The 72089-nt window shown below is 41.3% G+C and overlaps 2 protein-coding genes across 4 annotated transcripts; one reads left to right on the plus strand and one right to left on the minus strand.

Moving 5' to 3' along the window:
* The first annotated feature begins 6539 nt into the window (after nt 1-6539).
* Nucleotides 6540-42836, plus strand: MAPK9 (mitogen-activated protein kinase 9). Of its 3 annotated transcripts, none has more exons than XM_060240378.1 (11): nt 6540-6712; nt 7895-8024; nt 12707-12765; nt 14129-14267; nt 20513-20678; nt 22050-22121; nt 26762-26944; nt 28081-28205; nt 29197-29260; nt 30174-30245; nt 40042-42836. In XM_060240378.1, exons 1-11 carry the CDS (start codon nt 6591-6593, stop codon nt 40182-40184), a joined length of 1275 nt encoding a protein of 424 aa, XP_060096361.1. In that variant the 5' UTR covers nt 6540-6590; the 3' UTR covers nt 40185-42836. The 3 variants fall into 3 exon arrangements, with proteins under 3 accessions (XP_060096361.1, XP_060096362.1, XP_060096360.1); XM_060240379.1 differs by lacking the exon at nt 22050-22121 and adding an exon at nt 22394-22465 and having other exon boundaries at nt 40037-42836; XM_060240377.1 differs by lacking the exon at nt 22050-22121 and adding an exon at nt 22394-22465.
* Nucleotides 42837-58410: 15574 nt separating this feature from the next.
* Nucleotides 58411-60277, minus strand: LOC132571522 (rho GTPase-activating protein 24-like). The gene is made up of 2 exons (XM_060238323.1): nt 59395-60277; nt 58411-58680 (listed from the first exon to the last, which is right to left on the minus strand). The coding sequence occupies exons 1-2, from the start codon at nt 59697-59699 to the stop codon at nt 58461-58463; spliced, it is 525 nt and encodes a 174-aa protein (XP_060094306.1). The 5' UTR covers nt 59700-60277; the 3' UTR covers nt 58411-58460.
* Between the last annotated feature and the right edge of the window lie 11812 nt (nt 60278-72089).

Here is a 72089-nt window from a genome sequence, read left to right on the forward strand (position 1 = left end):
TTGTAGATACCATGCTGGCCTCTAGACAAATGTCTACTAATAGTGTACAGTGCCACTTGGCAGACCTTTGTATCCTGGTGTCAGGAGAACAGTGCAGACCCAATGGCTGCTAAGATAGCAGACGTTCTAGCCTTTCTTCAAGTGGGTTTGGAGAAGGGACTTGGTACCAACACCCTCCAAAGGCAGGTAGCGGCCATTTCAGCGGTGAGAGGTGATAGGAAGGGCAAGTTGCTGTCCAAACATTCACACATCAAACACTTTTTAAGAGGGTTTCTCTCCTTAATCCACCGCAGGCACACAGGTTCCCTTCTTGGAATTTGAATGTAGTGCTTGAGGCATTAAGTCACAAGCCTTTTGAGCCTATGGCTTCATGCAGTTTAAAGATGCTTACTTTTAAAATGATTTTCCTGGTGGGAATTACTTCGGCACGCAGGGTGTCTGAGATTAAGGCATTGTCTAGACACAAAGATCTTTGTGTTTTCCACTGAGATAAGGTGGTCTTGAGACCTGACCTGGCCTTTGTCCCAAAAGTTAATTCACCGTTTCATAGATCGGAAGAGCTTATTCTTCCTTCCTTTTGTCCCAATCTGCAGCATGAAAAGGAAAGACTATGGCACTGTTTAGACGTTCGCAGAGCCTTAAGCTTTTACCTGGACAGAACTAAGCCTCTAAGATCTTCTGATTCTTTATTTGTTTCTTTTAGTGCCAGAGCCCTGGGTAAAGCCATTTCTAAATCTCCAATTAGTAGATGGTTGCGAGGCTGCATCATTGAGGCGTATAAGGCCAGGGGATTGGAGTCTCCATCAGGCGTCACAGCTTACTCCTTAAGGGGAGCAGCCACTTCGGCAGCTTACAGAGCTTTCCCTTCTATGGAGGTGGTGTGCAGAGCGGCCACTTGGCGCTCCGTTCATTCCTTTACAAAGCACTACCGTATTGATAAGCTCGCTTCAGCTGAGGCGGCATTCGGTAGGAGGGTGTTGCAGGCTGCTATTTGATCCAAAGGACTGAGTGGGCCCACCCTCGGAAACTGCTGTTATAAGTCCCATAGGTCAGGACTGACCCACTACTGGGACCACTGGAGAACGGAAGATTCTGTTCGCTTACTGTGAAGTCTTTCTTCTCAGTGGTCCCAGAGTGGGTCAGTCCTCCCTGCCCGGTTTGGGATTGGCTCAGTCTTTGCATCAATACACTGGGAGGCCCGGGAGTTCGGGCATTTGTCTTTCTGCTAAGTTTACTGTGGACCGTGTAATTGCATGTGAGGAGTTATTGGTTACGGGCATTCTGGTTTGGTTGTACCAAACTGTCCAGTTCCACCGTTATGAATAAAGGAAGTTGGATGATTCTGTGTATGCTTCCTTGATTCTGGGTCTGGGGGGGGGGATGACAGATATTACTGTGGTGTTTCTTCCCTTGGTTGCAGTTTGTTTTCTAGTTTCTAGTTGGGAGTCGACTGGCTTGAAGATGAACTGAAAGTTAAGGGGAATAGCACCCCCCCCCCCCCCCGGAAGGAACTTGCTTTGCTTGGCCCTGCCTACGGAGAGGAGGAGCTGTATTCCCATAGGTCAGGACTGACCCACTCTGGGACCACCGAGAAGGAAGACTTCACAGTAAGTGAACAGAATCTTCCGTTTCACCTCCCTGGGGGGAGGCATTCACTACAATTTACTGAGGAGCTCTGTAACACTACGTTCGTTGAGGCCAGGTATGGGGTGTGCATGAGTTTGGACCTGAGGGCAACTAGAGTGGCAGCACTGTGAAATGGCTGCCATTTGTTAACATGACCTTCAGTGGTTAACATGACCTTCAGTTCCAGGAATGTGGTGTGAACTAGGGTGCACCGGCGGGCACAACTTTGCACCCTGGCCTGACTAAAAGCCTCATCTGGATGTGGGAGGCACCACAGCCAGGCTGCTTGGGTTGCAGCTTGTAAACAATGCCTATGTGTTCCAGGGAGGCAGTGTTGTGGGGTTGCAGGCACAGTCTTGTGCAGCAGCAGCCATCTTCAACACAGCCAGAGACTCTTCACCGGACCTATTCAGTTTAGGGTGGCGGCACACAGGGTGGCATGGAGCATGGTAGGCTGAACCTGAGTGGCCTATGGATGCAGTTAGGCCTTTGGCCAGGTTGCACTGGGCGGCTGATTGTTTACAATGTCTATTCAATTCCAGAGACGCAGCATACGGAGTGTGGAGTTGCAGGCACACTCTTGTGCATAGATTGTGGGCTATTTAATCTATTTGCAATGTCTGTTCAATTCCAGGGAGGCAGCGTAGGGAACATTGCGGGCGGCACACAGGGTGGCATGGAGCATGGTAGGCTGAACCTGAGTGGCCTATGGATGCAGTTAGGCCTTTGGCCAGGTTGCACTGGGCGGCTGATTGTTTACAATGTCTATTCAATTCCAGAGACGCAGCATACGGAGTGTGGAGTTGCAGGCACACTCTTGTGCATAGATTGTGGGCTATTTAATCTATTTGCAATGTCTATTCAATTCTGGGGAGGCAGCGTGCAGAGTGGTGTCACATTGCACAGGCCATGGAAAATTAACTATGCTTTATTCAGTCCCAGTGAGACAACAAGGTTGGGCGATGACACAAAGACCTATGGGTTCATATGCACAGCATTATGCATGCGGTGGACTTACGCTGCCTTATATAAGTAGGTTGCGTGACCTCAGCCAGGTGGTGCCAGGCACGATTCAGCATGATGGAGGATGGCGTGCGCCCTTCAAATGTAGGGCCATGAAGATGTCACTGAGGTGACCAGATGTACATTGATCTGCAACTGGCTTTAGATGTGCAACAGTGAATTATTCCATTTCAGGGGAACAGCTGATACCTAACATAAATTCATTCATTTCCAGGGGGCTGGCAGGAGTCCATTTGGATCTGTGGGCACAACATGGCAAGGCTGTGTGGCATAGTGCTGTACACTGGTCAAGCATCTATGCGGACTTAGTTGGGAGTCAGTTGACATAGGGAGGCATGAAATGGGATGCCCCTGATTCTGCCATTTAATGTATACTCAGAGGTTTGCAAGACATCTTAGGTGGCATTAGGTTTCTGCTGTGTATTGTTGCTCTTTACAGTTGACTCCATCAGTTTAAGGGGTCAAGGCCGGTCAGCCTGGATTGGCAGACACAGCATTGTCTGACTACTAGTAGGCCATATCTGGTTCTGGCCATGTTATTTTGACTCTTTACCATTGAATCCTTTACTGTTAACTCCTTTAGTTTCAGGGGAAATGGCACCAGTCAGTCTGAATTTGCAGACACAAGTCTGGCTAGGGATGGGACGCTGGCCTGCAGAACAAAGTGGGAGTCACTTGGTGAGGTGAGTGAGAGATGAAATGGAGGAACCTCTCCCTCAGTCTGTGGTCCCCCTCCACAACATGCTGTTGATGCAACTTGGTGAGAAATACTTGAGGCCCACTCTGGCAGAGGGCTGGTACACAGGCACGTTGAAGACATTGGGGAAGATACTTCTGGCAGTGATGATCTTCTGGTTTGAACGGGCTGCAGCGCCAAAGTTGACAAGGGGCACGCCCTGTGGGTAAGATGGAATTGACATTGGGGGAGATACTTCTGGCGGTGATGATCTTCTGGTTGAACTGGCTGCAGTGCCAAAGTTGGCAAGGGGCACGCCCTGTGAATAAGATGGAATTGACATTGGAGGAGATACTTCTGGCAGTGATGATCTTCTGGTTTGAACTGGCTGCAGCACCAAGTTGGTAAGGGGCACGCCCTGTGGATAAGGTGGAAGTGGCAAAGTGGAAGCCAACCAAGAGGTTGCAGAGGATCATGGATGCTATCAGAGGGTCGCTGGATTTCAACATGGCTAAAGGTCCTGCTTTGTTCTGAGGCAGTTCATTTGTTGTATGGATATCTGGCTACACAGAATTGAGGATTCCCTATGCCCTTGACTACAGCTGTAGGATCACTGGCGGGAGCCGTCTCAGCTCTTGTGGCGGTATCAGCATGGAACTGGATCCATTCTCTGGAAAATCGACCTTTGTGCCCACTTCCAGAGTATGGGGATCCTCTTAAGGGATCTTGGTGTGAGGGACGACTGAGATGCCCAGTCCGGGGGGCATGTAAACTGGGGGATTACCCTCACGCTAAGGTGGCAGGGGAGACCACCCCTGGGCTTCTGCCCTAGTGGAATCCCTAACCTGCCATCCCAAGGTGACCAGCAGAGCATCGACTGGCAGACAGGTCAGTCGATGAGTAGGATCCTTACCCCATGCTGTGCCAAGGCTTACTACAGCTGTAACCAATAAAAATTGTGGCCAATTTTATTCCACTTTTTCTGAAAATGGTGTGGTTGTGTGTTATTTCAGTTGAAACTGTAAACTAAACTAGAATGTGTAAGTAGGGAGGAATGTTGCCTGGGGTGCCTGCCTTGGTCCCTCCTCGTGACGCTGGAGCAGTATGTCAGATATGATTATGCATTTCTTTTCACTGGCTGGCATTGATTTCATTGGTCCTTTGTAGGAGAAAGCAAAATTCATATCCCTGTTCTCCACTGCCTATGGCACAGACATCTCCCTAAAGCAGTTTATTTCCTCCATGACATGCAAACTACGTACGCCTCTTTCATATACCCCTTGAGGCAGCTTTGTCAATCTTGGATTTGATCCATGGCCTTGTAAATAGACACACTAGAAGTGGTGCAGGACCAGCAGTGAGCTAGAGAAGAGCCTTCAGAGGGCCAAGAAAGAGGATACCAGAAAGAAGAAATAAAGAGAGGGCATCTGAGAGAAAGCAGGTAAGGACTCCTCTTTGCCAGGCAGCGCACAAAACATGGTGGAACATGCAGTATATACATTAGCAGAGTTAGCTTCTGTTGCATTAAAATTCATTTGATTATAGTTACATATTTAATATTATTTGGGGGAGGGAGGTGTGTAGGCCATGCAATAGTCAGATGTCTCTTGGTTAATGATGGTTGCAAATGCATGTTTTTCATGAGCCTCAGAGTATATACCACTACTCTAAAGTTTCTTATATCTCCAAAAAACCTTTCCAACTAGACTTTCCTTTCTTTCCTTTGACTTTGCTTACATATGCTCAGAGGGAGATTGAGAGGGGGCAGATAGTAAGGTTTGATGCTGGAAGAGAGAGGTATGTGGGAAGTGTTTTTGAATTATCTGCCCCAGAATTCTTTGTGCCACTGTAGTGACTTCCAATAGTGGCTAATGATACAAACAGATAAGCAGGAAAATTCCAAAGTATCTACCTACCTTTCTGAGGAGCTGAGTACTTATTTATGGTTTATCAGTCTGAATGGTTTTTCTGTTTCTGTATAAAAGCTGCTTACATGTTTTGAACTGGTAGTGAAAAAATGCTGTCATGTTGCAGCTGACTCTTGGTGATCCTGTAGGGCAGCGGTCCCCAACCTTTTTTGCACCAGGGTCCGGTTTTGTGGAAGACAATTTTTCCGTGGACCAGGGGGAGGGGGCATAGTTTTGGGATGATACAATTGTGCACTTTATATTGGTGCAGTGGTTGTGTATATCTGGGAGAACTGGATTGGATTTCTCACTACTCCACTTCCAGCTACTGGAATGGCCTTGGGTCAGCCATAGCTCTTGCAGAGTTGTCCTTGACAGGGCAGCTTCTGGGGAGAGCGCTTTCAGCCCCACCCACCTCACAGGGTGTCTGTTGTGGGGGAGGAAGGTAAAGGAGATTGTGAATCACTCTGAGATTTGGAGTGGAGGGCAGGATATAAATCCAATGTAGTGTTATTATTACTACTACATTGTAATTTATAATGAAATAATTATACAACTCACGGCCTGGTTGCTAACAGGCAGCAGGCTGGGACTGGTCCACGGCCTTGGGGTTGGGGATCCCTGCTGTAGGGTTTTCAAGGCAAGAGATGAACAGAGCTGGTTTGCCTTTCCTGACTCTGCACAGCTACCCTCGACTTTGTTGGTGATTTCCCTTCCAAGTACTAACCAGGGCTGATGCTTCTTAGCTTTTGATATCTGACAAGATCAACTTAGTCTGGGCCATCTAGTTCAGGACTGAGTCTTTGGAGATCTCTAAACAGGGAAAAAGCAGATATACACAGCCAGTCTACTAGCTTGTTTCTGTAAATTACTTTAAGTGATCATATGATAGCAGAATGCATAATTGAGTAGCTTCAGGTGTCTCAGGAAAACTATGGAGTCTGAATAAACATGTGTCTTCTATTGCAGGGGTGGCCAACGGTAGCTCTCCAGATGTTTTTTGCCTATAACTCCCATCAGCCCCAGCCATTGGCCATGCTGGCTGGGGCTGATGGGAGTTGTAGGCAAAAAACATCTGGAGAGCTACCATTGGCCACCCCTATTCTATTGCAATGATCAGTCATTATACTACATTTCTTTTGGATGACCCATCATTTTAGTCAATCCTTCAAATAGGAATCTAAATACACAAGATTCCATCCCCCCCCCCTCCCACTCCATCTCTTTCCTAGTTATCTAATTTATAAAGAGAATGATCACTCACCAGTAAATGTATGTATTTGTCTTCTGGGGTATTCTTTTTATTTAGATCTCGAAAAGTGCCAACTCTTTGGAGGCAACCTACATGACACTACATCATGAGCGAGAGTAAATGTGACAGTCAATTTTACAGCGTTCAGGTTGCAGACTCCACATTCACTGTACTTAAACGATACCAGCAATTGAAGCCGATTGGCTCTGGGGCTCAAGGCATTGTTTGGTGAGTACTTTTAATCCGAAATAGATAAGCAGACTTGGTACAATAAAAAAGTGAATCGCATATTGCCAGAATATAGATTATTTACACAAGAATAATGAAATGGTATACTTGCTGAAGTTCCGGAGTAAAATGTTTTGTTCAGTTTTGTCTATGGGATAAGGACACCTGTCATAAAAATTATGTCAAGTCAGTAGCAGAGTAGCTGTCAATAAGTTGTCTGTTTGAGACAAATTTGCTGAAACATAATTTGTAGAATTTGCTAAAACAATTTGTAGAAGGATTCTTAACAAAATTGACGCTTTAATTTGTATTCGGTTGAATTCTTTACAAAGTTCTTCTGTTGAAACCACTCATAGGCGTGTTGACTTACCTACATAGGATGCATTAGCAGAAGCAAGAAGCAGTTTCTCCTTGTGGAGTGGTCAAGTGACTGTTTTTGTCTTTTCCCTCCCTGTTTCCCTCTCCCACGACATCATCTCCCACAAGATGGGGGGGGGGGGGTTGCCCTTTAAAACCCAAGGAGGCTATCCAAATAACCACAGGTTTCTGTTTTCCAGTTATAACAGTATTATGATGGCTGTGCATATATTTTCTTTGTAAGGCTAGAAGGAAACAGAGAGTACATCTGCACAGCAGCCATAGTGCATCACTGTCTTCCCTCAGCAGGAAACGGCAAAGCTATTTTTTCTGTTTCTGGCTTTAAAGATCTTATGCAGGCATCTGAGCTAATGACAAGGGATGGGATGTGTATGAGTTGGACAGTTGGTGGCAGGCAACAAAGGTGCGAAAGAAACAGGGAAAAGAGAAAGAGGGGATTACGAATCCCCTGAACATTTATTGTTAGGCTATTTTATCTTCTGTCTCCAAAAAGAGGAACAAAGAGAACTATAGCATATATCAGGAGCGGCCAAACTGTGGCTCTTTTGCACGTATTATGGGGCTTTCAAAGCCCCCACTGCCCCATCAGCCAGCTTGGAGATTGCATTTGTCTTTTTAAATCACTTCTCCAAGCCAAGCCAGCTGGTGACTTGGAGAATGCATTTAAAGTTAAAGTTGCTTCTTTCCACCTCTCCCTCCTCCATCTATTTTGACCACCCCTGGCATATATACTTTCAAGGCTTTCAGTACATGGTCCTCGTTTTGAAAGGCTGGAATTAGTGTGCTTCTGTCTTTCCCTTTCAGTGCTGCATTTGACACAGTCCTTGCAATCAATGTTGCTGTAAAGAAGTTGAGTCGTCCCTTTCAGAACCAAACACATGCAAAACGAGCTTATAGGGAACTTGTGCTTCTAAAGTGTGTCAATCACAAAAATGTAAGTAATTTGAACATCTTTTAGAACCAAATAAATGTAAAATAATAGTTCATTGGGTGCTGTATATATAACAGGGCTGTGTTAATATATCTTAAGGATTTGAAACCATATCAATTTCTAGCATTAGGAAACAGTTTTAGTCCAGTGGCGCCCTTAAGACCAACAAAGTTTAATACTGGACACAGTGATCTCAGCTCTTGGCACCACATCAAGGTTAGCCACAAACTGGTCATAGCTCTCATCCAGTGAACAGAGGATTATATAAGCTTGCTGCAGGGAAGAAAAAGTTACCTCTTTTTCCTGCAGCTGTTGTAAAGTGCGCTTCATGTACTCCAGGTGAGTCTTCATATCTCCACCTGCCTCAAGACGTGCACTTAGGAGCTTCTTCATTAGAAAAATGTGGGACCCAACACTCTCTCTCACATATAGAGCCTTTAGAGCGTCCCAACACGACTTGGCACTGTTGGACTCCTTCACATGGATAAGCTGTGAATCTTCCAAGGTTAAACCAAGTAACGAGAATGCCTTATCATCATTACTCCGATGCTTGGCTATTACATCTGCATCATCAACAGCATGTAACACAGTTAAGTCTGGCGGATTTGCCACATACTCCCACAAACCTTGAAACTTCAATAGCATGGTGACCTTCTCGGACCACGTACTGTAGTTCTCTCCGTTGAGCCTCGTTATCAGGAAGCCGGAGACATGAACGCTGGACTCCATGGTTCTGACCAACACAGATACAAATTGCCACACCCAAAAACCGCTTTGTCTTACTCACAAGTAGAACGCTGGAAATGCTGCAACAGACAGAGCTTACTCCCCCGTAGACCACGCTGTGCCCATAACTGATGTCAGTGCATGGAAAGTTCTTCAGGTTTGAGTAACCTGATAAGTTCAGCCCCAGCCCAGTTCTAAGAAGACAAACTTCAACAAAGCCGTTTGAACAGATATATTTGGGTTTGGGCAAAAGAAGTAGTTAGAGTCAGTCCAATGGTCAATATACAGATAATCAGTCCAGCCAAGTCAACAGTACAGAATCACAATCCAGAAGAATAGTTCACACATACCAGTCCAACAGAGTAACAGTCTTGATCCAAATATCTCTCCACTTCTCCACACCTTTCTCCTCTCTCATTAACCCACAGGAGACAGAGATAAAATAAATGTTAAGATATTTTTGTTAGTCCCTCCCTACTTCAAGTATAATCCATAGATTATTGTTGCATTATGAGAGCCTCTAAAAATGATTCTGTTATCTAGCTTTACTTCAGCTGCCTGTGTCACAAGGGTTATCCCATTTTGTCAAGTTCATTTAACATTGCTAAAATAATATGTTCTCAAATTCCAAGTGAGAAAGCTTGTTGCTGAAAAATAAAAAAAAATGTCTTATGGCATCTTTATAGACTGATATACTTATGGTATAAGCCTTTGTAGACTGGAAAAATATCTGTTTTTTTGTGTGTGTGTATGGTTGTACATAGCACGGGATAGCATTCTGGTCTAAGGTAGTGCTTTTATGTATATTATTGCACTGCAAAGTGGTGTCCAGAAAATGAACCTGCTTTAGACTAGTTCAGGATCAAATTGGTGTTAGAGGGAAATTATTGAACTGGTGGTGGAATCTCTCAAGCACATTCCTCTTATATTTCTGGGTGATGAAGAAGTGTGTTTGAGGACATGAGCTGAGGAAATACTGCTCTGTGTTGGTGTACTGCTGTGTTAAGACTAGTGCCAGGTGTTGAAAGTCACCACTTGGTGGAAACTTCCATATGCTACCAATGCAAGACTGAGCTGGATCACTGCCTTTCATGCCTAAGTTTAACAGATGAATTAGGCCGTAATGAATTTAAATCATTGGAACATATGATTGCACATGTATAAATCATGCACAAAAAGTCATAGTGTTTCTAGAAATAGACCGCGTCAGTCCAAGATGGAGTCACAGTGGAGAAAATCTAGTAACTTGTACAAAATCTAATTTCATACATTAATGTAACAGGGTGATATATTGAAGTAATTAAAATTTATTAACTTCAGGAAGGTAATTGGTTTTATTGGCTTTCAGTCCTCAGTATATAATAAAACTAAACTGAAAACTACTAAAGAGCATTTTTGGTTATACTCTGTTCTTCAATGGAGGGGAAAAAGTATACATAAGCTACAGTTTTCTCATACATTGTAACTGAATTTTCAGTATAGCAGTAACAAGCTAAATATCAACAGAACAATAATAATTGCAGTATAGAAAAATTGTTAGTTATTTTTTTTATCAATATACTTTAATAACACAGAAAGGAAAAAAACTAGAAATTTTTCACATGGGTTAGTTTCATGTCTGCTTTCACATATACAGAGGTTTGAATCTTGGATAGTGCCTGTAGAAGATGCTGTCTGAGATCTTCCCTGCTTCCCTCCTTCCCTCAAGCTCTTTATTCCCAATTTATTAATAGGCTGGAAGGATTTGCCTGTGCTAACAGTTGTGTGGGTTGGAGCTGCTGCAGTGGGGTGGGGGGAAGGAATGAGATAGCTCTTTCTCTTGATAAACCAGAGTTCTGCTCACAGAGGGGAAAGGAAGGAGCAGCTTCACTCCCTTCTTTCTCTTCACTGCAGCAGCCTGTCCCACCCAGACCCTGATTGGGTAGAAAAGTGTCATAAGTGTTTTAAATAAATAAGTGTAAGCACAAGGAAATCCTTCCAGGCTGGAAATTCATTTTCCTGGGGTTGGAAGGGACTCTGGGAGGAGGGGATGGTGGGAAGACCCTGCAGCCCTTCCTTTTGGGATCTAACCCATGTACTATAAAAAGTCTGCTAGTGCCAGGGGTTTTTTTGAGCAGGAATGCTCAGGAACACAGTTCCGACTGTTTTGGCATCAGTGGGTATGGCCTAATATGCAAATGAGTTCTTGCTGGGATTTTTCCACAAAAAAAGCCCTGGCTAGTGCCATCGGTTAAGTCTTCAGCTAACTTTTTTCTCAATAGAAGGAATTGTAGGCTTCTTCCACATACTGACAACCAGTATTAAATTTACTTCAATATGTATCCTTTAAAACTTGGATAATTTCAGTCCAAAATATATACCTTCAACATTTCTTTGACTCTTCTTTAATGTAAACTGCTCAGTTTGACCACTAACCATGTATTTTGTTTCACAGAAGACTAGTATCATGTATTTTTATCCATATGAAAAAATATTGCAGTATTTTGCTTGGAACCCATGAAGGATTTCTGCAGATAGCTTGGCAATTTTTACCAATTCCACCATCTCATTGCAGATCTCTGCCTGCTCCCGTGTTCTTGTGGTCTTCTTAGATTATGTGTGCATTGTATATGCTACAAAATGGATTTGTTACATAGATAAAGTCATAGTTTTTGCATACTCAGGGAATAAAAATAATTTGTAAACAACAACACCCACCCAAAATGTCCTGATGAGGACAGAGCATGCTCATTGCTTTCACAATATTGAGGAAAGGCAATAATCAGTATGGTTACTTTTCATGTGAGGTAGGACTTCATATGACCTCTGTTAGAAAAGGAAAGGTCCCCTGTGCAAGCACCAGTCGTTTCTGACTCTGGGGTGACGTTGTTTTCACAACGTTTTCACAGCAGACTTTTTACGGGGTGGTTTGCCATTGCCTTCCCTCTGTTGACAATGCATGACCTCTGTTAGATTACCGTAATAACACATTAGTACTTCCTAATGAAAGAATTAGCCCTGTACTAAAATTATCATATAATTTCATTGGTCATTCTGAATTTTTGATAAATCATTCTAATCTATCTATTTACCTGAGAACAAAAATGCAACCAAACCCCTGTTCTACCTTTATGGCCTCTTCATAAAGGTAGAGGAGAGGAGCTCTCTCCACAGGATTGGCTGCTTTGACAGCTCTGCTGTGCCATCCAGTTGAAATCAGGTACCCCAGCAGAGCCTGCAAGGAGAAATCTGCTGCGCTGCCCTGTTTCAACTAGGCAGCCCAGCAAAGCTGGCAAAGCAACTAGGCAGCCCAACAAAGCTGGCAAAGCTGTGTGGAAAGCTCTTCCTGCAGGGTCGGCTGCTTTACAGGCTCCGCTAGGCTGCTCAGTTGAAACTGGGCAGCCCAGCAGAGTCTGCAGGGAGAGGTATCCCCGATCTTTCTTCACTTCCCCAGCCAGCCTGCCAGGGCTTGCTGGGAAAGTTAAGAAAGATTAGGGAGAAAGATCTCTCAATTGTATCCTATGGAGAGATCGGGCTGCCCCCTAAAGAAAAAATCCTTCCTGTGTCCCCACCAGATTTCATATCTTGACTACAGCCCTGCTCCTATGCAGCATTACTCTAGTCTAACCCTGCTGATATCAGTGGGCTTAGACTGGAATAACTGCCTAGGTTTGCTTTGTAAATCTGCCTTTTCTTCATTGCAACACTCACTTCTACATTAATTGCAAAACAGGTAACACCATGGAAACACTCTATATTTAGGATAGTAAATTTGTTTTTAAATATTTAAAATTATGATGCTAAAGTCATTATTTTTTGTTGTTGTTGAAATTTCTGGTATATTGAAGGTACAAAGTCAGAAAACGAAGCCTTGTGTACATTCTAGCGATGTAACACTGTTTATTCATTTCTGCATGTTGATGATCGTGATTTGTTTTATTTCTGGTTTTACATGATTTGTTTTACTTCTGGTTTTTCAGATAATTAGTTTGTTAAATGTATTCACGCCACAGAAGTCTCTAGAAGAATTTCAAGATGTGTAAGTTTTTGCTTATTGTGTTTTCTTGATAACTACCTATTTCAGATTTTAGGACCAGATTATTTTTTATGCTGTGTTCAACAAGATGAGAATTAGTCTTGAATATGTGGGGCACCTGCAAGGACTTGCTAGGACATCTCGTTTTCACTCAATATAATTTCCCCACCATTTCTTCTTTTCTTTCCATTGAGAGCTGTTATAGCAGCTGCCTTTTCCCCACTTCTTTTCTTTCCACCAGCCAGCCTATGTTTATCTGTTCCCCGGTCTTCAGCTTTTTCTTCTTCCCTACCCAAGGCAGTCCCTCTGGGGAAACTCTTGCTTAGTTGTGCAGTGGTTGCTGGTCAGGGTCCAGTTGTATATTGGCTGCTGTTCCCAGTGAGTTCTTCTTCATCAAAGGACATGACAGGGGAGAGGGGTGGGACCCTTTTTATTCCATGATTTTTAAAAAGGATTTCAGATTTTTCTTCAAATGTGGAAATTCTCCCAGGTTTGTAGAGAAATCTTCCCATCTGTCCCTAGCTCCATTTTGTAGGTTTATTAATCCACTCTCTAAGGCTTCGTTCGGAATCAGATACAAGATATAGCATTTTCTGGACAAGTCCAGTTAAGTAAAATGAAAAATGTCAGAAACAAGACCTCTTTCTCTTAAACTTTTAAAATGTTGGACTTACTGCCCATGAGACTTATTTTTTAATTTGTGGTTTTCCCTTTTCCAAAAGACTATTTGAAACAATAGCTAAACACAGATAAATGTTTAGATTTGATGCAAACCAGCCTTTTAAAGTCAGTGAGAATTATGCCAGTTGACATCAACGGGAGGTGCCTGTTCACAACATTATGTATTGAATATTGGCCTCTTATACATTGCTAAATGAATTTGTAAGTGCTAAATGAATTTGCTTGCTTGCTTATTTATTTATTTCTTCAATTTATATCCTACCCTCTCTGCAGGTGGGCTCAGGGCTGGTTACAAGGTCACATAAAGATTGTGACAGTAAAACAATATCAAATTTAACCTTATAAAATCAGAGTTAAAAATTAAAAATTTAACTCTTGCGTATCAGAGCTGTAAATTGATTGTCTTAATGAAACTTTTTACATACAAGTGAAATATATGGTCAGTGAATCTCAGTGTTGCCCATTATACACAAATTAATGTTCTTTCTCATAATCTGTGTCTGTGGATAAGGTATATACCTGATTCATTGGAACTGTCTACTTTGTAAGCTAATTGTGTATAATTATTTGTAATCTTCCTCCCTTCCATTCATTGCACAGAAGAAAACATTCCTAGTGGATTGTACTCTGAGTGTTTATGAGAATCATAACACATATGTAAATTGATTTTTAAAAAATGTTTCAGGTATTTGGTTATGGAATTGATGGATGCTAACTTGTGCCAAGTTATTCATATGGAGCTGGATCATGAACGAATGTCTTATCTTCTGTACCAGATGTTATGTGGAATCAAACATCTTCATTCGGCTGGTATCATCCACAGAGTAGGTAGTGTTATAAAAATCACATTTAATTGTTCAACAGTGAAGAAGTTTTGCCTTTTACTACTCACTTTGTTCATGATCAGCTATATGTGAAACCTAGTGTTGATGATAAAATAGCAGCCAGTTCAGATGTAAGGCTGTGTCTAGCATTCACCAACCAGATAATCTAAGTAATCTTGGCAGCATAATTTAGATTCTGTCCTGTTTGTCACCATTGTTTAGAACCAGTATCAATTATTACCAAACATATGTCCTTTCTGTTGTGACTGAGGAATCTTTCATCTGGGTAATTATAGGTGAAGAAGAAATTGGATGTAAATAATGTACAATAGATAGCATCTCTTTATTTTGTGCACCCCCAATATTTGCCATTATGTAGAATTACTATATAGAAGGAGCAGTCATGAGTAGTGCTTGGTTATTGTTTTTCTTGATCCCAGTTTGGAGAGCCAGTTTGGTGTAGTGGTTAAGTGTGCGGACTCTTATCTGGGAGAACCGGGTTTGATTCCCCACTCCTCCACTTGCACCTGCTGGAATGGCCTTGGGTCAGCCATAGCTCTGGCAGAGGTTGTCCTTGAAAGGGCAGCTTGCTGTGAGAGCCCTCTCCAGCCCCACCCATCTCACAGGGTGTCTGTTGTGGGGGAGGAAGGTAAAGGAGATTGTGAGCCGCTCTGAGACTCTTCGGAGTGGAGGGCGGGATATAAATCCAATATCTTCTTCTTCCTCTTCTTCTTCTGCTACTTAGTTTTAGTTATTTGCCTGTTCCTGCGGGGTGTGTGGCAGTAGCCAGCAGTTGAGTTTTAACCACTACACCACACTAGCCCATTGAGACTTGAGAAAAGTTGGGATAGAGGATGATGAGGAATTTGATGGAAGCAGAAAAAAAAGGACAGAAGGCAGGCCTTGAAGTTCCTCCTGAATATCTCCAGGAAGGGAGCCCCCTCACCTCTTCAGGGAGCCCATTCCCCAGAGCTGGAGCCACAATGGAAAAGGCTCTGGTTGATGCCAGAAAGGCGTCCCTAGGTTGTAGAATAGCCAACAGATGGCTGTCTTACGACCATAGTTGGCACATGGAGACATATGTGGATCCTAGATCATGAAGAGCTTTAAAGGTCATAACCAACACCTTGAACTGAACTCTGAAACAGATTGGCAGCCAATGAAGCTATTTCAGAATGGGCAGCACATGTTCTTGGCAGTTGCTCCTGACAGCAGTTGGGCTGCAGCATTCTGGACTAGTTACAGTTTCCAGGTTGTCTTCAAGGACAGCCCCATGTACAGCACATTGCAATAAATCATCCATGAGGTTACAGAAGCATGGGTCAGCAAGGTCAGATCAGCTGACTCTAGGTAACAAGAAAGTTGGCAAACCAGATGCAGCTGACAGGAGGCTCTCCTGGCCAACATGCCGACCTGCTTTTCAAACAGCAAGGCAGGGCTCATGAGCACCCTCAAGCTCTTAACCTGCTCTGTAAAAGCCAGCGTTACTCCATTTTGGACAAGTGGATTCAGTCCCTTGAGAATATCAGCCTTCAGCCAGCATTACCCATGTCTTGTCTAGATTCAGTTTCATTTTGTCCTGCCTTAACCATCTGACATCAACTTCATAGCACCATTTCAGAATCAAGAAATACTCACCCAGAGGCTTGCATAATGAAATACAGACCTGGGCGTCATCTGCATATCCAACCCCAAAGCTCTGGATATTCTCACTTAGCTCCCCCCTCCCACATGCACATACTGTAGAATATGGTTGAAAGACTAGAACCCTGTGGCACCCCACAAGATAAATTCTACCCAAGTGATTTTGTACCTTTTGTTCAGACTGTGTCAGGTCAGACAGAAAAGAGTGAAACAACGTAATGGTTATACCCTTAATACCAACTCCATATTCATGCAGGTGAATAGGAAGGGAGTGATCAACTGTATCAAAGGCTGCTGAGAGGTCTGGCAGAATCAACAGAGACTATTGTCCCCTGTCCAACTTTAGACAAAGATGTATCAGTGCAACTAAAGCCATCCAGGCCTGAAACTGGATTGAAATACATCAAGGACAGATGTGTCATTCTGGAAACCCTGGGGCTGCTGTGCTACCACACGCTCTGTCACCTTCCCTAGAAAAGGTAAACTGGAGACTGGCCTGTAATTGGCCACCTCATCACTAGCCAATGGTTTTCTGATCAGAAGTCTAGTAACTGCTTCCTTCAAAGGTCTAGACTCGAGAGAGCCCACTCCATCAGGGAGGCATTGATGATTTTCATTAACAGCTCCAGTACCTTTTTTCTAGCAAGATTTTCAAAAGCATGAGTCCAGAGTACAAGTAGTGGCCCTCACTCTTCCAAGGACCCTGTCATCATACATAGGAAGACTTAATCTGAAACTATTCATAACAAAAAGACAGGCAGATGTTTCTGACACCTTCGGTACCTTGGCCTTCAAGTCGGAGTGAATGAGAGAGATTTTATCAAAAATGAACCTTGCAAAAACTTCATAGCCGGGGGCCAGATTTTCATTGCATGCAAGGTTGGACTTAGGTGCTATCAAGTTACACACCACTTTGAACAGCTGAACTGGATGAGAGACTGCTGACTCAATGCTGTCAGAGAAAAAGTCTTGCTGCCACCATTGCCATCTCATAGGCTTATAAATGGGCTTTATGAGAAGCTCTATCTTATTCATCCTGAGTCATGATTCCCCCCCCCCCAAAGAAAATTTGGTGTAAGAAAAATACACTGATATATTGGCTAAAAAAATTAACTTTCTGCAGCTTCCTGATCAGCAGTTACGTGGGCAAGGAGCTGAGTAAAGGGGCCCCCTTTAGCTTAGTTCAACCATTGCTTCCTTATAGTAATGGATGGGCAATCTTCCTGTGTACCCCACCTTCATTTCATAATAGAGCTCAGCAAAACTGATTTATTCTTCCAAGCCTCTTAAGAACTGAAGTGGATATCATCATGCTTTTGATAATGTCAGAAATGCAGGGGAGTTTGAATCCTCCCCTCAGACCAGCTCCTTATCTGAGTGAAAACTGTGCGCTAATACTGGAGGAAGTGCGGGTTCTCTGCATCTCTTTCACTCCCAGCTCCAAGAACTCTGCAATGCCTGTTCTGAAGGAAGAGGAGAGACCTCTTTTTCTTTCTTACCTACATTTTCTTGAGTATTTGGACTTGCCAAGCAGTATCAGTCTAAGTAGGAAGTAGCTGAGTGGGAAAAGTTGTTCTCCAGCTGTCATTAAATTCCATGCCAGAGAATAAGAAGCAGTTTGGTATGGGAGCTAACATGCTTGACTAAGATAAGTATGAACAGTTACTGCATAACATTATTATGAAGATAACAGCCTGAGCCTCCTGGAGTAAGGACAGGATAAAAATGCAAGGTGAACAGAATTCTGTGCTTGTTCCATGTATTTATTTATTTAAAATGTTTATCCTACCTTATGGCTAGGGCAGGGGTGTCAAACATGCAACCCGCAGGCCAAACCGGCCAGCCCAGGGCTTCAGTCAGGCCCACGGGGCTCTCTTCTCCCCTCTCCCCCTCCTGTCCTCACCTTGTGAAGCTCCAAAGGCTGCGACAACATTCCCAGCTCCTTCAGCCTTCTCTTTGCAGAGGCTAAAGCTGAAAGCAAAGCTGCAAAGAAAATGCGGAATGGATTTCCCACTCTGGGAGTGAGAACTAGTGCCTAGTGAGTACTCTATCTTGGGAACCCACAGCCAAAAGGGGATATGACACTGGAAAGCCATTGCTAACCTGAGTAGACCTTGGCGGGGAGGAGAGAGAAGCTTGCAATGCCTTGCCATTTCATGTTTTCCCAGGCTGAGAGCATTTTATTTTTTTAAGTTTCTGCTGTGATCTTTTTGCTTTTTCTTGATGTTTTATTTTTAAAATTGCATTGCAAAATGTCATTATCCCCCCTTTCCATTTTAAACAAAATATTGCAAGAATTTTAAGCATGTTTTATGTTAAAAATTGATATGTTTAATTGTGTTGGCCTTTGTCCCCTATAAAGTCTATATCTCTGCTATCTGGCATTACATTTTAGGACATGTATGGCTCGGCCCCATAAAGTCCCACATATGTTAGATCTTGCCTTCCTAACAAATGAGTTTGGACACCCCTGTCTTAGGGCTCAAAGTAGCTAACAGAGCAACAAGTTGAAAACACGTAAAACACCATATAACAATCAGGAACATAAAAAGAGCTCAAGATAAAATAGTTCAGCCAGATTTGCCAAAACAATTTATCTTCAGCAAAATGCCCATCAAAAGAAGCTGGCTCTGGATGTAGAAGATGTGTCCCCCTGAAGTCACTGTGGTAAGCCATTCCAAAGGACTGGTCTTGCCACAGAAAAAAAATCTGCAACGTTACTGTTGCCAAATGAACAGTCTTGCAGAAGGCACTGGAAGGAGAAGGCTGCCTGAAGAGTGCAGCTGGTTTGTAGGAGTATGCTGACAGATGTGGTTCAGTGACTATGAGAGCTCTAAGCTAATAACCAACATTTAGAATTGGACTCAGAAGATAAAGAGTAACCAGTGCAGTTGACCAAAGTGCTGGTTTTAAGTGTTCCAAGTGTCCAGTCATGGGTATCCAGATATGATTCTTGCAGCTGGATTTGGAAGCCTCCTAGATGCCTTCAAATATAGCCCTGTGCAATCCATTGTTTTGTCAGCACTGTGTAAATTAAGGGATTGGCATGCTGTCAGTTTAAGGAGCATATTGATTACACTAGTTGTAATCAAAAGAAGGTACTCTTAGCAACAGTACCAAGCTGTTTATCCATCAACATTGTCCAAGAGCACCCCCAAGCTTCTAACCTCATCTGAGGCTGGTAAATCAGTACCAGCCAAACCCTTTGCCTTCCCAGCCAGCATCACCTCAGAGTTGTCTTGGTTAAGTTGCAGTTTGTTTGCCCTTAGCCGTTTGATCATAGCCTCAAGACACTGGACCATCACAGCTGCTCTGTGCTTAAATAAAGAAATGTAAAGCTGAGCATCATCCACTTGTTGATAACTATCCAATCCAAAGCTTTTGATTATCTTGGCCAAAGATTAAAAAGCATGGAGGATAAAGTAGAGTTGTGCATCACCAGGTCCCAGCTAGCTGACTCTGCATTTCGTATGGATTTTTTTTTTTTTTTTGCTGGTGGGAAATAATAAAACAGTTGAGGGTGTCTCCTTTATCCCAAACATTGATTATAGTCTGGTTACCAAAATAATTCAATTGATGGTATTAAGTGCTGCTGATGGAGATAATGGTATTAACAATGATAGATTGCCCTTATCCAATTGTAGCTGGAGATCATTAACTAAAACCAATAGTGCTGTTCAGTCCCAAATTCAATCTGAAATGTGTCAGGGGTAAATGGTTCATCCAGAAGTGCCTGCAGTTGCTGTGCCACAACCTGCTGCACCACTTGCTTATACAGGAGATTTATCCAAAAATGATTTTGTAAAGAAATGGACTAATCACATCTTATTTTAGCTGTGAAGGAAACACCCTGTGTAAGAGGGACATATTAATGATCTCGCCAAATGAGTTACTACTTTCTCCTGACATTTTTTAAATAGCTAAGATAGCCAAGGACAGACAGGAAGTCCTTTGTAGAAGCCTATGACATTGTTTAGGGAGACCAACTTGAAATTGTCCTTAGGATTCTGACAAGAGTTTGCCTACAAGAGCTACTTCAAGCTGGTATCTAAGTCAAATTGTACAAGAGAGACTTTATCAGCAAAAATGGTCACAACTAATTTCAAATTAGAATTAATGTGAAGTTACTGAGGCTCAATTTGCAAATCAGTGAAGTATAAACTTTAGTGAATTTTCTATTCCCACCCAAAAGGAGAAGGATTTACTCAACACCAGTCTTATCGCCCTCCGAAGGGGAAGATAACAGATGCTGCATGGGTACCCAGAAAATGTGCATTTTTAAAAACTTTATGCAGCTTGTCAGGCCACGATTGCAGAAATATGTAGAAACCTGTTGCCCAGAAAGAACTGCTACTGGTTGATGGATAAAACAATATTTAACTGAACTACAAACCATAAGCTTGCTTAAGAGTGTGTTAACAGTACATCTGATTAGATATTTATTTTGAAGTGCAATCTTGGTTTTGTTTCTTACAGTTATCAATTGTCTCTCTACTTTCAAATCACTCAAAATAGTTTATAGAATACCTGTGCTGATTTTGGAGGTGGTGTCAAATTATGTGTTGCTCTTTGCATTAATTTATAAACTTTATTTTCTTTAGGATTTAAAACCCAGCAATATAGTAGTAAAATCAGATTGTACTCTCAAAATCCTTGATTTTGGACTTGCAAGGACAGCATGTACTAACTTCATGATGACCCCATATGTAGTAACACGGTATTACAGAGCACCTGAGGTTATTCTTGGCATGGGATACAAAGAAAATGGTAAGTTACAGTCTAGAAATACCTTAATTTTTATCTGTGAGTTACATTATCAATCTTTCTTTGCTGTTTTATCCTGGTGGAGATTGCTAATTTTGGGAAGCTTGCTATGTTCCAGCTTGACTGCCATTATGAGATAGTTGACTGAAATAATGTTGATGGAATGGCAATCTGGAGAGTTGGTTTTATTTTTAAATATGCAGCCAGTGAGGTAAGATTGCAGGTAGTACTTGGTCACTGTTGCAGATCATTGACAAAGAGGTAGGAGGCCCTCATGCCTTTATTAGTGCCTGTCAAGAGGTATCATTGGAGACAAGGATGCTGATTGGTTATTGAACAGCTATGAGCTACACAGTTTAGAGTAGTGGTTAAGTGTGCGAACTCTTATCTGGGAGAACCGAGTTTGATTCTCCACTTGCACCTGATGGAATGGTCTTGGGTTAGCCATAGCTGGCAGAGGTTGTCCTTGAAAGGGCAGCTGCTGTGAAAGCCCTTTCTAGCCCCACCCACCTCACAGGGTGTCTGTTGTGGGGGAGGAAGGTAAAGGAGATTGTGAGCCACTCTGAGACTCTTCAACAACAACAACAAAATTTTATTTATATCCCGCCCTCCCCGCCGGAGCAGGCTCAGGGCGGCTAACAACACTATTCAAGTTTAACTATACAAATAGATAAAATTACATTTAAACAACATGAACATTTAATTAAAAATCTGCTTAAGTTTTAAAATTAGATTAAATTAAATTAAAATTTATTTAATTAATTAAATTAAATTAAATTCAGAGTGGGGGGCGGGATATAAATCCAATATCTTCTTCTTCTTCACAGTTCTGACCATCTGCATCTTGCATGTAATACTGCCTTTCAGTCCCTTCTAGTAAGAATGTGGAGGTCCCTTTGCCCCTGCTACTCAGTGCCCCCATTAAATTTGTAGCTGTAGTAAAACCAATCCTCCAGGTTGTCGGCTTGGTTTCATGATATCAGACGTTTTCACATGATTGGAATAGAAGTAGAGAAAGTTACTACAAAACTCTAATGAAACCAGCAAGATAAATTAATCCTGTCAAATTTAAGAGGCAATCCTAAATAAATCCCATTTTATTCATTGGGGGCTTTCTTCCAGGAATTGTCCTTAAGACTGTAGGCTTAGTCCCATTAATTTCAATAGGCCTTGTAAACATCGTTTTGTTGGGATCAGGCCCATCATTTATAGAAGTTTTATGTAATTTATAGTGAAATCTGTGGTAAATTTTTCCTATGGCTTGTTCTAGACTCATTTATTTGTGCAACATTACATTTTCATTGTGTGTTTGTCATATTAAAATGCATTTGTAAATCTTTAATTTTTGTCCCTATTACATTTAACATTGGATAGTGGATATCTGGTCTGTTGGGTGTATAATGGCCGAAATGGTTCTCCATAAGGTCCTGTTCCCAGGAAGAGACTGTATCCTTCATGTGCTTTCATGGAGCACGATGTACAAATGATTAAAAGATTTAAGGAGCATTTTGAATAACTGAAGAGCCTATTTTAGGAGGCAGTAGTATTTTTAACACTAGTCTTTAGACATTCAGTCAAAGTTACATGTTAATATTGTTTAAAAACACATATTAGCAGTTTCATTTTCTGCATTGCTGTGTCTTAATGTAAATGTATTTTTTGTTTTTCACTTTTCTTCATGACACTTCATAATTTTATCATATCACTTTTACTTTCAGTTGATATCTGGTCAGTTGGTTGCATCATGGGAGAATTGGTGAAAGGTTGTGTGATATTCCAAGGCACTGATCGTATCCTTCCCTAGTAATCTTTGAATCCTAATTTCACATTCACCAAAGAGCTATTTTACTTGTGGACCTAAAAGATGCTAATCCCCTGCCCGCTATATAGTACTTTTCTTTCCTGAATGGATCTTCCAGTCATGTTTAAAATTTGTGATATTAACCAAGCACTTCAATTTTTTTTTCTTGTCCTTGATCACATTTAACTTCACTTTTCGAACATTACGTGTTATTTTTAGGAACCTGCAGTTTGCAGTCTTAAAACTATGCTGCAAATTTTCTTAACTTAGTTGCCATGATTAGGTCACAGTTTAAACTGAAAATTCAACAAAATTTAATGTTCAAACTTTATACTGTTTGACTTTTATTGTTGTTGCATTTCTCTGCACAATGGAAATGAACTCAAAACAATGATTTTGTCTTGTCATTTCTTATCCAGTTTATCTTCAAGTGGATTGTAAAGGCATGCAAGTTAGAAAAAATATAATTTGCAGTGCTTGATTTCTTGAAATAATAATGGTTGATCACATTAACCTAATAACACAATAAAACAAACTTGATTTTCATTTTTCAATTTTCTCACATATGTATTATTTTACCCTCAAATGCCTTATGACCAACCTAACACAATTCTTCATGTATGCGTCTCTCCACTTATTTGCATGCTGATGCTAGTTTCCATATGTACTGTTTTCATGCATGTGGTGTTTCACATAAAAATCAAGGGATTTTTCCCATGCTTAATAAATTTTGTATATGAATTTTGCTTGTTTGAGTTCCATAAGTCTAATGGCTGCTTCTGTCTTGCTTTGCTCATTCAGTTGTGTTATTGAATAACAGATCTATGGAACTCCAAGGTCTGTCACATCTCTGTTATGGGGAAATAACTTTGAGATTTCCACACACATCATTAACCTTCATGACTGAACAAAGAAGGTGAAACCAGTGTGTGTCCTCTCTTGTTCATAAATTGGTTTAGATCCTGCATGCTAAGGCAATGCTGTTTTGGGGGGGAGGAAGCACCCCAGGAATAGCTGGTGGGGGGAGGGGAGAATCAGAGGTCTTCTGCAGGAGAGAAAAATCTGCAAAAATGACTCTCCCTTGCACAGGAAGAAATTTCAGGTGGGATCTAACCCTTTGCATTTTCCCTGGCACTGGAATTCTTATTCTCTGTGACTTACCTTAAAACCATATTCTTCCCTTCCTGTGCAAGCATTTTGCTTTCAGTTTATTACTTGATTTTGAAAGCAAGAAGTGACAGAGAGTTTTATAGGTTTAGGAAAATGCTGGCTATAAGAAATGGTTCCCATGTTTTTTGTAGTTGTTTAATCTGAATGCATTGTCAAACATTTTAGAGAGTGCATATGCATAGCGTTTCTCCTAGGTATTTCAGTGTATGTTTCATGTACTGTTTAAGATGACTAGTCATTCATCCAGGGCATCAGTTAGTGGCTATCATGCAGTTGAGGCTTTAGAATTCAGAAGTGGTGAGTAGATCATGGGCGGGAACAACAGTTTTTCATTTGTCTTAAATTTAATTGGCTGCAGAGGACCTCCAAATTTGTAGAAGTTCATAGTCCCAAGAACTTTTTAATTTAATTTAATTTTTTTTAAAGCAAGATCGTCCTGTATGTAGGGAATCATTATAGCACCTGGTAGCAGAAATTGAAAGCCTTTTAAAAAAATTATTGCAGTTTACTGATACGATATATTGTTTGCTTCAGAAATTCTCAAATTGTATAAACTGAGTTACTTGAATAACAGGCTTCCTTCTGAATCTAGATTTGAAGAATTCTTCAGTAATAATATATTCTATGCAAATACAAAGTTCTTGGGGTTGGGTCTGAAGTTATGTGTACTATGTGCATGTGTCCATTTTATTATACAATTTGTTATCTCTTACAGCTGAATGCATCTGATTAGAATAATTAAACAGTCTTTATAATTCCTAGTTATATGAACAAGTTGAGCACAGCAGTGCTTAAAAAGTTGTCAGTGGCAGAGTGGAAACTAATTTCAGAATTCTTAAATAGGAAGTTCTAAGTGTATATAGTTCATTGTGGAATCTGTATATTTCTATATCTGCAAATCCTATATCCGTACAGTAGATGTGACCATTTGGATGGTGCTGATGCTCACATTAGTAGCACTAAATAGCCTTGCCAAAAAGTACACAGTGGCCTTGTTGCTCAATTTTCATGCATGCACAATTAGAAGTATCTCTGTTTAAACCCAATTTGACACAGTTTTGATTACGTGTTAATTGGGCTAATACATAAGAAAAGTGTTACAGGCGGTATTCCCTCTAAGCTGAGTTAACGTGAGCTAGCTCACAGAATTTTAGCCTCCAGCTCACATATTTTTGTCTTAGCTCAGAAAGGATGACCCCAGAGCACAATAATTTATGCAGCAGCTCACGACTTTAATGCCAGTAGCTCACAAAGTAGAATTTTTGCTCACAAGACTCTACAGCTTAGAGGGAACATTGGCAGTTTAATTTGCTGTTTTTAATATTGCTCTCTATGTGGGGTACAGATTCCAGTTTTAAGTAGATTCTGCCTGAATCATATGTTTGTCAAAATAGATAAGGAAAATTAGTGTTTGGGTTGCTGTAGGATTTTGACAGTATGTACTTCCATAAATTGGTATGGTTCACCTAGTACTTAGGCAACTCAATCTGAGAGAAAAGACTTCTGTTGACGACTTCAGCTGTCCATGTTCCCTCTATGAAAAGAGTCTTCGCTAATTCAAGATGAAAGTCGTCTTCAGTTCCTTGGAAAGCTACCTTGCAGAACTGACGAGTGCTTCAAATATTAGTTTATTTGGCTGGTGTGTGTGTATGAGTGACTCTGCCAAGTAGTTGGAAAAGTTAGTAGAGGGTAAATATAGCGGACCCAAGAAAAAAGTTCCAAGAACCACTATATCAGTGAAAATGAATCTCCAGATATTTGGATTTGGTGTTATAATGAAACAAGATTTGTAATGAAAATTAGTTCTTCTGTACATACTGTATATACCCTGTTAATGTACAAGATCCACTTGAAATATATTGTGTGATAAAACAGTTCTCACAATGTGCAGTTCTCTTCAGCTTTATTTCTCAGCACATCTAAAAGAATACTCTCTGCTGCCACCATCAGGTATTTAGCTAATAGAGCATTTGTATGGTAACCTAAATTCCAGGCCCGCTGTTGCAGGCTCTTTTGATAGACTCCCTCCCCCCCCCCCCCAAAAAAAAGTAGAAATAATTTCTTTTGCAACCTGGAAGCAGAGAGAGATCTTGAAAATTACATTCTTCAAAAGCCTGCTCCTTGCTTTCCACCTGTATTTTTATAAGTGTGAGTCAAATTGTGGCTTTATATTTGTGTAGAGAATGTCAATTTTAGAGAAAAAGAAAAAAATCTTTAATTACACAAGCAGTTATTGGTTACAAAATAAAAAAGTGTAGAGTTGAGCCACAAAAGACTAGCAACATCTGAGCAAAAGAGAATAAAATGGGAGCAAAAATATCATCCTCTCTCTAATTCTAAACTTACTCTCAAATTAAGAAGGTCAATAAAGGAGATGGGTAGAATAACCTTACAAATTCCAGGCTCCTTGTTCAGGTCTTTTTCATTGTGATACTTTCAGAACACCAAAAAGTAACCAAGTATAAAGGGCCTTGAACCCCGCTTTCCAGTGAGCGGCATTAGAAAGAAATCTGCAGCTTTGTGGAGGGACGTCACACTTCATACTCATTGCAATGTGTCTAAAGCTCCTACTGCTGTGGATTGTGCAGGCACATAATTACAGGCAATGAATGCTGCCTCCTTATTCCATCATTAGTGATAATGTGCCGTATTCCATATTTATGAATGTATTTAATGAAAGTGAAAAGGGCTGGAAATAGTCCAAGATAGATTTGAAAGTTGACAGTGTTTAACAACATTGTTGGTTTGAACAGTCTCTATTTCTTCTAGATAACTCTTCAAGAGATTCTTATTCATAATGAATTTTATCTGCGAACTCTCTAAATATTTAACTTCTGAATGTTTGTATGCCATAAACTGCTGTGCCTGACTTTGCCATATATGAAATGGAATTCCAAATTTTCTTACTCAAGGAAGACTTGAATTCTCAGTATCTGATTTAGTGTATTTTGATGAAATTATTGCAATTAATCTGGGAACTTTCCTGACTTTATCCTTCTGATACCATTTAAATACCCTTTATGTTTTAAGGCCAACCCTCTGCAGTCTTGAATTCCAAATCTTTGTACTAAACAGATTTGGAAGAAATTTTATTTTCCTAAACAAGATTTTACAGACATTGACCAGTGGAATAAAGTTATTGAACAATTAGGTACACCTTCAGCAGACTTTATGAAAAAACTACAGCCTACTGTGCGCAACTATGTAGAAAACAGGCCAAAATATCCAGGTATCAAATTTGAAGAGCTTTTCCCAGACTGGATATTTCCTTCGGAATCTGACCGTGACAAAATAAAAAGTAAGATTTTGTTTGTATGTGAGTGTTTTAAATGTGTGCAGCATGAAAATATATTTACCAGTTTTTCATAGTTGTTAGGCAGATATTACCTAGAAGCTTTTTCTACTCCCAGTTGCAACACAGAGTTGAGGTTACCACATTAGTGACTGGGAATTACTTAGGGACAAGCTTTTGTGGTTTCCCTATTGCATCTTTGGCTGCCCATACAGCACAACAGCAATGGGGCTTCTAGATGGCAGGTTTCATCACAGTTTCCCTCACCATAGCCCCAGCAAAGGGTCAAGATAATGCCTTTCACTTGAATTGATATTCAACTGCTAATTTAAAAAACAAGCTTCAGAGTTGAGGGGTGAAAATGGCTGCTGCGGGGCAAGGAAACCCCAGCACAAATATATCACAATGTTGAGGGGAAGTGGGGCATATAATCTGTGTGGCAACGGCCAGCTTGGTGTAGTGGTTAAGAGTGGTGGACTCGAATCTGGAGAACTGGATTTAATTTCCTACTCATCCACATGTAGCCTATTGGGTGACCTTGGGCCAGTCACAGTTCTCTCAGAACTCTTTCAGCCCCACCTACTTCATGGGGTGTCAGTTGTGGGGAGAGGAAGGGAAGGTGATTGTAAGCCACTCCAAGTACTCCTTCGGGTAGTGAAGAGCAAGGTATAAAACCAACCCCCCTTCATCTTCCTCCTCCAGGGGTGTTGTTCTTATGCCTTTGCTTTCAGTCAGTGGGTGGTGTCAATTGAATCTTGAAGAAGTTCTAGTGAAATAAACAGGGATTTGTTTTGGTAGGGTAGTAGACTTCAGAATCTAGTTGGTTAATAATCTTTATTATGACTTAATTGTTAAGTTAAAAGCAAATCAGTCGCCATACCTCTGTGGAAGGCCTTGGGTCTTTCTGGTTTGATATGACATCTTGTTTTGTATGATATTTTACTATTTAGGAAAATACTATATTGTTATATTGCGCTTGTTCCTCATATTGGATTTGTGATTATTTAATATTGTAATATTTCCAGGATCTTGACAGCTTAGATTTCTTAATTATACCATTTTGACCCCATTAATGCATGTTCTGTACCTTGTGTATTTCAAGACTTTAGCTGCATCATATCTTTCTCCAATTTGTTTTCTAGCAAATCAAGCGAGAGATTTGCTATCAAAAATGCTAGTGGTAGATCCGGACAAACGAATATCAGTAGATGAAGCTTTGCGACATCCATATATCACAGTTTGGTATGATCCTGCTGAAGCTGAAGCAGTAAGTTTCTTGAGAAGTATTACTTGTTTTGATGGGGAAACAATAACATATTTTATGTATTTAAAATATTTCTACTTTAACAGACTGAAGATAGCTTATGAAAACAGATGTCTAAAAAAACTATACACTAAAAAACAAAAAACAAACGTTACAGCCAACATTCAAATAATGTCAGTTTAAATGTCAGCTCTGTAAATTCAGAAAACCTCATCAAACTTTTGGCATGCTAAAACATAAAATGTGCAGAGAGGTAGCCCTGTTAGTCTAGAAATCCAGTGGCTTGGTAAAGAATAACCGCGTTTATTCCAGCATGAACTCTTGTTAGTCAGAGCTCACTTGTTCAAGTGCAATACTTTTCCTCATAATTTTCTGGAAAAATACAGAAGGGGAGGGGTTGAGCAAAGAGACCTGGTATAAGGTATGATTCTCTGTTCATAGCCATGATAATGATAGTGCCTTCCTTGTTACATCTTGCAAACCATTCCATAAAATGTGGCAGTGACATAAAGCAGCTGTGATTAGCCTTGGCGTATTTTATAGTTCTAATGCTGCTGCTTGTGCATGGGTTCATACAGAGAGACAGTTGTTCAGCTGTAGGCAATACGACACTAAGGACTTTACAAGTAAGAACCAGCACCTTAGTGAGGGCTCCCAAAACAATTAGCTATCAATTCTTTTGAACAGTGGCACAAGTCAGCATAACCACTTGGAATTTTTCCTCTTGTATTGGGAAATTTATGCATACAGTATGTCACAGAAGTGAGTACACCCCCTCATATTTTGTAAATATTTAAGTATATCTTTTCACGATGATTCTATAAATATGGTAAAGAGGGAAAGCTGAAAAGGAAGAACAGGATCTTGCAGAGCTCCCCTTCACTTCATTCAAATTTGCCTAGTTTTTTCCATATTCTCCAACTCTTCTCTTTGTACAAAATCTTATTTTCATGTTGAATTGGAAAAATTTTATTGTAAACTTTGTTTTCTATAGCCACCACCTCAGATCTATGATGCACAGTTGGAAGAAAGAGAACATGCCATTGAAGAATGGAAAGGTAACCAACATTAATGATACACTTTTCATGTATGTGCATACCTATAACAAGGTTTTTTCCCCCACTCAAAGTTACTTACAATGTCAAGCAACAGTAAAACTATCAAATAGAACCAGTGTGGTATAATGGTTAGAGTGTTAAGATTAAGATCCAGGAGACTCAGTTTTGAATCCTAACTCTGCCATGGAAGGCCACAGGATGATCTTGGGCCATTTACATACTCTCAGCCTAACCTGCCTCACAAGGTAATTGTGAAGCTAAAATGGGGGAGAAGAGAATGATGTAGGCCACTTAGGGTCTACATCGGGTTAGACAGGCACAGTATAAATGAAGTGTGAGAAGGTGCTGACTTGGGATATGCACAGTGAAGCCCTTCTCCCATGACGGGCAGAGCTATCATTGAAAGTCCTTCTTGGCTTAGCTTTAGAAGTTTCTGAAAGTTCCCAGTAGTGTGACTGCAAAGGAGACCACTTGGAAGAATACCAATTAGAGGTAAACTAATGTTGCAATTTGGTCTTGCTCTTTTTTTTGTTAACATTGAAATGATAGTAGTGCCTGTAAAAACAATGTTACTTGATTATTCATTTATGTATAATAAAACCTCTTAGCCCTGACCTGGATAGTCCAGGCTAGCCCAATCTTGTCAGCCCAGTTTGTCAGCTCTCAGAACCTAAGCAGGGTTGGCCCTGAGGTCCTTGAAAGCCCCACGGTGTCACCATAAGTCAACTGTGACTTGATTTCAAAAAATAAATAGCTCTGTTAACCATTGTAGGCAGTTGTTCCAATGGCAGCATACATGGCAATTAAGTTAATTAAGGTACAGTCATATCTTGTCTTAATCTGTTTTAATTCAGGTTTAATATTGAAAGTGCTTTTATAATGTTCCTTTCTCTTTCCCTTTTTAAAAATAAAGAATTAATATATAAAGAAGTAATGGACTGGGAAGAAAGAAATAAGAATGGTTTGGTAAAAGAACAGCCTTCAGGTTAGTCATTGATGTAATAGTCTTTTTTCCCCTCAGCTGTTGCTTATGGTGTTAGATATTGTGATATCTCTCCAACTGTTGTTTCCATGCAGTTTTCTTGATATCTTTGTGCACATGTACAAACACAAAGTAAGTTACTGAAGTACATGGAAATCTTAATAATATTTAAGGAAAGAGGATGGGAGGAGTTAAAACCTATGGGCTGGGAGAGGCTTGTGCTAAAAACATAGTTTTGATTGGAGTTAGCATCATCCATGTGTACAAGCAAGTTTTAGGAGTAGGGATACTTAGTAGAAGAAAAAGATGTGATCATCTCTATGAATTTAGGTGTAGTTCCAATATTGGTGAACACATGCTGTTCTTCATTGCTTTGAGGAAGAAAACTTTGGAGAAAACCTTGTTGAATGAATGTATGTGGATAGGCATGCTCTCTGTTCTCTGGGATTGGTCTTCTGGGGAATGCTGTGGGCAACAGATAAATCTGCATGGTCGTCTACACATACATGGATGATGGACTTGAAAATTGAAGTTGCAGAGATGTTCTCCCTCTGAGGTTAGGACACCTTGTGGGGATTCCCAACCTATTAGCAGGGAGGCAGGACTAATTTTTCAGCTTCCTGTTTCCATTGGGAGTCACCCTCAACTCAGTTCTTTTCCTGCCTCTGTAGGGAGAGTATCAAGTTTAGGATTGTCCACTAGATTTATTCTCCTCAGCTAGGAATTCTGTTCAATTCTTAATCTTTTAATTCTTACTCAACTTTCCCTTCTTAACTTCTTCTTCCTTATTCTCCTCACTACTAAATCTTTGCTTATCTGGCTACTCCCTTTCCTTTGCCGGGAAAAGCCTTCAGGTGTCCCGACCGCCATTTTCTGCCCTGTACTTACCAACGTTGGGGTTTGAGCTCTTCGGGGGCTGGGTGGAATGAGGTGCTCTGAGGACGACAAATTCCTCTCCTCCGGAGAGTGTGAGCACTTGAGTGACCAGCCAGTTAGAGGAGCTGGCAAGACCCACGGGCGGCTTGTATGGATCTCCCCGTCATTGCCGCGTTTTAGTGGCGCCTCAGAAAAGCGCACCAAAATGGGCCGCAAAAAGAACGACGCAAGGAAGGCAGAATGCAAGCCATGGGCCGCGCAGACCATTCCCAGTCCAGCAGAGATGGTGAGACAAACGAACCGGCCGAGCCTAGCGTGACCATTACACATTACTCCTGAGTAGACCAACTAGAGACTACTCAAGGTACTACACATGAGGATTTGGTTCCGGTGCTGCTGCCTAGCAGTTTTTTCTCTGTGATTAGAAATCAAATGAAGGAGGAATTTAAGGGTCTTTGTAAGAAGTGCACCACAAAGAGGCGCAGATCCCACTCACATTCATCCTCATCTCCTCCCCCTAGAAGACCAAAAGGGAAGGGTAAGTGGCCGACCAAGGCAGCGCAAAAACAGGTTTCCTCCCCAAGCAGAGGAAGGGAGTCATCTCCTTCTAGAGGGGATGACCAATTGGATATATCCAGTGGCAAAGAGGAAGGAGAGTTCCTCTCAGATGAGGAAGAATTAAATATTGAGGTCCCAGAATCTGCTCAACGATTTTTTAAATCAGAGGACTATCAATATCTTCTTCTTAGAACCCTCACAGCCTTAGACTTTATGATCCTGATGTTGAGGAGGAGGAGACGGAAAAATCTAAGGTCAAACACAAAGAAGAGGATATGGAATTTTTTCCACAAAAGGCATCATATGCCAAGGCCTTTCCGTTTCCAAAGTTTTTTGAAAGACAGATGAGGGCAGAATGGAGGAAACCATTCACTAACAAACAGTATCCAGGATTTCTGAAAAAGCTCTATCGGTTATATTCATTTACTAATAACTTTTTGCAGATTCCTTTAGTTGATGCTCCAATAGCAGCGCTTCAAAGATACGGGCTGGTATCGGAAGACGGCCAGGGCACAATAAAAGATCATATTGACAAGAAGACAGAATTTGCTCCGAGAAGGGCACATGAAGCCTCTGCTATGGCTTTCAAGACATCAGCGATAGGGTCCATGGTGGCAAGAGTTTCAATAGTTTGGATGAGAAAAATTATTTCCAAAATCCCAGAGGAAGACCATCGCATGGTGGAAGGGACCAATCGGGTCTTAAAGGCTGTTTCCTTCCTGGCGGATTCCTCTCTAGACACTATGATCTTCGCTTCCAGAGCTACTGCCTCTTCAGCTGCGGCCAGACGTGCGGTCTGATTGAGAGCGTAGTTGGCGGACACACAATCAAAAAATATAGTGATGTCTTATCCGTTTCAACTATTTGGACAAGACTTAGATAAAATACTAGTGGATACTAAAGACAAGAAAAAGGTGATGCCCAAGTTTCTACGTCGTCAAGACAATAGACAGGGCTTTCAGTCTTCTTTTCGGACGCAACATATGTTACCCAGATTTAGACAAGACAACAGAAGAGGATCCTGGAACGCCAATAAACCCTTTCGTCGCAACACCAATAACAGGTTCAACAGGTTTGGTGGAAAACTGGCAGAAAAATCAGACAGAGACAACAAGCCAAATAGAGCATGACTACACCATATCAGTCAGTGCACGTCTTCGTCATTTCCAACACCAGTGGCAGCCGTCATCAATCGATGCCTGGTGCAAGGAGATAGTCACCGACAGCTACAAAATAGAATTCAGTCAAATTCCACGCAACCATTTTGTACGCTTACCAAGTCATACCAATCCAGTAAAAAGAGATCGCACACTACAAGCAATTCAGCATCTGTTAGAAATAAGGGCAATAGAACCTGTTCCACCGGAAGATCAGAAGAATGGAGTTTATTTGATATTCTTCACAGTGCCAAAGAGATCAGGTGACTGGAGAGCAGTATTAGACTTAAAATATCTAAATACATTCATCCTCGCAAAGAAATTTTGAATGGAAACAATTTGTTCAGTGACAGAAGCCCTACAACCGCGGGAATTGTTAACTTCAATATACCTCATGGAAGCATACCTTCACATCTCGATATTCGTGGGTCACAGAAGGTTTCTACGATTCTGCTACATCAACCATCACATGCAGTTCAGGGCATTGCCATTTGGCCTGTCATCGGCCACAAGAGTGTTCACCAAATTGCTGGTCAACTTAGTCGTCCTGCTGAGGGAACAGGGTGTTCGCATTCATCCGTACTTGGACGACAGCACCCACGTTGGAAAGAGCACACTCAGACACCAGCAGGACCATTCAGATTCTGCAGAGCCATGGTTTCAAGATAAACAGTAACAAGAGCTCCTTGGAACCAACGCATCGCCTGGAACATCTGGGAGTTATGATAGACACATTACAGAATCGACTATTCCTACCAATTCAGAAGGCACAAAAGACAAGAGAAGATACTGTGACAGTGATTCAGAGCAAGAACTCATCCCTAATGTCGTTGGCAGCACTACAAGGCTTAATGATAGCGACAATAGATGTAATTCAATGGGGCAGGTTCCATGCCAGGCCATTCCAGAATTTCTTAAGATCCTATCAATATCGTATTTCAAAAAAGATGGACTGTTCCCTGAAGGTCCCATTGAAACTGAAGATGGACCTGCGTTGGTGGACAAAGATTTCCAATCCGACTCAACGAAAGCAGTTTTGGATCAGCGAATGGATCCAAATTTATACAGATGCCAGTCTCTTAGGCTGGGATGCCCCTTGTCTCAATGTTCCAGTACAAGGCATCTGGACTTAGGAGAAGGCCAAACTTCTGATCTACGTCTTGGAGCTCAGAGCAATCAGACTAGCGTTATTACATTTTGCTGTGAGGATCACCAACTGCCATGTGTTAGTAAAAACCGACAATATATCTGCAAAAGCATACATAAACAGTCAAGGATGATCCAAATCTACTCTACTACTCAAGTAAGCAACTTACCTGATAACTTGGGCACAGTCCCACATAGCTTCAATCAGAGCAGAACATGTGAAGGGTTCCACCAATGTGCAGGCAGATTGGCTCAGTCATTAGCAAATACGTCAAGGGGAGTGGGCTTTAAAGGACAGTGTGTTTCAGATGATAACTGACCACTTTGGGCAACCGGAGGTGGATCTATTTGCATCCCCATACAACAACAAACTGAAGCATTTCTTCACTCATTTCTTTCATCCCAAAGCAGAGGCCACGGATGCATTAACAGTCAAGTGGCCACAGACTTTACTATTTGCATTTCCGCCAATTCCACTCTTATCAAGGAGAATCATGCTACTTCAAGCCGAGATAATAGTGGTAGCTCCTTACTGGCCAAGATGTTCATGGCTGGCGGATCTGCAAGAATTATCAACAGACCTTCCCCTAACCTTACCAGTATCAGAAGACATGCTAAATCAAGGGCTGATCATACATCCGCACCCAGAGTGGTTCCGCTTAACCGCGTGGCAATTGAAAGGTCTCAGTTGCTGAACCTGGGATATTCGGATAAGGTAGCGCAAACCATGTTAGCTTCTCAAAGACCTTCCATAATCCGTATATACAACGTAACTTGGAAAGCCTTCGTCCACTGGGGCAGAAGAAAACAGATCAACCCCTTGAAACCTAAAGTGAAGGAAATTCTACAGTTTCTCCAGGATGGCATGGACTCTGGGCTCAAGGCAGCCACACTTCATCATCAAGTGGCAGCGCTTGCCTCGATATTAAACCTAGGAGACAAGAATATGCTGACTAAACATCCTCACATCACTAGGTTCCTGAGAGGTGCCACTCTTTCCCTGCCACCTCAGTCACACAGGTTTCCTACTTGGAAACTAAACACAGTGCTCACAGCATTAACAAAGTCACCTTTTGAGCCCATAAGAGAGATTTCCCTAGCCTTCCTTAGAATGAAGGTGATATTTCTGGTGGCTGTAACTTCGGCTAGACGAGTATCTGAATTGGGAGCACTTTCGGTCCGCAAGGATTTATGTATCTTCCATAAGGACAAAGTAGTTCTCAGAACGGACCCCACTTTTAGACCAAAGGTGGATTCTAAGTTTCATAGGGCTCAAGAGATTTACTTACCTTCTTTTTGTCCATGCCCGTCACATCCCAAAGAGAAGTTGTTGCATAAGCTGGAGGTTAGGTGGGCTTTAAAATGCTTTATTGAGAGAACCGAGGACTGCCGCAAAACAGACTCTTTATTCGTAAATATATCTCCGCCACACACAGGCAAGAGAATGTCCAGTGCCGCTATTAGCAAATCATTGCATTTATGTATCACTGAGGCTTATAAAGCTCAAAAACTTCTGCCACCACAAGGCTTGACAGCTCATTCAGTAAGAAGCGCAGCAACAAATGCAGCCTTTTCTAACAGGGCATCTGTTGAGGAAATTTGCAAGGCGGCTACGTGGTCATCAATTTCAACATTTATCAGACATTACAATATTAATTCATATGATGCAGCGGATGCTGCATTTGGAAGAAAGGTGCTCCAGCATATTCTGGAGGACGCCGATGGTGGGATCTCTCCCGCTATCTAGGGACTTTGCTTTAGGTTATCCCACAAGGTGTCCTACGCCTCAAAGGGAGAACGACCATTGGATACTTACCGTGGGGGGTCCTTCTCCTCTGAGGATAGTCGGACACCTTGGCCCTTTCCCTTATATCTCACCATCGACGTACTCCAGATGTCTACAATAAGATATAACACAGTAAGAGAAAAATATTTTATATACGTTTTCAGGGAAGCGTAATTATTCTTGTTTTCCCTGTTTTTTCAGCTATGTTATCTATTGCTATCCTGTTTCACTGTTACTTTCTAGTTCTAATGGTTATACCAGTTATATTTCTTAGTTAGGAGGAAGGTTCCTACTGCTTGCAGGAGTTGCCGAACTGAGTTGATGGTGACTCCCAACGGAAACAGGAAGCTGAAAAATTAGTCCTGCCTCCCTGCTAATAGGTTGGGAATCACCCAGAAGGTGTCCTACTATCCTCAGAGGAGAAGGACCCCTCACGGTAAGTATCCAATGGTCGTTTTCATGGTACTAAAGCAACATGAATGGAACAGAATGGAAGTAGTTGATAAGTTTCTTCCCTTCATGGTCTCTGTATAGACTTACAAATGGACTTTCCTATGAACAGATCTACATGTAAAACCTTATAGAACTCCTAGTGTGAAACATTGTTCGCAGCTAATGTTTTCAGTGCCGGGTACCTCAGTCAAGGGATGAAGACAAAGTCTCATTTATTCATTTTTCTTTTTTGGCCATTGTGGAATAAGGATCTACTAGCGTCTTATTCTTTGGGGCTGGAGTGTTTTCATCAGTGTAATTTGCCTTGATTGGATTTTTTCATGGAATTATTATTACCGGCCCTTCAGGGAATGACTTTTTTCTTTTTACTGGATTGGAACACACCAACCAAAGTTAAAAATGAATAGCTGGGTAAGGTTGTTTAAACATACTGGCATGTCTTCTTTTTAATGTGCTTTGGGAGGGATGGAGCATTGGCACTTGAGCAGTTTGTCATAACTTCATTAAAAGGGCATGAGAAGACAGGAAATTGACCATCTCTCCAGCTTTCTGGCTTATCAGATAACAAATCCACTGAAAAGGTTGCATTTGTTTTAAGACAGCAGTACTCAGTCTGCAAAGAGCCCCGTGGCACAGAGTGGTAAAGCTGCAGTTCTGTAGTCCTAAGCTCTGCTCACGACCTGAGTTCGATCCCAGCGGAAGCTGGGTTCAGGTAGCTGGCTCCAGGTTGACTCAGCCTTCCTAGGTCAGTAAATTGAGTACCCAGCTTGCTGGGGGGGAAGTGCAGATGACTGGGAAAGGCAAAAAATCTGCCATGAAAATGTTGTGAAAGCAACATCATCCCAGAGTTGAAAACAACTGGTGCTTGCACAAGGGACTACCTTTTTTTTTTTTACTCAGTCTGCAGGTCATATTCACAAATACCATCAGACAAAAGAACCGCATTGATTTCTATTCCTAGCATGATGTCTACATCCCAGGAAAGCTCTCAGCTTACTTGTTCTTCCAGCAGTGGCTGTTTTAAGGTGACAGCCACATTCACAGCAAGCAAGAGTCATATCTACTGTCCTGAAACATGGGGAACAGTGTTCAGAAGAACCACATGTGGCATGTTAATCATCAAAATAGTGCAACCGGGATATCAGAAGGATACTGGGAAGGCCAGCCATGATGGAGCTAGAAAAAACCCTTAAGCTCCCCATGAAGGAGTTAGAAAAGACCCTTAATTGTGTCGTTGGGGTCAAAGATCAAGATACTTCATATTATAATATTCTCCGTTAGAAGAAGAGTTGGTTTTTGTATTCCATTTTTCTCTACCCTAAGGAGTCTCAAAGCAGCTTCCATTCTCCTTTCTTTCTTCTCCCCACAACAGTCATCTTGTGAGGTAGGTGAGGATGAGATAGTTCTGAGAGAACTGTGATTGGCCCAAGGTCACCCAGCAGGCTTCATGTGGAGGTGTGGGGAATCAAACCCAGTTCTCCAGATTACAGCCTGCTGCTCAACTACTACACCATGTTGAAAACTGGACAATGAAGATAGCTGACAGGAAAAAAACTGATTCCTCTGAAACATGGTGTAGGAGGAGAGTTTTACAGATACCATGGACTCCCAAAAAGACAAATCAGTGGGTTCTAGGATCAAATCAAGCCTGAATTCTCCCTAGAAGCTAAAATAATCAAATTGAGGCTGTCATACTTTGGGCACATTATGAGAAGGCATGACTCACTGGAAGAGATAATAATGGAAAAGTTGAAAGCAGCAGGAAAAGAGGAAGACTTGACACTAGATGGATTGACTCAGTAAAAGAAGCCACAATTCTCAGTTTCCAAGACTTGAACAAGGCAACAACAGGATGTTTTGGAGGTCATTAATTCATAGGTTCACCCTGAGTCAGAAGCAATTTGACGGCCCGTAGTACATCCACACACACATGCACACACATCGTTAACTTGTGTATCTTAATTTTTGCCACCAGGTAGAAAAAAAATAACACTTAAATGTAGAGAACAAATTCTGTATTGAACAAGTGTATTATCAAAAACACTTCCATGCAGCTAGAGTAGGTAGAACTGCCACCATATTTGAATATAAAGATAAACTTTATTTATTTATGATATTTATACTTCTCCCTACCATGCAAGCGGGCTCAGGGCGGATTACAGTATCATTAAACAGTTAAAACAAGAGCAGTAAAAGCAGTCATTAAAACAGTTAACCTTGTAGTCACAAACAGGAGACAGAACTAGTTCACAACTCCAGCTGGCAGGTGAATCAAATAATATCATGTCATGACTGGGCCATCCACTAAACACTTCAGCATATGTTGGATGTATCAGCGTGCTACAGGAAGGGAGGCCAATTTGATGTAATATGGATGTCCGCTGCCTTTGTTGAAGGCCTGACAGAACAGCTCTGTCTTACAAGCCTTGCGGAATGGTAACAAATCTGACAGGGCTTTAAACAGGAGCATATTCCATCAGACCAGGCCCAGGGCTAAGAAAACCCTGGCCCTAGTCAAGGCCAAATGGACATCCTTAGGGCTGGGGACAACCAGCAAATGTTGGTTCTGTGAGTGTAAAGCCCGTCAGGTCACATACGGAGAGAGATGGTCCCTCAGATATGTTGGTCCCAGGACATGCAGGGCTATAAAGGTCAATACTAGAACCTTGAAGCGAGTCCAGTAACACTGAAAACACTGAACTCTTTAGTAATGAATTACTATTAACCAAATTATAGCATAGGGCAAAGTTTGAGTCCAGTGACACCTTTAAGACCAACAAAGTTTAATTCTGGGTATAAGCTTTTTTGTGCGTTCACACTTCAGTACACTAAAGCTTATAACCAGAATTAAACTTCATTGGTTTAATACCAGGTATTGAAATATTAGGTAGCAAGTTAGCCTTTGTTTTTTCTATTAGATTGCAGAAACTGTGTTGCCTAGTGATAGTTTTTTTTTTAAGTATTTAATAAACCTTTATACATTTTACAAAAGTCTTGTTTCTTGTATGGACATAACCTTAAGGACCCATAGGTGTGAGCACTGTTCAGTTGCCCAAGGGGTAGGGCTCAGACTTGGGTTCTTGGGGACCCAGGTTTGGGTTCTTGACGCTGTCTTTTGTGTGTTATTTTAAAAAGTGATGCCTATTGAAGGTTTAAGTCCATTCTGTGGTAGCTCAAAGTTTGTCACCTTCGTTCCACAGGGATGCAATAGTGGTGGATGTTTGCAATGAAAGCTCATCTTGCCTGGTTTATAGAGGTTTGTGGTAGAAATGAAGGAGTGAGTTGCTGTCTTCACCCTTTTACTGAGCTGCTCTTGGCCAAAAAGTGAGGAGAAATATTTTTCATGCTTCAAGTCTGGAAGGTTCCTTGAGAAATTTGTGTATACAACAGATATTGTACTACTTGAACAGATAAGCATAAGTTCTGTCTGTTTTAACTTTAAGTTCAGACAGCTGTACTTTTAACATAATAAAAGGGAAGTCTGCTCATATGAAATACCATGTTTTTGACAATGTAAAATTTTATGAAGACGTCAAAAGAAAGGAAAACTGAAATGTACCTATTGTAAAATATATCTCTAAATCATTCATAACATACAGACTTCCCTTTCTGGCTTTATTCAAAGCGTAGGGCTTTTGCTTTCTGTGTGTACTGGAAAAAATCTTTCAGTATTACATTGTGTCTTCACAGTTATTCTCTTAATAAATAAAGAAATAAGCTGTTACATTGGAAGATGGACTTTATTATGGATCCTAAAAATGTCAGACATGTATTTAACCATGTCTTGCCTCAGATTTTCTTATGCTTGGTTTACTTAGCACAGATGCAGCAGTGAATAGCAACACCAGCCCTTCCCAATCATCATCTATCAACGACATTTCATCCATGTCAACAGAACAAACTTTGGCTTCAGATACAGACAGCAGTCTTGACGCCCTAACAGGAACACTTGAAGGATGCCGGTGATCAGTTTTGCAGATACAACTTTGGCAAAGAAACTTTTGCTTCTGTTGGTCCTGAGTTGCTTGTAAGTGTATGGAACCAAGTAGAAAAACTCCATGTTCTGCATGTTCCTTTAAAGTAATGCCTGTGATGTTACTCAGTTGCAATAAGACTGTCTGCTTAATATTATAGAATGAAAGCAACTTTGTATTTCAGAGGCAGCACAATATGCACATTACTGTAACCGATTTCAGTTATGACCTATATCAGGTGAGCAGTTAAATAACTCATGAACAAATGAGTTTGTGGATACTTTATCAGACTTCTGAAATATACACATAACTAATACAGATTCACAAAAAGAAAGCCATTGTAGGTGTTGTTGAATGTATATCTACTTTCTGAAATGTGTGGTAACAGACATTTGCCATATTGGTGTATCTTACTGGAATTCTCAGTACTGTAAAATGTAGAAGCAATTTTTTTTAAGCATAGCACTGTTTTCTTGAGGCCTTTTGCTCTTCATCTCTCAATTTTGTATGCTTTCCCATAGAAGAAGCAAGCTTGTGAATTCTTGCCTCAGCTTTACAGCTGAATGTGACTGTTTCTCTGAATGTGGATTTTAATGCTTTTATTTGGGGGGTAAGTGGAGTAAGCAGACATATGTCATGGAGGAATTTTTCTTAACTCTTGCATGCATCTATGAATTAAGTGTATGGTTTTTAAATTAAGATTGTTTGCCTTTTTATGAGCAATTCATTCTCATGTGTAGAAATCCTTGTCATTTGTTTGGTTCATGACCTACTGGGATGGCCCCTCTTTTTCCTACTGTGATGTTGCAGTGCAAAAGCTGGTCATTTATGAATGTCATGAAGAGGTTTTGGAGTTTGCCTGTCCCCTAGAGTAGACATACAAGTACTTGCTTCTGTTGTGTGTTAAAGGGACCATTACACAGTATATAAATACTCTTAAACAGACATCCAGAATAAACTGAAGGGTGCACTATTATTGCAAAAAGTGAGAGACACTATTTTAAATACTGTACCACATGAAAACCTACTTAAGTTTTTAAGGAAAATTCTTTAAACATAATTGTGTTGTATCTCCCTTCTCAGCAGTTCCAGATTCCAGGATAAAACACTCAGCTCTTTAGCCAGTTTATTGGGAAAGGTTGGAGAGGGGGAGACTTCCTCCTACTCAGAAAATGATAATCAGTTACATCTTGATCGTGAACAAAACCCTTCCAGCATTTACAAAAAAATTGTGTATTATATATGGGTTGCCAAATTAGGTATTGGAGGTGGTGTGGCAGGTGAATAAAATAGTGAAACAATCCTGCATTTTAACCAATTATTTCTGAATTATGAAAAATTGTGTGTATATGGAAAATGGGGAAGAATGTCTTTAAGTTAAAGGGGAGGTCTCTTCATTAAAAGGCTGGCATAACTATGTTATTCTCAACAACCAAAGACAGATTGCATATGCCACCTTTCTTCTCTAGCACCAGCACTTTATGAACTAACTAGTTCTTTGTGGTGTGACTTTCATAGGCAATAGTGACTTCAAAAATACCATTCAGATTGCTTCTAATATGCTGTTGCACCCTTTTTCTGTTTTTACCACTGCAGAGCTGACACAATTTCTTCACTAGAGTTTGCTATTGAATCTTGGAGCTATTTCACATATGCATGTAAATCCATTGGCATCATGTTGCTTGATGCGCCGCTGAACATGTGAATTGCCTCTCTTGAAAATATTGTGCTTTGTCATAGCTGTTTTGATATATGCAACCCATCATTTGTTGGCCTTCATTGAGCACTATGTTCATTTGTTCTTAGACTATTGTGATTGCAAAAAAATGGAGTGTCCTGTTCTCTTGACATATTTATGTAGACAGATCTTTAATTGTTGTAGAACTTGATTCCAAGTAATTGTGTTTAATGAAAGCAACAGTTGAATGTTTCGAAGAGCCCTTTTGAATTTATCAGCTGGGATACTCATAACCCCTAGTACATCCTAAAAATGCTTATGCACCCATATGGAGTTTTACGGATTTCTTATTGCAGCCCCTCAAATAATATCCAATGCTATGTCCCCTAACTTTTAGGAGTGTAAGAAGCTATGATAAACGGGAGAGCTGAAAAACATTTGTGAAAGTCTCCCTGTTTGTATCTCAGCCTTGTTTCCTTTTATTTGCATAGCAGCATCTTTAAGCACTATGTTTCAGAGTATTGTAAGTACACAATATAGGCTCAAGTCCCAAATCTAAATCTGGCAGTAGAAAAAGAGAAGGAAAAGAGAAAGGATATTGGAGACGAGTTAAATGAAAAAATCCACTGAGAGCATTTTGCCTGACAATTTGGCTCTAAAGTTTAATTCATAAAGTTGGCTGTGCTATATGATGAAATTTATCTGAATGAAGACAATACAAAGACTTCCAGTCCAATTATAGGAATTGTTATAATAATGTTTTCAGTGAAAACTAGAATATGCTGAATGAAACATACAACCTTCCACTCATTCATGTTTGACTTGTTTTTTCTGTTTCATGTTCTAGTGAAAAGTTTGTCATTTTGATTCTGCTTAAAGAAGCATGTGTACTGGCTATGAAACTGGGTTCTGAATGTGTTGAAGACAGTATAGAAATAAAAGTACCCCCTGCAGAAAAATGATAAATGTATGGCAATGTATGCTTTTTTGACATGACAGTGTATGCTTTTAAATTTTTTAGAAAAGCTATTAATTATTCATATTGTCTAATTACCACAATTAAAAGCAGAAAAAATAATAAGAAAGCAGGAACTGAAAATGCATGATTACACCAACTGGTTTCAGATGACAAAATTAATGAAGAAAGCCAAAAATTTGAATCTGTCTACCTAATTGGAATGTAGTTTTTGACTTTCTGTGCTGTGCTGCCCTGCTGTCCAATACGTAGGCATTGCAAGGTAGCTGCTCATAGAAAATCTGTTTATACTGCTGTATCCCTGTTGTATTTTACCTTATAAAAATGCTCCAAACTTTAATTGTTGAGCACACAGTTCTTAATTCACATGGAAGTAAGCAAATAAATGGTCATAGTTTGTGTTCTGTTTTAAATGGCATTTCTCTTTTCCTACAGTTTTTTCCCTGAAGCTTCTGTGCTATATTAGAATTAGATGTTTTTATTACTGGCTGGCTCTTTGCCAGCCACTGAGATTCAGAAAATGGTAGGCAGAAGCAGTTTGGAAATATAAAAATTCAGCCGACAACCATCTTCCTGCATTTATTGCTAAACTAAATCAAAGGGTAGTGGAAAGTACCTTCTGCAACTGTACTACGAAGGTTGGGGGTTTTTTTTAATTTAATTCATCTTATTTTGTAAATTGGGTGACTGAATTGAGGGAAGCTGGCGGTTGTGAGGGGAAGAGGAGTGGATGTTCATGAGGTGAGAGGAAAACTGTGTATGTACAGTAAAAGCTCTGAGCTAAGTATGTGAGGGAAGGCAACATGGCTGAATTCTTAGGCTGCATCCACATGGATGTTTTTCTGCACCTTGATTTTCAAATTCCATTGGGAACATTGGAGCATACACGTGACATTGTCCACTAATCCACTTTAAAGGCTTTCCCTGTCTTTCATACTGTCTAAAATGTGGTTCAGCATTTGTGGAAAGAACTCAGATAAAGCATGTTGGCAAGGTGCATAGTTTTGAAGGTCCTATCCACACTGGTAGTACCACTTTCTTTCTGACAGGCCATCACAGCTGCCAATTTCCTTGCTGTGGAGGACTTTTGAGTTGTTTTTTTAAAGACAGTTATTGTTCCTTGGTCTATATCTCTGCAATAAAAAGGGCTCTGCAATAAAAATGAAAGCTGAGAATTCAGAGTAACTAGTAGATTATTATAATTGCCATATATTACACAACAACAATTACAATCTTTTAAAAAAGCCCACCAGAAGATCTCTGATGGTGTGGCAGAGGTATAATGCATAGGAAATAGTAGCTAGTAGAGTGCACAAAAATCCCATGAGGACATTCCGTTGGCAGTGCAAATATATCTGCATTCTTATTTCTGTGTAGATGCAACTTAGTGTTTTGAGGCCATGGATAGCTGCAGTTATTCAGCACTGGGGGAAAGTCAGTGTGCACATACTGAGATACTCTTTCTTTTGTATTCAGGATCTAGCTGATAGTGAAAATAGTCTCATGTTATGCATCTTAATGCATCTTGATGTCAATTATGTCGGTGAAATGGAAATACAATGTTTATAATGAGATGAGGGAAGTTGTGAAACAAGAACCTGTTTTTGATTTTGCTGCTGCAAAGAGGAGGACTACAAATAATAGTTGTGTAGATAAGCTTGCAAGTATCAGAGGTAGGGACAGGAAGAGTTGTGCTGGGGTTTTTTATGTGGAATATGTGCTGGTGGTCTGTAAATTTTAAAGCAGAAATATAATAGTGCTTCTAAGCATATACTAGCATGTTTTCCTTACTCAGCAAGTATAGCATTTCCCATCTCATGCCCATAGAACGATCATCCATGGATTCATTGGCTGGAGTTTGTTTAATCACATATTTCTTTGTCTTAATATTCCTTGGCTGTAAAATGGGACCAGAGTCCCCTAAAGGTAGTATCGGTGTCATTGCAGTTTTTGGCTTTCTTCATAAATTTTGCCGTCTGAAGCCAGCTGCTGGCATGCATTTTCAGTTCCTACTTTCTACCTGGAACTCATTTGAGTCTGAAGTGTGTCAGTTTTACTGTTCTCTGCCAGACTAGCTGCACTTAGAAAACCAGATGTGTCAAAAAGAAGGCTAGTTAGAACCCTTCCCCCCAACCCTTCCCTGATAGGGTACATTTTTTACAGAGGAGCATGTAAATCATGTGATCCTTCACCTGGAGTCTGACATACTATAAACCCGAAACCAACTCTGCTCCTAATTCCATGCACTGGTGCAGATGAGTCTCTTATTCAACTACAAGTTGCTGGAGGGTATTACTCAGGAGAACTTCTCAGAAGCAACCAGGGGTTTTCAGTAGCCTCACAGTGTTGTCTAAACAAAATCTTATATTTGGGCTTAAAAAGGAAGACAATTCAAATCTGCAGTAGGTATTTAGATACAGGAAACAAACAAGCCTTCAGTTACTATCATGTGCTAAGTCTGTTTAGTAGATGTTCTCATAGCATGCTTTTGATTTCAAGAATTCAGGGTTTTTTTTCTTCTCACTCTTGCTCTGTAGCAGTCTCAGCTGAAATAATTACTCTACCAGCTCAGAGCTGCCTATTCCCTTGGTACTTAGGCTCTTTATACTTCTCTGCTTATATAAGCTTATTTTAAAAGTTAATTATCTTGTTCTCTCAGTTTTGAAGAATAACATCTTGGCTAGGAGTTTTGACTCAGTCAATGAAAATGCAATTCAAATGTGCAAACCATTGTCTCCTAGTTTAGATAATATTCTGCAACCTAGTAAATGATTATTCTTGTGACTGGTTCATATGAAGGCTGAACAGTGATTGGGAAAGATTAGGGTGAGAGCAAATCAAAATGAAAAGGCACTTGGCAGCAGGGTTGCCAGCTCTGGGTTGAGAAACACCTGGAGATTTGGGGGTTAGAGCCTAGGGATAGTGGGGTTTGGAGAGGGGAGGGACCTCTGCAGGTATAATGCTATAGAGTCCACCCTCCAAAGTAGCCATTTTCTACAGGGGAGTTAATCTCTGTCATCTGGAGATCAATTGTAATAGTGGGAGATTTCCAGGTGCCGCCCAGAGGTTGGCAGCCCCAGTTGGCAGAGAGGTGAGCATGTATGATACCATGACACACTCTTGGTTTTTTCAATATAGTTAGTGTTTGGGTAGTACTGCATCTGCACTATTTCTAGGAATAGATAATGGTTCAGTTCTACAACTTACTCATCAAATAGTTTGGATTTATAATTGACCGAATGGACTACTGATGAGTAAGAATTGAGACTGAGGTATAAGCCTGAAGCATAAATTTGCACAACTGATCTTGTTGCCACAAAAGAATGTAAGTACTAATGGATTTTAAGTTATCCATGGTGTTTTTAAAAAATCTAGCCTTGAGGCCTATAATATTTTTCAGATAGATCATTTCTTGTTTTTTAGCTCAAGTATATTAATTCCAAGTATTTCCCTTTCCTGTTTTATATTAGTATGTGTGAGATTTTAATATTAACATTTCTAAAGATAATTGATTTCTGTATGTAAATGAGTACAGTCTTTAAGTACTAAAATCCCATCATGAGCCTGACTACTATAACATGCTCTGACATTACTGTGAAATGTTTGAATCATAATTTGTCAATATTTATACTTCCTGTACTTAACTGCTCACCTGAAAAAGGGAATGAAGATAATTGGCTATTAAATATTAAGTTTCTATATTCTAAAATAATATATAAAATATACATAGTTGAATGGTATTGCAGAAATGGAGTAAATTTAAAAACTTGTTTTTGCATGTGCCTTTGTCATTTCCTCAGAAACCTTGCAGAAATTAGTAACAATCCATTTTCAGTGTGAACCATTTGCAAAATGTGCTTTGAGGAAATGATTCAGTGTGAACATGCGTATTTATAATATAAAGAGAGGCACGTCTCTGCACAAATCATATCCAAGGGGTAATAGAGCTTTTCCTTGTAAGTTGCAGGAAGCAGTGGAAAAGGCCGCACACAGGATTTTCTATAGGGAGATGCATGCTGCATGTTACAGCAGAAGTGTGAAAAGAACGTGTAAGTCGCTTGTGCTTATTGTTGCTGCTTCCAGTAATGTGTGGGAAAGCCTTGAATCCTTGGGTTTTACATGCAGTTTTTGGAATATTGCTGTTTTACTTCGGAGAAACATAAATTTCTTAAAGAACACAGAGTGGTTAAACCTTGTTAAAAGGGTTTGTTTATGAACCTGATTATTTGCTTTTAAATTAACAAAGCACCCATGCACATTTTGGTGACTCATTCGTTCAAGTCCCTTGTTATAGCATAGGCTGCTTAATGTTAAACCAGTTTCTGTTGATGTTGTGGCTTTTATATGAACTTGGAGGGAGGGACTGGGATTCAAAGTACTAAGTTAGGCATGGCTGTGCCCACAGAAGTTTCTCACCTTTTCCCTTTAAGAAGCAGATTGTTTTCTTCCTGGCCATATCCTTCCTTCCTTCCTTTAGAAAAATACTTGCCATGTTCTATGGGGGAGGGTGCTGCAATTTTCCAGGCATGTAGTTCATTGGATGTAAGATTTATTTAGTATGGACCACAATTCAGCGCTCTGATTTTAAAAAGAAAAAACATGTTTGTTTTTTGTAAACTTGTGCTGGGTTGAGTTAAACTCACCAAGCTATTCCTTATCTAGACTGATAATCTGTTTTCCAAACAAAAATTGATGGCTATTGTAATATGGCAGATGTATACTGCATAGCACTTCTTATAAGAAGTATACTGCATAGCATAAGTGTCTAAAAATTTTCTTTTAAGTGCAAGTTCAGCCTTTCTTGACCCTCCTACATCGAATATTGGTTCAGTCGTGCAGCAATATAGAGTAACTGGGTAATGAAACACATAGGGGCAGAACTGTTAAAAATCTTGATTGATCTTTGTAAATCCAGTAGTGATGGTGTGTGTAAATTCCACATGTAATAGATGAAGTCAATGTATGTATTATGGAATTGATCAGGGCTTGATGCTACACTTAGTGATACTGTTAGAGCCAAGTTCTTTTCTAGTGATGTGCACACTTAAATATCTTACTTGAAATTAATGTGATGTGCACATCTGTTTCCAGGTACAGAACTCAGGCTCAGGTTAAATTCTCACAGCTGACTCTCCTGATCTTTAAATTCATTACTTCACCATGAATGTTGCTGACATCACTTTTTACATGTTGGGTCTGATGAACAGTGAACCAAATTTAAGATAACTTGTTAAGTTCTCTTTATAAAAATATTATGTAATAAATGCTATGTTTTGGCCTCTATGCATGTTGAGAATCTCTTTTACTAAAGAATTATAAGCCATTTTCTCTTAATATCTTTACAAGAGGAGACCCTACATTCTCATTGTTGAACTATAAAGCAATTATAATTTATTTTTATAATTTCAATTCCAATTGTGGGTTTTATAGGTAAGTCTGTGTCATGCATTTCAATACCTATATGAATTTTTAAAAATAAAATAAGAAATGCTGTCTTGGAAGTTTTAAGTTGGTTCCAAATTCAATTTGTTTTCATATCTAGAATTGACTACAAAAGGAAATACTGAACATGTATTTAACATTTTTTAAAAATTGTGTATTTATGATCTAACTTTTACTTTGTCATGCTGCTGCTTAATTTTTATGAGAGTGCCTGCATTTTTGCACAACAGTTTGTTTCATTACTTATTTTTGAAGCACTTTAGGATTCTTCTAAACACAAGCATCCAACCTTAATGTATGTGCATGGAGATAAACGTTAGCATCTCGCCAAGTTATTATGGAAATCAGAAGCTTGTGCACCTTTTCTGTATTATCTAGTTTGCTCCTTCTACTTTATCAAGGAAACAAGCTGTGAGCTCCCATTCTTTCCATGAACAGAAGGGTGAAACTTGATGGGGATACAGAAGATACTGTCAAGCTTCCCATTGCCTGTTCAAGCCTGACATAATGAATGTACATGCATACCATGGAGTGAAGGAGTGGGAAGTAGACTTACATATGCCCTATGGGGAAGGATCCCTGTACTTGCAGGTATGGAACGCAGAGAGGACTAGATCTGGCCCTTTGTGGGGTTTGGGGACATGGAAAGAATCCAGCTTTAAGACAGAGCCAGCATACCACTTTTAAAAATGAAGCTATTTTGAAATGTTTTGGACATACGTTTTAATTTATTAAAACTGAATGTGCTATAAATATTAGCTGGATTATATTTGTTACATTTCAAAATCTATAGAGTTGAGGGCCTTTAAATCTGACTAAAATCACTGTGCACTTAGCTTAAGCACTTAGCTATGAGTTTGGTCAGTTGATTTCAGTGGGACTTAAGTACATTTCAGGGAAAGTAGGAATCTCATTTGTTTGGGTCATATGGTAAATTTGAGGAAACTGAAGGGTGATTTTTGCTGATTACTTCCTCCCAATGCAGATCTCTTGACTCCCCCTTTATACTGTCCATGGGTATTCCCTGTTCCCCAGGATTATTTTATTTTTCAGCAAGAGGGGAGAGACAAGACACTCCCATTCCACTGAAGAAAATTCTTTTGCTCTGCAGAGATTAACTCCAACCCATTGGTAGCAGTCAGGTCCTTTATTGGAGAGGAGCGGGGTTTAAACCATTTTTTTTTTTTGTTATTCATTGACAGGTTAGGTTTTTGCTATTACAGTATAGAAGTACCCAGATAACCTTGTAGTGATTCAAGCCCCTTATTGCACATGCACAGTAGATTGCATAAGTAAAACCACAGCTTTTTTTCTGGGGGACATGGCGGAACGGAGTTAGAACCTCTTAGTGGAAACAAAATTCTCAAAAAAAAAAAGTTTAAAAGTTCATGAGGGGCACTCATGTTTCTACTTAATTTCTCCCTTGAGAGTTCCAACAGCTTTTTTTTCCAGAAAAAAGGCCCCAAATAAAACCTATCTAAAGAGAGGACCTAATCTCCCTGAGAAGCCCTTGTCCTGCCAGAGGTATTACTGTTATAAGTTTGCAGAAATAGGGCTTTAGTGCTGCACTATGTGCCTTAGATTGAAGTACAGAGAACAGATTAATCATCCTTCATAATTCATAATGAAGGTAAACTAGATGTGTTAATGATGACCATATTTAACTGATTGCTGAAGTGATATATTTCCAGTTTTCTCATTGCAGATAATACAGTGAGGTGCTATCATCTAGGAGAAACAAATGGTGACTAAAACAAACAAATGTGCACAATTTTTTGATGAATTTTTGATGCCTAGATGAATTTTTCAACAAGAGCTGGCATAGCAATATGGTTGATGTTTTATATACATGTATTTTTTAAATGACTGGTCATTTGCATTTAGCTGTTGTGCTTTTACAACGTTTTGGTTTTCAGAAAATAATGTGGGTTATTAAAGAAAGTGTAGATTTCTACAAAAGGCTCTTTGGAGATTTTTGCTGAGTAGTGTATGAAACTTACTTTCAAGGGCCAGACATTACTAATAAATTTAAGCGTTATACATTTTTAAAAGTCAGTAAATACTTAAAGACAATATGCAATGTCATCCATTGTACAAAACTACAAGGGGTTTTTTAGAGGAATTTTTGAGCTAATTTTCTTCTCAAAAACTAAAATATTTGATAGTGACAAATGCTTATGGTATGGGACTCATGTCTCTAGGGCTTTCAAAAAGTCAATTCACGTGGTTTTATAAGTTGGCACTAGCACATTTTTTGAAGCATTGGTTGTGTGCTGTGTCCAGGGACTACATCCCTGATGGGTGGCACATCCAGGCAATCACTTCACTGGGTATTTTCGGTTGGTAAGCCTCAAAACATGACTATAGGTTGAAAAGAAGCACCATAAGTGATTATGTGAACCAGCCCAAATACTGTCATTTTAGAAGTTAAGATAGCCATATTAGTTAAAGATTGAAGCTTCAACCACTAGAATTTCCTGGGTATTCCCCACCCCACCCCCAGCTTCCAGTGACACTGAATGCTAGTTTGATGTAGTGTTTTGGGAAATAAATAATCAGAATGCCCTGTGCTGTGTAACTTCCGTCAAAATACACTCAGTAGCTCGCTTATTCATAAGAACATAAGAACATAAGAGAAGCCATGTTAGATCAGGCCAATGGCCCATCCAGTCCAACATTCTGTGTCACACAGCGGCCAAATATATATATATATATATATATATATATATATATATATATATATATATACACACACACACACACACACTGTGGCTAATAGCCACTGATGGACCTCTGCTCCATATTTTTATCTAACCCCTTCTTAAAGGTGGCTATGCTTGTGGACGCCACCACCTCCTGTGGCAGTGAATTCCACATGTTAATCACCCTTTGGGTGAAAAAGTACTTCCTTTTATCCGTTTTAACCTGTCTGCTCAGCAATTTCATCGAATGCCCACGAGTTCTTGTATTGTGAGAAAGGGAGAAAAGTACTTCTTTCTCTACTTTCTCCATCCCATGCATTATCTTGTAAACTTCTATCATGTCACCCCTCAGTCGACGTTTCTCCAAGCTAAAGAGCCCTAAGCGTTTCAACCTTTCTTCATAGGGAAGGTGTTCCAGCCCTTTAATCATTTTAGTTGCCCTTTTCTGAACTTTCTCCAATGCTATAATATCCTTTTTGAGGTGCGGCGACCAGAACTGCACACAGTACTCCAAATGAGACCGCACCATCGATTTATACAGAGGCATTATGATACTGGCTGATTTGTTTTCAATTCCCTTCCTAATAATTCCCAGCATGGCGTTGGCCTTTTTTATTGCAAACGCACACTGTCTTGACATTTTCAGTGAATTATCTACCATGACCCCAAGATCTCTCTCTTGGTCTGTCTCTGCCAGTTCACACCCCATCAACTTGTATTTGTAGCTGGGATTCTTGGCCCCAATGTGCATTACTTTGCACTTGGCCACATTGAACCGCATCTGCCACGTTGATGCCCACTCACCCAGCCTCAACAGATCCCTTTGGAGTTCCTCACAATCCTCTCTGGTTCTCACCACCCTGAACAATTTAGTGTCATCCGCAAATTTGGCCACTTCACTGCTCACTCCCAACTCTAAATCATTTATGAACAAGTTAAAGAGGATGGGACCCAGTACCGAGCCCTGCGGCACCCCACTGCTTACCGTCCTCCACTGCGAAGACTGCCCATTTATACTCACTCTCTGCTTCCTATTACTCAGCCAGTTTTTGATCCACAAGAGGACCTGTCCTTTTACTCCATGACTCTCAAGCTTTCTAAGGAGCCTTTGATGAGGAACTTTATCAAAAGCTTTCTGGAAGTCAAGGTAAACAACATCTATTGGGTCTCCTTTGTCCACATGTTTGTTCACCCCCTCAAAGAAATGTAACAGGTTAGTGAGGCAAGATCTTCCCTTGCAGAACCCATGCTGAGTCTTCCTCAATAACCCGTGTTCATCAATGTGCCTACTCATTCTGTCCTTGATAATGGTTTCTACCAACTTTCCCGGTATTGAAGTCAGACTGACTGGCCTGTAATTTCCCGGATCTCCTCTGGAACCCTTTTTAAAGATGGGGGTGACATTTGCTACCTTCCAGTCCTCAGGAACGGAGGCAGATTTCAATGAAAGATTACAGATTTTTGTTAGAAGATCCACAAGTTCAACTTTGAGTTCTTTCAGAACTCTCGGATGTATGCCATCCGGACCCGGTGACTTATTAGTTTTTAATTTGTCTATCAGTTGTAGGACCTCCTCTTTTGTCACCTCAATCTGACTCAGGTCTTTCAACACCCCTTCCAATATTAGTGGTTCTGGGGCGGGCAAACACTTCTCATCTTCCACGGTGAAGACGGAGGCAAAAAATGCATTCAGCTTCTCAGCCATTTCCCCATCCTCCTTCAGTAATCCTTTTACCCCATGGTCATCCAAGGGCCCCACTGCTTCCCTGGCTGGTTTCCTACTTCTAATATATTTGAAGAAATTTTTATTGTTGGTCTTTATGTTTTTTGCAATATGCTCCTCATAGTCCCTTTTTGCCTGCCTGATCACAGTCTTGCATTTGATTTGCCACTGCCTGTGTTCCCTTTTATTAATCTCACTTGGACTGGTTTTCCACCGCTTAAAGGAGTCCTTCTTACCTTTTACAGCTTCCATTACTTTGTTTGTTAACCATGCTGGCCTCTTCTTATACCTGTTTGTGCCTTTCCTAACTTGTGGTATGTATTTTATCTGAGCTTCTAGGATTATAGTTTTAAATAGTCTCCAAGCTTCCCCAAGGGTTTTGACCGTATTTACCTTTCCTTTCAGTTTCCTCCTCACATGCCTCCTCATCTCAGAGAATTTACCCCTTTTAAAGTTAAATGTGGTTGTGGCGGTCTTTTTGGGCAACTCCCTATTTATACAAATGGTGCAATCAATAACATTATGGTCACTGTTCCCAAGCGGCGCAATCACTTTTACGTCTCTCACCAAGTCTTGGGCATTACTTAGGACCAGATCCAGGATCGCCCCACCCCTGGTAGGTTCTGAGACCATCTGCTCCATAGCACAGTCATTGAGAGCATCAAGAAACTCAATCTCTTTCTCTCGACCAGAACACATATTGACCCAATCAATCTGCGGGTAGTTAAAATCACCTATTATGACACAGTTTTTACGTTTAGCCGCTATCTTTAATCCCTCCATCATATTATAATCGTCCTCTCTCTTTTGATTTGGTGGGCGATAACAAACTCCCATAGTTAAATTTCCTTTTGGGCCCTCTATTTCAACCCAAAGCATTTCTAGAAGGGAATCTAATTCTCTGACCTCAGTCTTACTGGACCGTATATCCTCTCTGACATACAGAGCCACCCCACCTCCAACCCTTCCCTCCCTATCCTTCCGATATAACTTATATCCAGGAATCACCGTGTCCCACTGATTCTCCTCATTCCACCAAGTTTCTGAAATTCCCACAATGTCTATGTTTTCTCCCAACACTAAACATTCCAATTCACCAATTTTACTTCGGACACTTCTAGCATTTGCATACAAACATTTATAATTTCCCAAGCAAGCTAGGCCCGCCACCTCTCTCCTGCCGCCTCGAGACTCTAGCAGACAGTCCATACTGTTTGTCACCATCACAGTGGACAACTCTGATCCGTTACTCGGTAGAAAAATAGAAGCCAACCCTTCATCTCTTTGAGACGAGTCCTCCCGAACCAGAGACATTCCATCTCCTGTCGGCTTTCCCCCAAGATTTAGTTTAAAAACTGCTCTGCCACCTTTTTGATTTTAAGCGCCAGCAGCCTGGTTCCATCCGGAGACAAGTGGAGACCGTCTCTTTTGTACAGCTCCAGCTTGTTCCAGAAAGCATCCCAGTGCCTAACAAACTTAAACCCTTCCTCCTTACACCATCGTCTCATCCACACATTGAGACTTCTAATTTGCGCCTGTCTCTCCTGCCCTGCACGTGGAACAGGTAGCACTTCCGAGAAGGCCACCTTGGAGGTCCTGGCCTTAAGTCTCCCACCTAGCAGCCTAAATTTCTCCTCCAGGACCTCACGACTGCATTTCCCCACATCGTTGGTGCCAACATGCACCACGACCACAGGCTCCTCCCCAGCACTGTCTATCAGCCTATCTACTACACGCGTAATGTCCGCTACCTTCGCACCAGGCAGGCAAGTCACCATACGGTCAATACGCGGTTTTGCCACCCAGCTGTCTACTTGCCTAAGGATCGAATCACCAACTACCAAGACCCCCCCTCTCCCCCTGCCCAGGGATGGTTCCTTGGCGTGAAAGGATACCTGCTCACCAACCGAAGAAGAGGTCCCTTCTGAGGGCGCATTCCCCTTATCCTCAGCAAGGTGCCCTGTTCCCTCTCGACCCTCACGCTCTCTGGCAGCAACGGGGATGCCACATTCAGAGTGGGGCTCATCTAATACGCCCCCAAGAGTCTTCCCCAATTGCCTAACTGACCGTCTCTGCTTCTCCAGGGCAGTCACCTCGGCCTCAAGGGTACGAACTCGTTCCCTGAGGACCAGGAGCTCCTTGCATCGAGCACACACCCAAGACTTCTGTCCTATGGGCAGATAGTCATACATGTGACACTCAGTGCAAAACACTGGAAAGCCCCCACCCCCCTGCTGGCATTCTACCTTCATGATATATATATTAAATATACAGTCCTCTTTAAATGCTGTTTACGTGGCTCCCCTTCTGGAAGGTCAACTTACCTTATTGGGAGAACAAGGAAATCTGGGTTCCTGGTCCTTAGGAAGCCCCCAGGCAAAGAGCCACAGGCCAAGAGCCCTTTAGCTCTCACCCTTCGGCTCGCGCCAAAGGCTCGCGCCTTTGGCAAGGCGCAGCTTAAAATGCAAAGAGGGTGGAGCAGACCACTCCTAAGCAATCATCAACAATTACTCTCAATCAATCAATCAATCACTTTCACCTTTAGCCCACTCACCCAAACGTACAGCAGTTCCCCAGCTATCACAACTCAGCCTTTTCAGCAGTCACCCAAGCCTCAGAATGAAGTCTTTCAAAACGCAGAAATTCTTAGCAACTTCTCCAGCTGTCTCAGCTTATCAGAGCTGCTCTGCTCTGTTCTGTTCCTCTCAGGCCTCTCATTCATTACAGGCAAACTTACTCTGTATTCATTACAGGCAAACTTACATAGAAGGTTCCAGTACACAATGCCTATAACCTTAAAGTGGATGATCTGTTCAATGCTCTGTGTTAAAATGTTTTTTTTAATTGCCTTAATTTTTCCTCATATCTGCATTTTATTATCTTTTCCAGATTTTTTCACAAGCTTTCATCTTTACAGCATTGTTATTTCCTGTAAATGTGTGTTGCAATGTATATGCCTATATTCAGATACTTTCATTTACAAATTATCACAGAAAAATAGCATCAAGCCCTAATATCTGCATCCTGTTTGGAGTCTCTGACCATTTTTTCCCCAGTCAGTTTGATATGTGTTTTCAGACAAATCCTTTGAGGACTAAATATGTAGATATATAAAATGGCCTGTTCTGCCTACTAAATGAGGCTCTGACATTTCGTTCTTGATGCTTGTGCAATAAAAAAGAAATGCTCTGTGAAAAATGGACATGTATGATGGTAACTTCAAAAAAATTAGTAGCCTCCCCAACAGTACTCAATTTTTGAAAAGAATGTTGTTGCTAGTAAACTCTTTAAGTGAAAGCTTTCAGCCTTACTTAAATTTGGGTTGTCATTCTTTCCCCAATAGTCTTGTCTTACAACATCAATAATAAAACCACTGTAAAAACGAAATAAATGTGGACTTTAAAGTGTATGTAAGAATTCTGGTTTGTTGGTGTCTGTGTCTTGCAGTCAAAACTTTTCATGCTTTTAAAAGTATTAGAGGGGTTGCTGGAAGACATTCTCATACATTAACTGCTTGTTTTGAAAAAAAAACTCAGAAAACTTAAGACAAAACAAGAGTACAAATGCTGCAATAATGTCACTGAGTATTTAAAGGTATGGCCTATACACGATCCATGGATAATATTATTTTCTGTGGTTCTTATCTATGCAAAATTGTAACGGTCTCCCTCAAGACAGGCCACAATTTTTCTCCCATTTTTAGGTTGCTGCCACCACTTCAAGTAAAATCCATCCCCGCTTCCTTTAGCATGGTTGCCTGTAGCCAACCTCACAGGGAGTATCATTAGCATTCCAAGGAGCCATGCAGGTGTGTAAGGACTTGTGCAGACTCTCTCCAATAAAATACTACAATGAACAAACTCTAACCACACTAAGGGAAATAAACAAAGGCAGACTCTAAAGTACTTACAGTCAGGAGCATTGCATCTGCATCTCCCTTTTGTGTCATTCCCATCTGTCATCCCTCATGGCAAATGTGCACTTCCCTTGAGTTCCCAACCAAGAGGGAAGGCCCAAACAAAGGAACAGTTCCTCTTTTCAGACCTTACCACCATGTGTACCTGGGAGCCTTTAGCCAATCTGGGTGATAAAATGTGGGCCTACAGCTCACCAACCTTTACCCTCCAATCAAGAGATGTTAACATATCAAAGGGCTGGCATGTTATCTCTCCCAGCTGGAAAGGATGCCCTGTTCTGACAAAGAGCACGTTTTCCTCTTTTTAGCCATGAAGATGCCTGGACCTCGCTCCGTCATAATAATTGTCAAGGCATATCTCCTGTCCCCATCCCCTATTTTTCATCTCACTACAGTAACATTGTTTGGAATAGGATTTACATTGATGGATTGTGTAAATTTAACAAGATACTTTCAGGAGCCCTATCCTTGACTGTCACAAAAAATAAAGTACAAAATGAGAGTGAGAGGCAAATTAAAATATTTTTTATATATCTCAAGTTTCTGTAGCTGTAGCAGGTGTACAGAATACAATATGGAAATCTGGCAAATTAGTTTATAAACGGAAAATATTCATTTCAGAAAATAACACAATAAAATTTGCACTTCTGACTGATAGGGAATTACAGACCTTCACAGTGACCCAAAGATGAGCCTTTTCATCTAAAATCTTAACAGTTAATTTAATGGTGGAAAATCAGTTTTTCATTTCCAGAGTTTTCAGTGCAAGATGGGCTTGATTTGGGGGGGGTGGGGTGGGGTTTGACTGGCTTCCCAGATAAATTTAACCTGAGAAGTTGTAGTCCTCCTTTCTTCCACTGGGGTCTTGAATTGCTTCCTTTAGACCCATGGGTTGTTTAGGTCTCTACCTTTTCTGTTTTCAGTTGATTTGTCTACTTGGGAAGTGTGATCTGATCTCCGCTAGATAACAGATCTTATTTCTCCATTTTAATTGTTAAAAACAGTTTACAGTTAGTAAAAAAATCAACAACAAATAAGTCAATACATTTGGACCTCTTCTCCACCCCCATCTCTTAAAGTGCAGCAAACTGTTTCCATGAGTGCTTTCATTTATAATAGCGGCATTGTCTGTCACACAGCACAATTTCCATAACTTCAGTACAGAGGCGAAAAATAAACCTCCATCTTTATGTGGCAAGACTTTAAGTTGTTCTGGCTTGAAGCTTAAAAATGAGCAGCGTGAAGTAATGATATGATATCCTGGCAAAGCTGCAGAGATTGTATGGGGAGTTGGATTGTTACAAAGAGTAACATTTTGCTGCACAAAAAGCAGCTATTAATAAGCCTGCTTGTATCAAAGGCAGAGTTCTTTCTCCAAATGAGAGATCGTGTCAGGAGCATTACAGAAATCTCAGCATTCCCCACCCCCCAAAGTATTTCATTTCTTCCTGACCATCCTTTCTCTGTCCTTTTCTTCTTAACCATCTTTTGAAGTACATACCATCTTATGCTTTCCCAAAATGTACCTCTTCATTCCAATTCCTCCTTAATACCAAGTCCCGCCTCTTCCTTTTTCCATGTTAATCTTAGTTTTAAAAATGCACTTCTCAGTCAGAATTCTACAATAATCTTACAGAATTCTACATGCATTGCATGTTCTACTTTCCAATATACCATTTAAGTATTTAAGGTATTTAAAAATGTAAGCAAAAGAAAGGGTTCTGTGATTTTATTGCTTTGTTAAAAATAATTTTCACGTTTGCACAACAACCATAAAACATTTTCCTCAGTTGAAATAGAGCTCAGTTTGTTTCACAATTCTCTGAGCATTTCACTCTGGTGCCTTTAGTTCATTTGTTATTTCTCCAAAAGTATCAAAAAACTGTTCCATTTCCCTCTGAAGAGTTGTGTTTCTTCGCTCTGCATCTTCCCTAGCCCTTTCTGCATTGCGCATTTTAATTTCTACCAACCAATACCACTTCCGTTGCTGACACAGTTTTGAATGCAGATCCTTAATCTCTGACTGTAGTTCTTTGTTCCGCTGCTCCAGGCTGTTGGTTAAAAACAAAAAAACAGATGTGGTAGCTTTGTAACCTCCTTTTCTGGCTGTTATTTTGAAATACAGTGATTTTAAAGTATAGCTCTTTTGAGCTCTAAGTAATATAAATGGGAAAGACAATTTATCTTCAAAGAAGAAAATGTGTGCTTGGGTCTCACATGCTCCAAAGGCATTGGAGAGATAATTTATGACAGCAAAGTTTTTATCACCTCCATGCCTATCACCTTTTGAAATGAATAAATTCCATTATTGTACGCTCACTTTGGTATAACCACGTGGACCACAGAGATATTTTGCCACCAGCCCGATCTAAGCAGTAAAAATTAAGAGACTATGGTAAATGAAGACCAGTAAATAGTAAAACAAAATTATATCCCTGCCAGCTCCAAGAAGCATTTGCTCAGGCAGTTTGTTTCATTCAAATGTAAATGTTATCACCTAGTCCATGTTTATATAGTAGCTTAATTGTACATATCCCTGCTTCAGTGGGCAAAATGCAGTCATGCAAATTAGTCATTTAAAAAGTCCAACCCAATTTAATCTGCAGCTCATATTCAAAGTAGGAGCGAGGAAATTATTTTCTTACTAGAATTTTAATAACCAAACTGTAGATGTACTAGGTATTTGTGAGCCAATAGACTCTTTTCATTGCAATACCCACAGAAACAAACAGGACAGTTGTAGAACTTATAGATGCAGCTTTTACCTTGTAATTTTAGCTTCATACTCTGCCTTCTGCCTGGCCATCTGCTGCTTTAGACTAACAAAGTGGCATTGCAGGGAACTTTGACTTGTTGAGGTGTCATTGCTGGAGAAAGGAGCTTCACTGCAGTTGCTCATCTGGCTTTGTTCCAAGCTGACATGAACCCCGACAATATTTGAGGCAGCCTTCTTAGTTTCTTCAAATTCTTCTATGCAGTTAGGCCTGATACAAAGTCGTGAAACTGAATTTTCTTCCAGCATTGAGTTGTCTGGGCAGGTCTTTCGAGAGATCTCGGTAATGTTGTTCATGTCCTTGAGGCTTATTCAGCTTGGTTCTAGGTAAGAGCTGGCTTAGATTTTCAGACAAAATTTTCTTGTTTAACCCTGTACTATGAGACTTCTCGTCCTAGCTGCAGCTGTCCGAAGCTTCTCAAATGCTTGGATGAAGTCCATTTTATTGGAGCCTGGATCTTGTTTCAGCCTTAGAGTCTGTTTTTGATGTGGAATGGGAAACGCCTTGAGTTGCTGTGCTTCACACGTCCTCTTGCTGTAAAGGCTCAGTCCATCAGAGACACTGCTCTTTTATTGCCACCCCCCTCCTTGTTTGTGTGGTGCCATTTGACTGACATGGGTGGGTGGAACACTTACCCATGAACTGGTAGTTGCGTTAAGTTTCTCTGATTGTCAAAGGGCAACAGAGAGAGGAAGTGGACCATCAAGTACAAGGTCCCCTGTGTCTTTTGTACAGACAATGGAAGACATTTGTGAAGTCTGTGGGTTCACTGTAACACAACGAGCTTCAGGAAGTTGCATGAATGAAAAACAGCTTCTGCATAATGGATAATGTTGCTTCTAACAGTGCCTATTAGTTAAACAGTTATTCTAGTGATGTGATTGTGGATTTTATTATTCCCATATAATGATCGAGTTTCTGAGGACTTAGCTATAAAAAGAAATACAAATTTATAACAATATAACAAGAAATATAATAAATGTAACAATGTAAATATAACAAGTTTCTGAGGCCTTAGCTATAACAAGAAGTAAAAAAACCCCAACCTGTACAGATTTTAAAAATTGACCTACACTTGCTGCAACAAAATTTTTCTGTTGCGTGCCTCTTATTACTGCTTTAAAATGCTTTTGTTTGCTTTACTGATCAGGTCAGTGGCATTTTCCAAGAAAAAAAAGTGTGGTTCCAGATAATTTGATGTTATTTCCTGGATAACAGATCATTGGAATAAAAAATGTAATACCTCTTCCACTACTCATTCTCCAAAATTAGCAAAATCTCAAAAGGAACTTTCCTTTAACACCCATGTAAGACTGCAACAGACATCTGCTGGAGCTTCTGAAGTGCCAGTTCTCATTATGTAGAAATACCTGAATTTTAAGTCTTAGCTGAACTTAAACAAAATGGCATGGAACAACCTTCAATTCTGCAAACTTAGATCAGATCGTAGATGCACATTCAGTCTGTTTTTTTACATTCACTTTAACTGTCACTGTCTGGTCTTTGTCTATAAAAGCAAGCTATAGAAATATTTTGGAGGGGGATTCATGGCTTTCAAATTTAGGCCATCTTCTTTAAGCTGTTTAAAAATATCTCTATGCACACCCATCCTAACAGGTGATGTTGCTAATTTATGATCTAAGGGAATATTCATGGTCTTTTGGGAAACACCCAGAGCTGATCTCAACCCTATTCTGAAAAGTTAAGATATGAACAATAATTACCTCAGACCTCATACTTGCTTTCATGATTTTAAGGAGATTTTCCATTAATTTCAGATTGGTCTTTAAACTGGTAAAATTATATATTTTATTTCATTTATATCTTGCCTTTTCCAAAGTTCAGGGCAGGTATCATCGTTATATAGACATTAAAAACCAGTTAACATATAATCATTAAAACAATTAAAATAATTAACAAAAGATGTCAAAATAAATTGGAAGTGGTTCTTCTAGCTACATTATGAGATTCTGAAACTTAAATAAGAAGTTTAACTTGTTAAATATTCTGATCAGAATGTTTATTGGATTTTCTCCTAAAATGATAATCTTAGGTTTGTTATAATGCATAGACTGGTAATTCTTCATGCAATAATTTATCAGGGAAACCAGTTGTGACGGACTAAGAAATTTAGCCTGAGTAGCTGGAAAACAAGCTTGCAGCGATTGGCTGGAACGTTGCCTGAGCAATGAAAAAGTATCCATATGAGGTTTGCTTAGCAGGAAAACACCTCAGGATTTTAGTCTTAGCCAGGGAGTCTTCGAGAGACGTCTTCAGAGAACCAGTCTGAAGTGAAGACAGTGGGCTTAGGCCAAGCAGTTGTAAAACCAACTGGATAAGGAGCTGAGAGCAGCCAGAGAGGCTGTCTCCTTGTGGGAACCAGAGCTGAGTGGTCTCTGTCTGGAAGAGAGATTTCAAGCAGTGTGAAACTCTGAGGGAGATTTTGCCAACACATCAGGCAGTCTCCAAGTACAAACTAGATCACACAAATACACACTGAGGGGAGAACTGGATTCTGGTGGTCAGCAGAGTTACCCAACACTCAGACCAGAAGACTAGCTGGGGCTGAGACGCATCAGTATTGAGGGGTGCGAGTCCTGGAAGATAGCTAGTGTGAGAGCGTCTGTGAGGGAGAATATACTGACACCAGTCAGGAGTTCTCTATGTGTGTGTGTGTGTGTGTGTGTGGAAGAGTGATTGTAGTTTGTTATTTTTATTATTTGGCACTGCCAAAGCTATGGTTAAACATTTGAAGTAACAGCATTGTGAGTGCCCAGAAGGCACAGCCTGCCTGAAGAATTCAGAAGAATTCTGAAGCCTGCCTGTTTATTGTTATTTTAAGATCTTCTACCAACTGTTATACTTTATCTCAGCCTGATAAATCTCCACTCTCAGTAATTGATTTATTCTGCCAACCATCTGCCAACTGATTTGCCTTTTGAAATATTGAACAGTTATAATTAATATTATTTTATCCCTCTCCCTTGCCTTTTGTTATATAATAAATATTTTGTGGTTTTTTACTTTAAAACTGTCTGGTGCCAATTTTTGTGAGTTCTGACAAGAGTTCTGTGAGTGTGACTGAGGGAAGGTGACTGGGGAGAAATTTAAAGTGGTCGCCTTCCCGAGTAAGCCTCTGACCGGGATCCCTCACACCAGTGAATGTCTCTGTCATACTTGTCCAAAGAATCCCATGGTTCTCGGGGTATATCAACTGGCAGACAGGTCAGTTGGTGCTAGGATCCAGTTGTCCCATGTTGTGTCAAGGATTCCTATAAAGATTGTGACCATTTTATTCCAAACATGGAGAGTGTTTGTGTTTATTGGGGGGGGGCTGTCATAACAGTGATCCCCTCATCCTTGCTGCCCTCTCCTCCTAGGTGCTGGGACTGCAAGCTAGGCCCCTGACTCACCCACAGTTTCCATCTGCAATCCTACATGGGGGGTGGAGTCAGCAGGGGCAACAGTGGCCATGCCCAGCCACATCCCAGAAGGCAGAGTGGGCCACAAGGGCAGCTGGAGGGGTGGTTACAACAGTGCAAAAATCAGGTCTGCGCCTCCCAGGATGGCTTACGGTAGAGTTGGAAATGGGGTTGGGGAGGGAGAAGGGCCACTGGGGGTAACATGCTGTACTGCCTGGTCAGCTTACCTGGCTGCATGGGTTCATTTGTCCACCTACCCCTCCCAGACAGATAATGCATCGGGGAAAGAAGGCATGTAGAGGTTTTGTGTGTCGTCCTGCTAGGATGAGGGTATTGTTATGAGGACACAAGGATAAGGTTCTTGTTTGAGAGGTTTTCTGATTCATTTATCTGTCACAACCTTTGGGCTGTATCAGCACAGAGCTGGATCCGTTTTAGGAAAACTGGCCTGGATGTCCACTTTCCCTGCAGGTTCCCTTGTGACCCACCCTTAAGGGATTTTGCATTGAAGGTTGTCAGGGGCATGCCCAGCTTAGGTAACACCAGTGTTTCCTCTAAGCTGAGTTAGTGTGAGCTAGCTCAGATTTTTAGCCTCCAGCTCACACCTTTTTCTCTTCACTCAGGAAAAAAGGTCCCAGAGCAAAATAATTTATGCAGTAGCTCACAACTTTAATGCCAGCAGCTCATAAAGTAGAATTTTTGCTCACAAGACTCTGGAGCTTAGAGGGAACATTGGGTACCACCTGTCGGGAAAGTATTCCTTCCATGCTCTTCTGGTTCTAGGGTTGTGTGAATGCCTGGTTTCAGCTGTATGTAGTTGTCCGAACATTGTATCACCTTTCTGTACTGTGTACATAATTGTACCTGATTGCTTTGTATGGGGGAGGGGTAACTCAGCCTCGCTAGCTTTGCACACAAAAGTTGCATTTGCAGCCAGGACACTTACCAGGTTGGCATAGTAATTGCATTCTCAGCCAGGATTTCTCCTCCAGGCCATCTGGCCTTGAAGAAGGAACTGAAAATAGTTTGTTGGGAGACACTTGGATGGGAAAAAATTTGAATGGACTGTTGAGCAGGGATATTCTGGTGGGGTAATTTGGTACTTAGCATTAACCATTAATTGTATATAAAAGTAGAGGCATGCTTAGATAGGATATCTCATCCTAGCAGCGGAAGAGGGCACTCAGGAACATACAGGAATTTATGCCGGAATTAAGAATACACCCGGGGGGGGGGGGTATATGTGCTGACCTGCCCCTTAGAAGAAGAATGGAGATTGTTCCAAGAGTGCCCTGTGAAGGCCATAGCTTCTGATCAATGGACTTCAGTGATCCCTGGAGTATAGGCTGAAGACAACCCTCCAGGTTGGCCAGAAATTATGTTCCAATTGTGATAGAAGTCTTGCCAGGAGCCCAGCCTATCCATCTGCGACAGTACCCCATCCCCTGGAAAGCTATAGAGGTAATTCAGAAGCACTTGGACAGGTTACTGAAATATGGCATCCTCAAAGAGTGTCAAAGTCCCTGGAACACTCCCTTGCTTCCGATTCAGAATCCTGGCACTGGTGAGTTTAGGCCTTGTCAGGATTTACGGGCGGTGAACAAAAGGACTGTGACCTTGCATCCAGTGGTGCCTAATCCCTATGTGTTGCTAAGACTAGTGCCTCAGCAGGCTGACCATTTCTCTGTTTTGGATCTTAAAGGTGCTTTCTTTTGTCTACACATTGCTCCAGTGAGCCAGCCAGTCTTTGCATTCCAATGGCAAGAAAAGGAGATAGGGAGGAAGATCCAGTACACCTGGAGTAGGTTACCACAAGGATTTAAAAATAGTCCCACCCTTTTTACCGGTGCGCTGGCACAAGATTTTCAAGATTTCAATGTAGAACCTGGAAAATGCATCCTTATTCAATGTGCTGATGACTTATTGATAGTGGCGGAAGGGCAAGATCGCTGCTACCAAGCAACCTTGGAGTTCCTGGACCTGCTGTGGAGGGCTGGATAAAAGGTGTCTAGAAAGAAGTCCCAGCTATGCCAGCCCCAAGTGAAGTACTTAGGGTTCCATATTTCTCAAGGAACCCATGCTTTGGGTAAAGAAAGGAAAGAAGCTGTGTGTGCACTTCCCAAGCGCACCTCTAGGTGGCTGTTAGAGAGTTCCTAGGCACTGCAGAGTTCTGCCGTGTCTGGATCCCCAACTTCGCTTTAATCGCTAAGCCCCTTTATGAAGCTACAAAGGGGGGAGAGTGTGAACCATTTGAATGGGCAGCTGAGCAGAAGAATGCCTTTCAAGAACTCAAAAGATTGTTACTTGTTACATCTCAGAGAGGCCTGAGAGGAGCAGAACAGAGCAGAGCAGCTCTGAAAGGCTGAGACAGCTGGAGAAGTTGCTAAGAATTTCTGTGTTTTGAAAGACTTCATTCTGAGGCTTGGGTGACTGCTGAAAAGGCTGAGTTGTGATAGCTGGGGAACTGCTGTATGTTTGGGTGAGTGGGCTAAAGGTGAAAGTGATTGATTGATTGATTGATTTAGAGTAATTGTTGATGATTGCTTAGGAGTGGTCTACTCCACCCTCTTTGCATTTTAAGCTGCGCCTTGCCAAAGGCTGAGCACATCTCAGAGAGGCCTGAGAGGAGCAGAACAGAGCAGAGAAGCTCTGAAAGGCTGAGACAGCTGGAGAAGTTGCTAAGAATTTCTGTGTTTTGAAAGACTTCATTCTGAGGCTTGGGTGACTGCTGAAAAGGCTGAGTTGTGATAGCTGGGGAACTGCTGTATGTTTGGGTGAGTGGGCTAAAGGTGAAAGTGATTGATTGATTGATTGATTGATTGAGAGTAATTGTTGATGATTGCTTAGGAGTGGTCTACTCCACCCTCTTCGCATTTTAAGCTGCGCCTTGCCAAAGGCGCGAGCCGAAGGGCGAGAGCTAAAGGGCTCTTGGCCTGTGGCTCTTTGCCTGGGGGCTTCCTAAGGACCGGGAACCCAGATCCCTGATTTCCTTGTTCTCCCAATAAGGTAAGTTGACCTTCCAGAAGGGGAGCCACGTAAACAACAGCATTTAAAGAGGACTGTATATTTAATATATATATATATATATATATATATATATATATATATATATATATATATATATATATATATATATATATATATATATATATATATATATATATATATATATATATATATCATGAAGGTAGAATGCCAGCAGTGGGGGCTTTCCAGTGTTTTGCACTGAGTGTCACATGTATGACTATCTGCCCACAGGACAGAAGTCTTGGGTGTGTGCTCGATGCAAGGAGCTCCTGGTCCTCAGGGAACGGGTTCGTGCCCTTGAGGCCGAGGGGACTGCCCTGGAGAAGCAGAGATAGTCAGTTAGGCAATTGGGGAAGACTCTCGGGGGCGTATTAGATGAGCCCCACTCTGAACGTGGCAGCCCCGTTGCTGCCAGAGAGCGTGAGGGTCGAGAGGGAACAGGGCACCTTGCTGAGGACAAGGGGAATGCGCCCTCAGAAGGGACTTCTTCTTCGGTTGGTGAGCAGGTATCCTTTCGCGCCAAGGAACCATCCCTGGGCAGGGGGAGAAGGGGGGTCTTGGTAGTTGGTGATTCGATCCTTAGGCAAGTAGACAGCTGGGTGGCAAAACCGCGTATTGACCGTATGGTGACTTGCCTGCCTGGTGCGAAGGTAGCGGACATTACACGTGTAGTAGATAGGCTGATAGACAGTGCTGGGGAGGAGCCTGTGGTCGTGGTGCATGTTGGCACCAACGATGTGGGGAAATGCAGTCGTGAGGTCCTGGAGGAGAAATTTAGGCTGCTAGGTGGGAGACTTAAGGCCAGGACCTCCAAGGTGGCCTTCTCGGAAGTGCTACCTGTTCCACGTGCAGGGCAGGAGAGACAGGCGCAAATTAGAAGTCTCAATGTGTGGATGAGACGATGGTGTAAGGAGGAAGGGTTTAAGTTTGTTAGGCACTGGGATGCTTTCTGGAACAAGCGGGAGCTGTACAAAAGAGATGGTCTCCACTTGTCTCCGGATGGAACCAGGCTGCTGGCGCTTAAAATCAAAAAGGTGGCAGAGCAGTTTTTAAACTAAATCTTGGGGGAAAGCCGACAGGAGATGGAATGTCTCTGGTTCGGGAGGACTTGTCTCAAAGAGATGAAGGGTTGGCTTCTATTTTTCTACCGAGTAACGGATCAGAGTTGTCCACTGTGATGGTGACAAACAGTATGGACTGTCTGCCAGAGTCTCGAGGCGGCAGGACAGAGGTGGCGGGCCTAGCTTGCCTGGGAAATTATAAATGTTTGTATGCAAATGCTAGAAGTGTCCGAAGTAAAATTGGTGAATTGGAATGTTTAGTGTTGGGAGAAAACATAGACATTGTGGGAATTTCAGAAACTTGGTGGAATGAGGAGAATCAGTGGGACACGGTGATTCCTGGATATAAGTTATATCGGAAGGATAGGGAGGGAAGGGTTGGAGGTGGGGTGGCTCTGTATGTCAGAGAGGATATACGGTCCAGTAAGACTGAGGTCAGAGAATTAGATTCCCTTTTAGAAATGCTTTGGGTTGAAATAGAGGGCCCCAAAGGAAATTTAACTATGGGAGTTCGTTATCGCCCACCAAATCAAAAGAGAGAGGACGATTATAATATGATGGAAGGATTAAAGATAGCGGCTAAACATAAAAACTGTGTCATAATAGGTGATTTTAACTACCCGCAGATTGATTGGGTCAATATGTGTTCTGGTCGAGAGAAAGAGATTGAGTTTCTTGATGCTCTCAATGACTGTGCTATGGAGCAGATGGTCTCAGAACCTACCAGAGGTGGGGCGATCCTGGATCTGGTCCTAAGTAATGCCCAAGACTTAGTGAGAGACGTAAAAGTGATTGCGCCGCTTGGGAACAGTGACCATAATGTTATTGATTTCACCGTTTGTATAAATAGGGAGTTGCCCAAAAAGACCGCCACAACCACATTTAACTTTAAAAGGGGTAAATTCTCTGAGATGAGGAGGCATGTGAGGAGGAAACTGAAAGGAAAGGTAAATACGGTCAAAACCCTTGGGGAAGCTTGGAGACTATTTAAAACTATAATCCTAGAAGCTCAGATAAAATACATACCACAAGTTAGGAAAGGCACAAACAGGTATAAGAAGAGGCCAGCATGGTTAACAAACAAAGTAATGGAAGCTGTAAAAGGTAAGAAGGACTCCTTTAAGCGGTGGAAAACCAGTCCAAGTGAGATTAATAAAAGGGAACACAGGCAGTGGCAAATCGAATGCAAGACTGTGATCAGGCAGGCAAAAAGGGACTATGAGGAGCATATTGCAAAAAACATAAAGACCAACAATAAAAATTTCTTCAAATATATTAGAAGTAGGAAACCAGCCAGGGAAGCAGTGGGGCCCTTGGATGACCATGGGGTAAAAGGATTACTGAAGGAGGATGGGGAAATGGCTGAGAAGCTGAATGCATTTTTTGCCTCCGTCTTCACCGTGGAAGATGAGAAGTGTTTGCCCGCCCCAGAACCACTAATATTGGAAGGGGTGTTGAAAGACCTGAGTCAGATTGAGGTGACAAAAGAGGAGGTCCTACAACTGATAGACAAATTAAAAACTAATAAGTCACCGGGTCCGGATGGCATACATCCGAGAGTTCTGAAAGAACTCAAAGTTGAACTTGTGGATCTTCTAACAAAAATCTGTAATCTTTCATTGAAATCTGCCTCTGTTCCTGAGGACTGGAAGGTAGCAAATGTCACCCCCATCTTTAAAAAGGGTTCCAGAGGAGATCCAGGAAATTACAGGCCAGTCTGACTTCAATACCGGGAAAGTTGGTAGAAACCATTATCAAGGACAGAATGAGTAGGCACATTGATGAACACAGGTTATTGAGGAAGACTCAGCATGGGTTCTGTAAGGGAAGATCTTGCCTCACTAACCTGTTACATTTCTTTGAGGGGGTAAACAAACTTGTGGACAAAGGAAACCCGATAGATGTTGTTTACCTTGACTTCCAGAAAGCTTTTGATAAAGTTCCTCATCAAAGGCTCCTTAGAAAGCTTGAGAGTCATGGAGTAAAAGGACAGGTCCTCTTGTGGATCAAAAACTGGCTGAGTAATAGGAAGCAGAGAGTGAGTATAAATGGGCAGTCTTCGCAGTGGAGGACGGTAAGCAGTGGGGTGCCGCAGGGCTCGGTACTGGGTCCCATGCTCTTTAACTTGTTCATAAATGATTTAGAGTTGGGAGTGAGCAGTGAAGTGGCCAAATTTGCGGATGACACTAAATTGTTCAGGGTGGTGAGAACCAGAGAGGATTGTGAGGAACTCCAAAGGGATCTGTTGAGGCTGGGTGAGTGGGCGTCAACGTGGCAGATGCGGTTCAATGTGGCCAAGTGCAAAGTAATGCACATTGGGGCCAAGAATCCCGGCTACAAATACAAGTTGATGGGGTGTGAACTGGTAGAGACTGACCAAGAGAGAGATCTTGGGGTCGTGGTAGATAATTCACTGAAAATGTCAAGGCAGTGTGCGTTTGCAATAAAAAAGGCCAACGCCATGCTGGGAATTATTAGGAAGGGAATTGAAAACAAATCAGCCAGTATCATAATGCCCCTGTATAAATCGATGGTGCGGTCTCATTTGGAGTACTGTGTGCAGTTCTGGTCGCCGCACCTCAAAAAGGATATTATAGCATTGGAGAAAGTTCAGAAAAGGGCAACTAGAATGATTAAAGGGCTGGAACACCTTCCCTATGAAGAAAGGTTGAAACGCTTAGGGCTCTTTAGCTTGGAGAAACGTCGACTGAGGGGTGACATGATAGAGGTTTACAAGATAATGCATGGGATGGAGAAAGTAGAGAAAGAAGTACTTTTCTCCCTTTCTCACAATACGAGAACTCGTGGGCATTCGATGAAATTGCTGAGCAGACAGGTTAAAACGGATAAAAGGAAGTACTTCTTCACCCAAAGGGTGATTAACATGTGGAATTCACTGCCACAGGAGGTGGTGGCGGCCACAAGCATGGCCACCTTCAAGAGGGGGTTAGATAAAAATATGGAGCAGAGGTCCTTCAGTGGCTATTAGCCACAGCGTGTATGTGTGTGTGTGTGTGTATATATATATATATATATATATATATATATATATATATATATATATATATATATTTGGCCGCTGTGTGACACAGAATGTTGGACTGGATGGGCCATTGGCCTGATCTAACATGGCTTCTCTTATGTTCTTATGTTGAGGCCTTGGCTCTAGGACTCCCAGATGTAGAGAAGCCATTTACTCTCTTTGTGCATGAGCGGAGTCGCTATTGGGGTCATGGCCGCGCCCAGTCGCCTACCTATCCAAGCAACTGGACTCGGTGGCCAAAGGCTGGCCCGGCTGTCTTAGAGCCATCGTGGCTACAGCGGAGCTCATTAAGGAAGCCGACAAGCTTACCTTGAGCCAGGAGCTCAAAGTGAAGGTGCCCCATGCGGTCCTGACGCTCATGAACTACAAAGAAAACTATTGGTTCACAAACAACTGCATGACTAAGTATCAGGCTGTGATATGTGATAACCCCCGAATTCAGCTAGCTGTCACTGGCACTCTCAACCCTGCGTCCTTGCTTCCCATTAGTGACCAGCTGATTGATCATGATTGTATCCAGACTATGGATGTAGTATATTCCAACCGCCCAGACTTGATGGATGTTCCTCTGTCCGATCCAGAAGTAGAGTACTATACAGATGGGAGCAGCTACATTCAAGATGGGATCTGATATGCTGGATATGCTGTGGTCAGGTTGCAAAATATTGTGGAAGCCAGACCATTGCCGCCGAGCACCTCAGCTCAGAAGGCTGAATTGATCACCCTGACAAGAGCTCTGGAACTGGCAGAGGGCATGAGAGCCAACATCTACACAGATTCTAAATATGCATTTTTGACTCTTCATGCTCATGGGGCGCTATATAAAGAAAAAGGACTGACCAATTCTGCGGGAAAAACCATTAGATGTGAACCAGAGATTTTGAAGCTCCTTGAAGCCGTCTGGGCACCAAAAAAAATCTCTGTCATGCATTGCAAAGCTCACCAGAAGCCCCTTAACCCAGTGAACAAAGGAAACCAAAAAGCAGACGAGGCCGCGAAACAAGCTGCTGTTCAAGAACAGTACTTGAAAGCAGACGACTCAGTCTGCCCAGTGTTCCAAGTTCATTTGTCTGAATGGGCCCCCCGATACACCAAAGAAGAAGAAAAATGGGCAGAGACCCAGAGAGCCTCACCAACTCATGTTCAGGGATGGATCCAGTTACCTGATGAGCGGCTGTTAGTACCTGAAGCGATAGCTCGGCCCCTAGTGCAGCAGACTCAAGAAGGAACTAATTTTGGAAAGACTGCCATGGCTGAACTGTTAGATAGGCAGCTGTATATTCCCAAACTCCATAGTCTGTGCGCTAAGGCAGCTACTAGGTGTGTGCCTTGTGCTCAAAACAACCCTAGGCAAGGCCCAAGCCAACCCCCAGGAATACAGCATGTAGGCACCACCCCTTTTGAATCCATTATCACAGATTTTACTGAGATATACTTGGAAATATTTACTTATATTTGTTTGCACCTCTTCCAATGGGATAGAGGCCTTCCCTACTAGAACTGAAAAGGTGGCCAAGGTAATTAAGCACTTGTTAAAGGACATTCTGCTGTTTTGGGCTCTCCCAATGGTCATCTCCTCAGATAACGGGCCCTTTTTTGTCCATAAGGTAGTACAAGCAGTGTCCAAATTGCTGCACATTGATTGGCGTCTACATGTCTCTTAATGACCACAATCGTCCGGTAAATGTGAACAGGCCGATAGATCAATCAAAAACCAGGTAGCCAAGCTGTCCCAAGAAACTAACTTAAAATGGCCAGATGCCCTGCCAATTCCCCTGTTCTGATTGAGATGCTTGCCCAAAAAGGCACTGAAGCTTTAGGCCTTATGAGATTGTCTTTAGCAGACCCCCTTCGATTGTGAAAGGGATAAAAAGGGATCTAGCTCAGATTGGGAATCTTGTGTGGTTCCAGGAGATTCAATCATTAGGAAGGGCCATGAATGATGTTTCTGAATATGTGTTGGAAACTCTCCCCCTTCAGACCCACAATCCTGTCCACCCGTTTCAGCCTGGGGATACCGTATGGGTAAAGAGTTGGAGGGCTCTACTGCTCCAGCCAAAATGGCAGGGCCCGTTCACTGGCTTGCTTTCTACCCCAACTGCAGTTAAAGTCCAAGGGCTAGCCAGGTGGATT

The sequence above is a fragment of the Heteronotia binoei genome, chromosome 5 (assembly GCF_032191835.1).
Source record: "Heteronotia binoei isolate CCM8104 ecotype False Entrance Well chromosome 5, APGP_CSIRO_Hbin_v1, whole genome shotgun sequence".
Classification (NCBI taxonomy): domain Eukaryota; kingdom Metazoa; phylum Chordata; class Lepidosauria; order Squamata; family Gekkonidae; genus Heteronotia; species Heteronotia binoei.

What these genes read in the sequence shown, in the direction of transcription:
- LOC132571522 (XM_060238323.1), bottom strand. Translation starts at nt 59,699, where the DNA reads ATGAACAACATTACCGAGATCTCTCGAAAGACCTGCCCAGACAACTCA. An exon ending in TATGAAGCTAAAATTACAAG is followed by an intron (nt 58,681 to 59,394) that starts GTAAAAGCTGCA and finishes TTTAACCAACAG; the next exon opens with CCTGGAGCAGCGGAACAAAG.
- MAPK9 (XM_060240378.1), top strand. Translation starts at nt 6,591, where the DNA reads ATGAGCGAGAGTAAATGTGACAGTCAATTTTACAGCGTTCAGGTTGCA. An exon ending in GGGGCTCAAGGCATTGTTTG is followed by an intron (nt 6,713 to 7,894) that starts GTGAGTACTTTT and finishes TTTCCCTTTCAG; the next exon opens with TGCTGCATTTGACACAGTCC. An exon ending in AGTGTGTCAATCACAAAAAT is followed by an intron (nt 8,025 to 12,706) that starts GTAAGTAATTTG and finishes CTGGTTTTTCAG; the next exon opens with ATAATTAGTTTGTTAAATGT.